Here is a 72,089-nt window from a genome sequence, read left to right as displayed (position 1 = left end):
CTGTGACCCCTTGCAGCATCCCCATTGGGATAATTTTCTATTGATTCTCCATCCTTAACTGTATCAGAGACCACTAGAGTGCACGTCTCCCCATTCTCTCCCAGGTCTGTTTTGGAAAAACATTTGTGTCGGACCCTAGATCCAAGATAACTTGCTCCATCTTGTATTCCCCTATTTGCGCGGTGACTGTCATCTTCTGCCCAGTCCTTGCCTTGTGCTTGCCAAGCTTCCCTACCATGCACGGTTCACTAGTAGCGCTATCCTTACTAGCATACCAATTGATTAATTCCTGCAGGCCCTTTATAGCCTTATTGTCATGGAGAAGCTTCATGTAGGTCTCCAAGAATGTGGTAAGCATGGTCTGGTCCATTTCTTCTATTGGTTTATCCTGACTTCGGAAGGTAGAGGCCTCAGGGAAGCTTTTCTTTGCTTCCATAAATGTTTCTTTCGCATGCTCCAAATCAAACCCAGCCTCCTTTTCTAGTGCTTTGCAGACCCATACACCTTCTGCAGGTTTCTTCCCTTTATCCTCCCCAGTCGTGGTTCTGCTCCACAGCATAATGTTTACCTTAGGATGTTCCTCTCAAGGCTCAGCCCTCATCATCTAGAGGTTTTGCATTGGCTACGAAGGCTACACCCCCTTTTCGCGAATCTTAGCCAACAATATTGGGCAATCCTCAGTGGCATGGTCAAACTAAGTACAACAACGTCATGACAATTGTGTCAGATTTGGACATTCCCTCACCTAGTGTCTTGGGCCTCTGCAATTGTAACAAATCATTTATCCTCGGCCTCTCCCAAGCCCTCCTCCACCTCAGCCTCCATCGTTCCCTTGATATTCACCTCGCGTTCCCCCAATGCCTTCGTCTAGAGGCTGTGTTTTTGTCTGCATTCTGTATGCGGGTGTCCTATCCATCATCAATTCGTAACTTCAACAATTACACTCGTCATGGCTTACTGATAAACAGAAATTGCATAACAGTTGTTGCAGTGTTTGTACAAATTTCTGTAGCAAATGACAATTATCAATCGTGTGTTTCCCTACTATCTGACATATAGCACACCATAGCGCAGGCCTTGCACTTGGCCTTGCGGTAGCCTCTTTTTGTAGAGGCATTGGTCCTCCTACTGCAACGTAGTTCGCGAACACTGGGCAGTGATCGTTGTCATGCCCCAGAGCCTTGCATTTTATGCACCAAACCTCTTTACACGCCTCTGGCCTAGTTTTGTCTTGCTTCAGACTTTGCATTTCTAGACAAAGGTTTTGCAACTGTGCATGAATCTGCTAAACCCCCAGATTCAGATCTTGCATCAGTGTTTCGTGCAGTTTCATTGCAATCTCCAAGGCTTCCGCCTGAGTCATAATCTTCTGTTGTGATAGCGCAACCCTTAGGTGACACAGGAGCAAAGCCATGAATCACTCGCGATCTTTCCCATCCATCAAATTCATATTGGCTTCATGGATTTTACACTTCAATCTCTGATCTAACTCCCAAGGGGTCTCACCTAGTTTCATCGTGATTTCCTTGAATCCCAAAATAGACTCTGCTTCAGACTTAGGCCTATTGAATTATTTATTCAACACGGTCTGGATCTCTACCAGTGTAGCTGCCTGGTTGTCATTAGAGTACTTGATGTACCATGTTAGCATGCGATCCTACAAAGAACTAACCAAGTCTTGGTTACCGGGTGCAAGCCCCGAAAGTGACGATTGATGCTATGTGATTCATTTCACTAGTTTCAATCCCACTTCTTCACCCCTGTGAGCATCACCCGATGCAATGAGTGCTAAGTGAACAATTCAAAAATCATGAGAAGTTATTCAGTTACGACTACCTCTAATGGAAATGGTCATACGTTAATGACTTACTTAACGCAGTTGAATCCCAAAAACAATATCTAATATAATGCACTGCGTAAACGCCTAATACTTCATTCAAAAAGAGTGAAGGGATCTCTACTTGAATGGTTCATGAGGCAAAATACTTGCTAAGGTTTTGCAAATGGGGTAGCAAGCTAAGTGGGCTTGATTGTGGGGAAAACTACACAGTTAAGCACGCTTGAGCTAGAGGAGATTTGGGATGGGTGACCTCCCGGGAAGTCCTGGTTACCGGGTGCAAGCCCCGAAAGTGACGATTGATGCTATGTGATTCATTTCACTAGTTTCAATCCCACTTCTTCACCCCTGTGAGCATCACCCGATGCAATGAGTGCTAAGTGAACAATTCAAAAATCATGAGAAATTAGTCAGTTACGACTGCCTCTCATGGAAATGGTCATACATTAATGACTTACTTAACGCAGTTGAATCCCAAAAACAATATCTAATATAATGCATTGCGTAAACCCCTAATACTTAAATTCAAAAAGAGCGAAGGGATCTCTACTTGAATGGTTCATGAGGCACAATACTTGCTAAGGTTTTGCAAATGGGGTAGCAAGCTAAGTGGGCTTGATTGTGGGGAAAACTCCACAGTTAAGTGCACTTGAGCTAGAGGAGATCTGGGATGGGTGACCTCCCAGGAAGTCCTGGTTACCGGGTGCAAGCCCTGGAAGTGACGGTTGATCCTATGTGATTCATTTCCCTAGTTTCAATCCCACTTCTTCACCCCTGTGAGCATCACCCGATGCAATGAGTGCTAAGTGAACAATTCAAAAATCATGAGAAATTAGTCAGTTATGACTACCTCTCATGGAAATGGTCATACGTTAGTGACTTACTTAATGCAGTTGAATCCCAAAAACAATATCTAATATAATGCACTGTGTAAACCCCTAATACTTAAATTCAAAAAGAGTGAAGGGATCTCTACTTGAATGGTTCATGAGGCATAATACTTGCTAAGGTTTTGCAAATGGGGTAGCAAGATAAGTGGGCTTGATTGTGGGGAAAACTCCACAGTTAAGTGCGCTTGAGGTAGAGGAGATATGGGATGGGTGACCTCCCGGGAAGTCCTGGTTACCGGGTGCAAGCCCCGGAAGTGACGATTGATGCTATGTGATTCATTTCACTAGTTTCAATCCCACTTCTTCACCCCTGTGAGCATCACCCGATGCAATGAGTGCTAAGTGAACAATTCAAAAATCATGAGAAATTAGTCATTTACGACTACCTCTCATGGAAATGGTCATACGTTAATGACTTACTTAACGCAGTTGAATCCCAAAAACAATATCTAATGTAATGCATTGCGTAAACCCCTAATACTTAAATTCAAAAAGAGAGAAGGGATCTCTACTTGAATGGTTCATGAGGCACAATACTTGCTAAGGTTTTGCAAATGGGGTAGCAAGCTAAGTGGGCTTGATTGTGGGGAAAACTCCACAGTTAAGCGCGCTTGAGCCAGAGAAGATCTGGGATGGGTGACCTCCAGGGAAGTCCTGGTTACCGGGTGCAAGCCTCGGAAGTGATGATTGATGCTATGTGATTCATTTCACTAGTTTCAATCCCACTTCTTCACCCCTGTGAGAATCACCCGATGCAATGAGTGCTAAGTGAACAATTCGAAAATCATGAGAAACTAGTAAGTTACGACTACCTCTCATGGAAATGGTCATACGTTAATGACTTACTTAACGCAGTTGAATCCCAAAAACAATATCTAACAACATTGCCTTCTTCATGTGATCATCCACAACGCCCTGAGCTTCCCATACAACCTTTATGACAAACAAAAATTGGTCTGGGTCCTCATTCCCTATGCCCTTGAATACAGGTAGTTTTATGGAGTTCGCCATATTGAATAGTGGAGGTGGTGGTGGTGTGGATGATGGCATGAGTAGTGGAGGAGAGGACGGAGATGGTGTGGATGGATGTGATGAGGGCAGAGGTGGCATAGGTATTTGCAAGAATCCTTGTCTTATCAACTGACGAGCACTCTAGGGAGAAATTTGCAGTGTTTCTTTGTGGTCACTTAAAGGGGTTCCAATCAGGGCTACACTCAGGACCTTTTTTTCCTTCACCCCTGAAAGGTTTTCCACTTTGCGTAGCTCCAAAAATCAAGGTAACCTCATAACTCGTTGTTCACATAAGAGCATCTTAATCCAAGTATTCAATCATTTTAAATACCCAGCTTGCAGTCCTTTGAAGAAGTGATGCTTTGATTTGCTATAACTGACAGAGCTATCAACAGCAAAATCGGCCGCAAATCCTCTTATGATACGATCAAGCGAATGGTCGACAGCCCCCGTGATCTTATCTTCAAAATCTTCTAACCTCCTTACTAGCTCCAGTGTCCAAACAATCAACTTGTCAAGCCTCCACCTTCCTTGACCGTCTGCCAACTTCGCGATCCACTCGTATAACTCAATTGGGAAGGAAGAGAAGAATATTTTGTGCATTTATATATACAGGTATCTGTCCAACCAATATTCTTTCGCCAATCGCAAATTCTGCGCCGCGAATTCGTGGATATTTCTATCCAACCATGTTTCAATTTATTTCTTAGTTGGATTCCAATGATACGACATCACACATCTCTCATGTAGATCTTGGTCCTGGCAATGGAACCATTTGTTGGCTTGATGGGCCCTGACCCAGGCTCAGTGTTTGTAAGCCAAGAAAATACCTACACTACTGGCCCTTTCGGCATCAGCCCGCGGAGTGCGGATCGAAGCTTCACCCGAAGCAATATGGGGGGATGCAGAAACCAAGTTTTTACACCCTGAGATGGTCGTGATGTTGGTCTATACTTCCTGATCCTTCCTTTGTGTAGATCGATAAGCTTCTATGGATTATCGATGTTCCTTCTCTCTCATCCTTTAGTACCTTCGCGATGATACCCAACTAATCTTTGTGCAGCACTAACCCGAGGTCCAGGCACTTACACGCCTCGGTGAATGCGTTACTGTATAAGTTCCCAAGTTATCTTAAGTGTTACCTAATCTACCATGCATTTACAGTTACCTTCGTGTAATCCTTTACTGTTGCCTGCGTTCATTTAATAGGTATATTCAAATACATTTCCGCATTAAATAAGCATTATAATGTAAACCTAGATCATATCATAATATAATCAAATGCATTTAAACCGAGACAAAATACACCATGGTTTGCAAAATACTTCTCTTTATTAATATCTAAATTTCAGTAGAGACTCGATCCACCTCGCGCACACAACTGCAGGGGTCCGCACGCTCATCTACAGACTTCCACCCTAGTCTTTTGCGCACTTAGCTGCAGAGCCTCTAGCTACGCTAAGACACGAGAACACTTAGAACTTCTTACCCCAAATCCTTCTTCCTACTACTCCAATTAGACTCTTCTAAGACTCCCTGGTAGATCTTTATAGCCAACATGAGACTTCACAAAACAGCGGTAGACAACTCTTTGACCTCTTCGCGCTCCACGACCACAAAATTCAGAGGCTTTACATCTTTATTACAAAATTTTGGCATTCTACTCCAAACATTGGCTTTTAACCCCAAAATTGGCTCTTGGGATAACCTGTTCCCAACAGCGACGGTTCCCATGAATACCCCATCCACCCACACCACCTCCATATTCACCTCCGCTGCATACACCTATGTCCACACCACCACTACCTCCACCACCGTTCAATATGGAGAATACAATGAAGTTTTCCGTTTTCAAGGGCTTGGGAAATGAGGACCCAAATGAATTTTGGTTCATCGTGAAGGTTCTTTGGCAAGCCCAGAATGTTACAGATGATCAGATGAAGAAAGAAACATTGGTTACTACTTTTTAGAAATGTGCGCTAACGTGGTACATTAAGTACTACACTAATAACCTGAAAGCTGCGTTGGCAAACATTCAGACTACACTAAATAAGGAATTTATTAGGCCCAAATCCGAAGTGTAATCAGTCATTGGATTCAAGGAGATCATGATGAATCCTGGTGAGACACCCTGGGATCTGGATTAAATATTGAAGTGAAAGATCCACAAATCTAACATGAATCTTACCAATGGGTAGCACCACGAATGGTTTTTGGCTTCGCTCTTGCCTCATCTAAGGGTTGCTTTATCACAACAAAAGATTGGGACCCAGGCGGAGGCCCTGGAGATTATGATGAGATTGCACGAGACACTAATTCAATATGCTTCTTTCAGAGTTCAACAGATTCATGGGGAGTTGCAGAACCTTTTCCTGGAATTCCAAAGTCTAAAGAAGGATATAGCGGCTTGGCTAGAAGTGCACGAAGAAATTTGGTGTTTGAAATGTAAGAGTTAGGGGCATGATAAATATCATTGCCCTGTCTTTGCGAATTACGTTTCAGGAGGAAGACTAATGCCTTTGAGGCCAAAGGCTCAAGTAGGGACAAGTACGGGGTCTGCACTGTGGTGTGCTATCTATTAGGTAGGTGGAAAACATGCGACAGATAATTGCCACTTGTTGTAGAAATTTCTATAGACAACGCAACAACTCTTCTACGAATTCTGCAAATTAGTAGGTCACGAGGAGTGTAGTTTTCATAGTTATGAGTTAATGATGGAGAGAACGCCCACATATCGAATGCAAACAGAAACTCAACCTTTGGTGTAGAAATTTTGAATAATATGACACTTATTCACAAAGATTATCCCGATTATACACTATTGCGGAATACATGTACAATACATAATCTCCTCTACGTTGATCATCAATTTAGCAACATTAAAATCAATGAAACATCAATTGCATGCACACATTAACACAGTATGTAACCCGGGGAAAGCATACAGCTAAAAACCCCACACTATCTATATATTATAATGATATAGAACATGTAACAATACATAGTATGATACTCCTCTCAAGTACTCAGTACTATCTCCACCTGTTACACATAAAACTAGCTCAGATCTAATCAATCACAACTCAAATCTCCTCCACTGCTTTGCCTGCCTCCACTGCACAATCTGCAAGAGAAATCATCCACTCTGTAAAAACGAATTCCATTGGTATACTACGCAAGCCATCATTGGAAATCTCCATCCATGCATGTGCAAATCTCATTCACAACTATAGTCACAATTGATAGCAATCTCAACCTCTAACACCTGTCTCCAATAAACTATACATGCACTGAGTTAACTGATGTATTCTTTAGTTTCTTTATGAGTTAATAATTAGTGAATTAATTAATATTTAATTCACACAACTCATCACTAGTGTATTCTTTAGTTAGACTAAAATACAACTAGTTCAACCAAGTCAAACTGAACACAACTCCATCAACTCCACAATCAACTCCACCGAAACTCAACCACATGAGTTCCAACTGAAGTCCTACACGCAATAGCTCAACTGACCCACAAAGAAATCATCTTTCCTTCTGACAGTTGCATGTGCCACATCTGTAGCTCAAACTGAAGTGTTCCAAGAGGATAAGATAATGTTTATAGTCCAAATATTATTATGAGACAATAATATTCGATTATTCTATTTTTAGCCTGGCAGTCCGTTGTGGTGAAAACACAAACCCCCATTATTGACTTGCTCAACTCAAATAATGAGGACCCTTTTTATAAAAATTATTTGGATTTTTATTTAAGTTGATTTCCCTACGCTTTCGTTAATTTTACATTTTTTTTTGGATTATTGTTTTGAATGCTTTGTTAGAATTGATTTTTTATAAGCTTCCCATTGATGCTTGTTTCGCCTCATTTGGTCAACTGGTTTTACAATGGCACTCTTTTGAAGTCTCATCATTTATCTAGCCTGGGTTAAAAATACATAAAATGTACAATATTGCATTTTGTGAATAAATTAGTTCAATAACGCATTCATTTTAAATATTTACCCATAGCGAGTTTTTACTAACATTTTTCCATTTTTAGTTATGCAGCCAAATCGTTAATTATCGAGATTTTAATAATTCACTCCAATTTCCAAATCAAATCCTAATCTCGAAAACCCAATATTATTAAGAGTGGATGTAGTTTATTTTTATATTTTTACTTTTATTAAGAGTGACTGTAGTTTATAAAATAACCCTCATAAAATAAAATCAAAATCAAACTTGATTTTTAATATTAAATCTTAGATTAATTAAATTAATTATTATTTAAAATATAATTAATTTAATTAAACTAAAATTTAATATATAAAAAATATAGATCGGGTCGAAAATTTTATTCGGAACACATTTTAAAAAAGCCCCGATACACATCATACCTCGATGCGATATTGGATCGGGGATTTTGTATTGTATTGTTTTAAAAGTCCGATGGCCATACCCCTATACCTCCATAAATTTGATCGCCGAAAAGCAAAAGGGAATGAACATTTATATCGCGTCGGGGCTCTCGTATGAATCAATTTTAACAAACCCCGATATCCATCTCCCTCCCGATCCTATTTGGCGATAAGCGTAAGGGCAAAGGGGCATTAACTTAATATTTGTTTCATGTTCCAACTTACTCATAAATAAAAAGTCATGAACATATATTAGAAAATACTAACCATATAAGCTTTGTTTTTATGCTAACACTCATTCATTCATTGAAAGGTAAGTTAGTTAGGAATGAGTTAGTAAAATAGGTTGTTATATATTAGTTTAGTTATAATATAATATATTAAACTAATTATTTAACATTTTAAATTAATTAATATATTATTTAATTAATGAATTTTAAATTAATCAGATTAATTAATTTATAACATTTAATTAAATTGATTAAATTAAAATTTAAATATCATTTAGATTAATATTAATTAGTTTTTTAATTAGATTAAATTTGTTTATAAATAGCTAATTAGATATCAGTTAATAATTAGTTTATTAATAATTAGTTTAGTTTATAATTAACAGTTAATTTAGAATTAATTAGAGACTAATTTAGCATTAGTTTTTAATTGCAATATTTTTAGCCCAACAACAAAATTTCCAGATTCATGACAGATTTGATCCATCAACTTTGGAGGCTTATAGATTAAGTTATATCTGGCCAAATGAGGCCCAGGACGGCTCATTGGAAAGATAAAATCAAGGAAAACATTTCTGAGGAGGTTTCATTAACAGATTTGGTCATTTATTTGGTTGAAAATCAAGCTCTGAATTTCTAAAACAAAATAAATTTTCTAAGTTATTTTCTGCATTTTCATTTGCCCAAGCCTCTTCTAATTGCATATCCACTCGTCAATAATATCCTCGGCCAATTAAATCATCCCAGGCATCAAGAGAAAGTTTATATTTTATTTTCAATTATTTATTTAAATAGAATTTGATTGGATTTGATTTAATTACCAGAAATGATATTTTGATTGCATCTCTATTTATTTTGATTTCTTTTTGCAGGAAAACAGTGGAAGAAATATGGAGAAAAAGATCTCAATCAATGAGAATGCTCCAGCGATTGAAGATCAGAATTTTGAGCAAGTAAAATTAGATTTAGCAGATTTTTCTTCAACAAACTCTTCTCTCAAGAATTCCTTTGCAAATAGTATAAATAATAGATTGCAGAATGTAATGAAGGGGCTGCTCTCCTCTGCAATTCTAGACTTCTAAAAGAACTACTGTAATAGGAATTTAGAGTTGTAGGAGAGATGAGAGAAAATCTCAGATCTGGGGATTATTGAGGATTTTTCTTTTGTATCTTGAATTATGTATGAGGGGCAAAGTTTGCACTATTGTGGCTCTAGTTTTGAAGACAGAAGTTCAAGAAATGTAAAGGACTGTTGAAGACCAAGATCAGAGAAATGGATACAATAAATTGGTATTTTTAATACTACTGTTTCAAATATCAGTTTCTTTTTTATGGTAACATGAATGTCTCATTTATTCATGTTTGTGCACTATTGTCAACATGGGTAATTTGTCTCAATATTGTTATTAGGTATCTCTATTCTTATGAATTAAAATCTAATTTTTGAGTAACTATTTACTCATAAATCTGTCCTATAAAACTGATTTGTTGAATGGTAATGTGTTGTGAACTATTTCCACATATCATTATTCAATTATTGGATTTATTGATTTGATAATCAATATCATTTTGGTGAACTACTTCCTGGAATGTTGTTGGTTTATTATTTCAAGTTATAAGGTCTTAATAGGATGTGTTTTGGTAACCATAATATCAGTTAATTGAACTACTTCATTAACCTGATATTCATTATAAACAAGACATATTTAAATCCCAATACTTTAATTATCCTTGTCTTAGTTGGGTTAGATCTATATCTGCCTAATTAAGATAGGATTTAGATTAGTTTCTTTTGCTTGCATTATAGAATAAGCTTGCATTTAGAGTAAATTCTATATTTTTTAAGTCCTCTCCTGAAGGAGGCAAAACTTTAGTTGTGGCCTGGCTGCACCCAAATCAGCTTAAGGGTCATTCTCTTGCCTGATCAACAAGACGAAGTGATCTGATATCCCTAATTATTGGTAGTGAAAGATATATCATAAACCAGTAGCTATAGGGAGAAGGTAATTGGACCTAGTTAAACCAGTCGGAGCCACCACACCAAATGAAAAAGGAGCTGCTTTAAGGTCCGGACCGTGTGGTTATCCCCCATTGTTGTTGCAACAATTTTCGAGGCATCAACATTTTTGGCGCTAGAAGGAGGGCCTGAGACTTTTTGTCTATTGGAGTCTTTTCAATTTTAATATTTTATTTATTGTGATGGCTCCTGTTAAACTTCCAATTTGGAGTTGTATCCATGGACGGGCATCTTCCAATACTCCACCCGAAGTGGTAAGACTCTTGTCTCAGGTAAAGTTCAATGGTAAGAGAAATTCTTCTGCTTTTAACCATGTCTTTCAATTTATTCAAAACATTTCAAATTATGATTTTCAAGGAATCGATGAAGGCACCTTATGCAGAATTTTTACTCTTACATTGGCGGAAAAAGCCAGAAACTGGTGTAGAACTCTTCTAGTTGCTTCAATCCACTGCTGGGATCAATTTGTTACAATTTTCATTTGTAAATTCGACAGCTATGACTATGAACAGGTATGTGAAGAAATTGAATATCTACGTAGGTTTTAAAATGAGTCTGTTAATGATTTTAATATTCGATTTCACTTGAATTGTTTAAGATTTAAAGACGAAGATAAACCTACGGAAGAAGAATCATTAGATTGGTTTGAATATATTTGTTCTCTTCCACCCATTCCCAATCCATATGAAATTAATTCAAGCTTTGTTCCATCCCCTTCCAATATAAATGAGAGTCCCAATTTCGATGTGCAAATAAATGGTGATGAAGTGGTTTCACAAAACTTGGCAAATATTTCCATTCAAATGCAAGAAGACAACAACAACAATTTTGGAGAAAAAGCCGCCTTGAAATCTGAAAGCTACTAAAATCAAATCGCAAATCAGCAAGTACAACCAACAATCAAAATGCAAACTGCTTTACAAATTTCTGAATTTTTCCATGATGAGAAAATGCCAAAATCAGAGCAGCAAAGCAGCATTCTTCAAGAAAGCATACGCACACAAAGGAATGATCTGCAATCTGAAATTTACAATGAGCATTATGCACAAGAGTTCTCAAATAGAGACAGTTTTAAATGCATTGTTTCAGGTTCACATTTTTCCCTTTATCCTGATATTTTTAATGATGGTAATATTTTTCTTCTTGGTATTAATGATATTTCAGAAATTAAAGAGGATGATTTAAATGAATTACCATTAAATTTTTATCAAGATAAAGAAACAATAATGGATCATTCTTTTGCCACAAATGAACATGAGATTTTTGTTCCTCCTTGTTTTGGTATATTGGATGAAATCGAAGGGAATTCCAGACAATCTTGTGAGGTCATTTATGATGATTACTCTGACATTGAGGATGTTGATTTCTATTCTTCTCAAGAGAATCCTCATGATAAAATTCAAATAATATCTGAGGATGAGGAACACTTCAATTTAGGAATTATCCCAACTAATCCTCATTTTAGAGTAGCAAATTATCTTCATGATTTCACCATTCAAGAAAACATTCCAATTTATGATTCATATGAGGATCAAACTCCCATTCCTCTTCATAATCATAGTTTGTTTTCTATTTAACAAGTTGGAATTCGAAATTACCCAAATTTCATAATTCTAGCCAATCCTTGTGAAAGAGAAATTATTTCAAAACAATCCCAATTGTGGTGTAACATTAGTTGTACAAATAGTGATTTCATTTTAGTTTTTCTTTCACAGTTATTTTGTTTAAATTTAGATTTATTTTCTGATTTTATTTTGCAAAATTTTCACACTTTTAGCTGGCATATTGAACACCTTACTATCAAACACTCAATTGATGCATTGCCCGATTGGGAAATTGAAGTTTCATATTATAATCATGAGCATCAAAAGATATCAATATTTCAATTTCAATCAATGCTAATGTTTCATCGATTTTTCAAAGACAATGTCAACAATAGAATGTATTTTTGCAGTCTGGCCAGCAATTCAATTCAATTAATAATTTTCCTTTTCATTTGAAAGATTTCCATCCATTTTTCATTAATTCATTTGAAAAATATTTGGAAATTTTTCTCTCAAAGGAAATTGTTAGTAGCTTAACATTTGTACATAACACTAATAATTTTTTCTAGGCCTTTGAATTTGAAAACTCATATCCACAATTCGGCCTGTCATCTCCTCTTTTGAACGTTTCCCAATCAATAACGGAAATCCATCTAGATTTTTGTGATCCAATTGGTATTGAATTGGAAAGAAAATTTCAAGAGAAAGAGATTTTAATTAAGTTGCTAACAATAACTGTACATTCTGATTTTATATTTATTTTCCTCAGTTTAGTTAGATTTGTATGTTTATTACTAACATTTGAACTGTACATACATGCAGCAATTAAAATGAAAAAATGGCTACACTGGAAATATGACTATACCTAGTCATTTTCATATATATGGTTAGAATAGGAGTAGAATTAATTTAGTTAGTTTCTTTTGTATAGTTAATTTGTTTTAACAGTTTTGTAGATTAAAAAATAAAACAAAGCAATCAACCTTCTCATGCATGTTCACTGGAACATTTTCTCTTTATCAGAAAAATTTAATTATTGTTTTCGTTTTTATAATTTCTTACAGCAATACCTCTACTTTGTCTATTCTGATAATCTCTTGATTAAATTCAATTAAAGTAGCACTTGGTATCGATTGCCTCAAAGCCACTTTTCTTCATTTCAGGATTTCCTTCTAAGATTTTCTTTTGAAATTTATATGGTAAGGATTTGAGGATATAAAAGCTTCATGATCTCATTATCCCATGAAATGTATTGACTGTCTATGAAAAGCTTAATTCTAATTCAATCATTATTAGTCAATCTAACCTTTCACGATAATCATATGAAGTTCATATTATCTTCCTCGGAATTTGCTAAAGCTGACCTTCAGGATGTCCATTTTGCCGAGTGCACACATTCAAATCTGTTTTGATATTTTTCCACAATTAGTGGCTTTATCCCATTCTGATCTTTAGTTGATTATTTGATGCTGCAATACGCATCATATTTATTTACTAAAGGCATTATTAAATAGTCGCTATAACAATACAGATTCTTCTCAAGTTATTTAGAATAAGCAGAGATAATAAATTGTTGTTTCAATTTAAAAGGGGAGCCTATTTTTATATTTATTTCTGGTAAATTTTATATTTCCTGAACATGAATAAACAGATTTTATTGATGCTGATTGCACACTTAGATTTAGAATAAATGATGAGATGATTTTGAACAAAGTCGAAATTTTGATAAATCAAAGGAAGAATTTGAAGATTCATAAGGTAAAATTTGCAGACAATTTCCTTCCAGGTATGCATTTGCAAGTTCGTTCTCATCTCTTATTAGTTTCTCTTTTCCTTAGTTTATTTTTTATTTGTGTTCTATTTTATTTACAGGTTTTCATTTGTTTTCAAAAACTTGAAGTAAGCAGTAAAGCCCTTTCAAATTTGCAACAGGTGTAAGGAAATTTTACTTTTGATTCATTTGAATTTAAGCATTTTTTAACTTTGCTTTTATTCACTTAGAAAACCCAATTGAAATTTCAAAGAATATCATAAGACCATTCGCATCATAAGATTTCATCGAAAGTAGTTCTTAATATTTCTTTTTTTTCATAAAATACCTCTGATGTATTGTCTTACTCTTATGCCATATCGCATTTCGTATGTCAGAGCTTTGCAGTCAAAGTATACTTCCATTATTGTGAATCACCAATAATCGGCTTTACCGATATTGCGATGAACACATAATCCTGGACCCGATATGAAATTCAAATCAAAATCATTAAAAAATATCGCGTCCGTTCAATCGCAATAAAAGTAAGGGCATAATTTTAAAAGGGCCGATGTCTCGGGTCCGCTCTTCATCGCATATCGGCATCGCAAAAACTACCTTGTGTTATATCAGGTACCCAAAGTTTGTCGATTACCGATTAGCTACGTCATCCATCGCATCACCGATAGTGCAATCATTTCATCACATTTTTTTATGCTCACGTCATTTCTTTGAATCTACGATGTGCGTTTTGCGATACGGGAAGTGCAATGTAAATATTCTCAGATCCCCGATATAATATTTCTTTAATGATGTGATCGTTTCATTTCATTGCACATGTTCTTATCGGCAATTTGCCATTGCAATCTCCGATGCAATAACCTCCAATGCATGCTTTTGAGCCATTAACATTTAATCGATATATGGCATAGCAACAAAAGTGAAGTCTTGAAAATTAAAATTGAAGCATGGTGAAGAAACATGTTATGTGAATCATCTGATACGGCGATATGTTATTTTAAAAGCAAGCTTGGGAAACTACTATGGGAAAAAAGCAATTGTTGACAAAATTGCAGCATACAAAAATCATTTCAATTTCTCATACATTTTAGTTTTAAATATATAATTCCATAATTAAAAATGGAATTCGAGACCTCTCTATCTTCATATTTAAATTTTATTATATTGGATTTGGTCTCGATTCTGGACAATTTATAAAATCATGGAATTTATATGAAACTTATAATATTTTGAGAAACAATCATTTTTACAAATTCTCATTATCATATTTGATGTATTTGTTTTAATTTCAACTCCCTTGAGCACTAAGCATTCTATTTTTACATTTACTGCTTACTCTAGTGTAAGTAAAATAAATGATGATTTTGGGTTATATGATTTTGGTTAGTTTGACTTCTTCATGTTTTTAATGTTAATTAAAATAAGAAGCCAGCTAGTTTGGAGAAACTGATACCTTTTAGGTAAGATAAAAAGCAATTATCCAATGGTAAGATTCATATACCCACTTTCATTAATTCGTTACTTTAGTTTCAGTTTTGTTTTTCTGATATAAAAAATATGTTTTGCAGTTTTCCATTTGAAGCTTCCAATCCTCCGCCAGATCATATTTTCGAAGTCCATACTCTTCCCCTGGCTTAATTTCAAGAAGCAGCGATAGTCTTCATCGAAATAGCTACACCAGGTAATTTCTGAACCTTTAGTTTGTTTCTTTGAGCATTCCTATTATTTAAAAAATGATTAAGATGATGTTTTGAAACAAGAAGAATAATATAAGACAGAAAGGTTTTCATTGTGGTTGAATTTTATCATCGCTGCTATTCAAAAAGCCTAAAACACTCACAACCCTGCAAGGTATGATTTACCCAATCTCGACCTGAGAATGATTGATTACACGATTATTTTCTTTCTCTTCTTATTGTTGAGACATTGGTATAAACATTCTTGTTTGAGTTTATCTTGAGAAACTTGGATTTTCCTTTCCATTTTTAGAGACTTCATCGTTTTTATTTTTGTTTGCTGATTTTTTTTCTCATTTTAGTATAAAAATTCTTTTCCTTCAGATTTCAGCTTTGATTTTGGTGACTTTGCCATTATTTATATGGAAGGCCTATTTGTTACCTAACAATGGTCAGGATATGTAGAGAAGGATAGTTAATAGTCACCTATTAGTTTTTTCTTGAATCTCTTAGTAATGTTTAATTTTCTTATTATAAAAGTAGAAATATTTAAGGAAGAGATTATCAATCAAGAGAAGTTGGCAAAGTATTATAGAATCTGGAAATTTCTTTCTCATCAAATTGTAATCATTTTGAGATTTCAAAATTTCATTAAGATCTTTCAGAGTTCTATTATCAGTCAAGAAATTTTTTTTTTAACCAAGTAAAGACACTTTACAACAAAACACCTTTAACTCTGAAATTGTCATTCTTAACTCTTCAGGAGTCAATGATTCTCCCTGTCCCAAAGAGTCTTATTTTTCTATAGTATAATCCAAAAATATATTTAAACTTAAAAGATAAGAGGTTTCATCATGAGCCTGCTTACCATGATCATAGGGGAAAAATAGGCTGACACTACCAACATTGCTAAACAAACCAGGGTAATGGCTTATGATTGCAAACAATTATAAGACAAGGGGTCTCATCACGAGCCAACTTGTTCAGTCCAATTATAACCAGTGAATGGCATTGTCAACTATCTGGCTACCAAACCAGGACAATGACTTTTAAGAACTAAAAAATAAAAAGAATAAAAAGTAATACATATATAAATGGATTTATCTCTAGGTCAATAATTCTCAAATAGATGGGATTTTGAACCATTGATGATTAAAAGGTAACTCTGTCGAGACTATAGATGTTTGTTGGCAGCAGTGGCTCTACCTGTGACAAACGAGTATATTTTGAAAGCTATGCTGTAAAGTGACCCCTGCTTTATCTCTACAACTAATTAAGGACTGATATAGAGTTTTGAAATATTTTAATTTATGAGAAGTTTTAAGAAAAAATACAATTAGATGATTCTTGTTTTTATTCAATGAACCTAGCCAAGTATTCCAAAAAAATAATTTTCTCTTCTTTAATTATTTTTACTTTAATTTTAGGAAAATCTCATTTCCCGATATCCATCTCCCTCCTGATCCGATTTGCCGATAAGCGTAAGGGAAAAGGGGCATTAACTTAATATTTGTTTCATGTTCCGACTTACTCATAAATAAAAGTTCATGAACATATATTAGAAAATACTAACCATATAAGCTTTGTTTTTATGCTAACACTCATTCATTCGTTGAAAGGTAAGTTAGTTAGGAATGAGTTAGTAAAATAGGTTGTTATATATTAGTTTAGTTATAATATAATATATTAAAGTAATTATTTAACATTTTAAATTAATTAATATATTATTTAATTAATGAATTTTAAATTAATTAGATTAATTAATTTATAACATTTAATTAATTTGATTAAATTAAAATTTAAATATCATTTAGATTAATATTAATTAGTTTTTTAATTAGATTAATTTTTTTTATAAATAGCTAATCAGATATCAGTTAATTAGATCAATAATTAGTTTAGTTTATAATTAACAGTTAATTTAGAATTAATTAGAGACTAATTTAGCATTAGTTTTTAATTGCAATATTTTTAGCCCAGCAACAAAATTTCCAGATTCATGACATATTTGATCCATCAACTTTGGAGGCTTATAGATTAAGTTATATCTGGCTAAATGAGGCCCAGGACGGCTCATTGGATAGATAAAATCAAGGAAAACATTTCTGAGGAGGTTTCATTAACAGATTTGGTCATTTATTTGGTTGAAAATAAAATAGAAGATCAAGCTCCGAATTTCTAAAACAAAATAAATTTTCTGAGTTATTTTCTGCATTTTCATTTGCCCAAGTCTCTTCTAATTGCATATCCATTTGTCAATAATATCCTTGGCCAATTAAATCATCTCAGGCATCAAGAGAAAGTTTATATTTTATTTTCAATTATTTATTTAAATAGAATTTGATTAGATTTGATTTAATTACCAGAAATGATATTTTGATTGCATCTCTATTTATTTTGATTTCTTTTTGCAGGAAAACAGTGGAAGAAATATGGAGAAAAAGATCTCAATCAATGAGAATGCTCTAGCAATTGAAGATCAGAATTTTGAGCAAGTAAAATTGGATTTAGCAGATTTCTCTTCAACAAAATCTTCTCTCAAGAATTCCTTTGCAAATAGTATAAATAATAGATTGCAGAATGTAATGAAGGGGCTGCTCTCCTCTGTAATTCTAGACTTCTAAAAGCACTAACGTAATAGGAATTTAGAGTTGCAGGAGAGAGGAGAGAAAATCTCATATCTGGGGATTATTGAGGATTTTTCCTTTGTACGTTGAATTATGTATGAGGGGCAGATTTTGCACTATTGTGGCTCTAGTTTTGAAGACATAAGTTCAAGCAATGTAAAGGACTGTTGAAGACTAAGATTAGAGAAATGGATGCAATAAATTGGTATTTTTAATACTACTGTTTCAAATATCAGTTTCATTTTTATGGTAACATGAATGTCTCATTTTATTCATGTTTGTGCACTATTGTCAACATGGGTAATTTGTCTCAATATTGTTATTAGGTATCTCTGTTCTTATGAATTAAAATCTGATTTTTGAGTAACTATTTACTCAGAAATCTGTCTTATAAAACCGATTTGTTGAATGGTAATGTTTTGTGAACTATTTCCACATATCATTATTCAATTATTGGATTTATTGATTTGATAATCAATATCATTTTTGTGAACTACTTCCTGGAATGTTGTTGGTTTATTATTTCATGTTATAAGGTCTTAATATGATGTGTTCTGGTAACCATAATATCAGTTAATTGAACTACTTCATTAACTTGATATTCATTATAAACAAGACATATTTAAATCTCAATACTTTAATTATCTTGCTCTTAGTTGGGTTAGATCTATATCTGCCTAATTAAGATAGGATTTAGATTAGTTTCTTTTGCTTGCATTATAGAATAAGCTTGCATTTAGAGTAAATTCTACATTCTTTTAAGTCCTCTCCTCAAGGAGGCAAAACTTTAGTTGTGGCCTGGCTGAACCCAAATCAGCTTAAGGGTCATTCTCTTGCCTGATCAGCAAGACGAAGTGATCTGATATCCCTAACTATTGGTAGTGAAAGATATATCATAAACCAATAGCTATAGGGAGAAGGTAACTGGACCTAGTTAAACCAGTCAGAGCCACCACACCAAACGAAAAAGGAGCTGTCCGGACCGGGTGGTTATCCCCCATTGTTGTTGCAACGATTTTCGACGCATCAACACAGTCTATAAATAGAAATCGCCCACATGTCTAAAAATAGAAGTCTATCTATTTTTACCAACATGACCAATCATCCAAAAATATCATCCTGCAACTCATAGATCATGATCCATATGTCTAAAAATAGACATAGTCTAAAAATAGACTTTGCGCCAAAAATAGCCTGCGGGCACACTTAGTGAAGGCTACTTCTTTCCACTAAGTTCCATCATCTTGTTGCATTCTCAACACTCCCTCTCAACAAGATATGGATTATTAGCAACCCCTATCCTGCCTCAGTCGTATTCGAATTTTTTCTTGGTGAGCGCCTTCGTCAAGATATCAGCATCTTGATCCTCCGTTGGAATGTATGAAAGTAACATGACTCTCCGCTGCACACAATCTATGATATGATGGTACCTGATGTCAATGTGCTTAGATCTATCATGAAATACTGGATTAGCATAGAGTTTAATGCAACTCTGGTTATCACAGTAAATCACAGTAGGCTCCAAGTAAGAACCGAACAAACCGACTAGGATCTTCCTCATCCATATAGCCTCGAATGTAGCCAAACTTGCTGCCATATACTCAGCCTCTACTGAAATGAGTGCCACGGATCTCTGCTTCCTGTTGTACCAAGACACTACTGTCGACCCGATACTGAAGACCCCTCCTGATGTGCTCTTTCTCTCCCTTGGGCTCCCTGCCCAATCTGCATTCGTGAAGCCACGTAGCTTCACCTCATCCTCCTATCTGTACCACAATCCATATCCCGATGTGCCTCTGACATAACGCAATACATGCTTGCTTGCCTTCCAGAAGAGCTTGGTTTGATTAACCATAGCTTGTGAAAGCTGGTTAACAGCATAACATATATCAGGTCGTGTATTGACCAGATACATAAGCGACCCCACCAACTATCGATAAACAGTGGCATCCACTTCTTCTGCTGAGGTTGCATCCTCCTTCCTCCAACCTCTAGGAAGAGGTGTATCAACAGGCTTGCAGCCATGCATGTTGAACTTCTCCAATATTTCCTGAGCATACTTTCCCTGAGAAACAAATAGTCCATCACTGCGCTGCCATATTTCCAATCCTATGAAATAATGAAGGAGGCCAAAGTCCTTCATTTCAAACTCCTTAGCAAGATCATCCTTGCATGAAAGTATCAACAACTCATCACCCATTAGAATCAAATCATCTACATAAAGTACAATGATAAGCAACTTACCCTCCACCACAATCCGGTATAGGTTAGGATCTGCCTCACTCTTGGAGAATCGAAGTCCAGTGAAATAGCTGTCTATCCATGTGTACCAAGCACGTGGTGCTTGTTTCAACCCATACAACGCTCTCTTGCGCCTGCACACACGCGACTCACTGTTGAAGATCTTGAAACCTTCGAGTTGTTCTATGTACACCTCCTCCCCAATGACTTCGTTGAGGAACACAGTCTTCACATCCATCTGATGAATGTGCCATCCCATCTGTGCTGAGAGAGTAAGAATCGTCTCTATGGAAGACTACCTTACGAAATGTGCAAAGGTCTCCTCATAATCGATCCCCTCTATCTGTGAAAAGCCTCGAGCAACAAATCTTGCCTTGTACTTCTCCACACTCCCGTCAGCTACCTGCTTAACTTTGTAGATCCATCTCGAACCCACCACTGATTTCCCTTCCGGTCTTGGGACAATCTCCCATGCACTGTTTCTGACAATCAAATCATACTCTTCCACCATGGCGTCTACCCATGCAGGATCCTCCATAGCTTCCTCGAAAGAGGATGGCTCAGTCAGAAACATTTGCTCACAAGAGCCATGTATCAAGTGTACCGATCACGTGACTGTCTCTGCCTGTGTTGGGCTATAGGTGGTCCTACAACTTTCTCTACATCTTGAGCCAGTCGCTCAACTTCTGTCAAGCGATTTCACCCTCTGATGGTTGGCGCTGCATGAGTGGTCTCTTCCACTTCATGAACCTTGTCCTGTGGCTGATCCACATCCTGAAGCTCATCCTTAGGAACTAATAGCTCCTCATCTGCATGCAAGTGTGGTTCCCTCTCAAGCAAACACTTCATGGCTTTCTCCTCCTGAAATTTTATATCCCATCACACAACAGTCTTGCCACTGTCTGGAAAATACACACGATAGTTGTGGGACATATTAGTGTACCCCACAAATATCCCAACCTCTGCGGTTGGGTCCAACTTCTTCCTAGAATCCTTCGTCACATGCATGTAAACGTTAGCACCAAAAATCCTCAAATGAGAAATATTAGGCCTCTTACCAGAATAAGCCTCCTCAGGTGTACTCATGCCAAGTATCCCGTGAGGACAATGGTTCTACACATATACTGCAGTATTGCATGCCTCTGCCCACAAGTGAAGGGGTAGGCCCTGATCATGCAACATCGCCTGTGCAGCACCCACGATCGTTCTGCTCTTCTGCTCAGCAACCCCGTTTTGTTGTGGGTTATGGGGAGCTATGAGCTCTCATCGAATCCCTTCTGCACTGCAGAAATCCTTGAACTCACCCGAGATGTATTCACCACCATTGTCGCTCCTAAGATCCTTCACCTTCTTCCCCGACTCCTTCTCGACCAGTGCTTTGAACTCACAGAACTTTGAGTATGTCTCGCTCTTCTTCTGCATGAAGAAGATCCAACACTTATGAGAGAAATCATAAACAAAGATCACATAATACCTGTGTTTTTCTGTTGAAGCTACTGAGAAAGGTTCAAACACGTCTGTGTGAATTCTCTCAAGGATCGTCATGGCACGACTATCCTTCTCTTGAAAGGTGGCTTTCAAAAACTTTCCTAAAGTACACCCCTTGCACTGATCTGACTGTGCAAGAGTGCCTTTAAGAAGCCCAGTAGTGATCTGCTGCACTCTCTTCAAGGCTCCATGGTGAAAGTGACACAATATTCTGTGCCACAGCTCGCCATCATCCCGGCTCACCAATCCTTCTACCTTGCATGCCATTGCTGTGTAGCCATCTACATGCAACTGCTAAAGATTCCTCACTTGAACCCCTATCTTCTAGGTTTCTCTAGTTGTCTTACTGCGCAGGAAAGCCTTTCCCTCGCTAAAAAAAACATCATATCCCTTGTCTTTTAACATCGCCACAGAGATAAGATTCTTCTTCAATTTTGGAACATGCATCACTTCCTTCAATATGAAGGGTTTACCATACTCCCTCTCAAAGGAAATGGTACTAATACCGGTCGCACTATATCTACCATCATCGCCCATCTCGATGTGCACTCCAAGATCATTCTCCTCCAGATTAGAAAACAAATCTCGATCTCCTGTCATCTGAAAAGATGCACCACTTTCCAAGAACCACACTGATCCCATCACACTTGAAACAAAGCATGCGATCAATGAAAAATCAAGCTCAAACTGCGAGGCTAGAGCCTCTCCCACTACAGATCTAGCAACTTGCTTGTTATTCTTCTTCTGTGAACAATTAGTGGCATAGTGTCTGTGCTGGTGACAGTGAAAGCACTTCACCTTGGACATGTCCTGCTTCTTACCTTTTGCACCGGAATGAGAAGCTTTCTTGTTCTTCCCCTTCTTTGCTTTGGCAGCCAAAGCACAATTTTCTTCATCAGTTCCCTTTGATGAAGATCTTTCCCTAGTATTCCGCCTGATCTCCTCCTGCACAAGATCTGACCAAAGTCTCTCCCATCCTGGAAATTTCTCCCGACCATTGACAAAGTCCTGATAGGAATTCCAACTCTTCGGAAGACCAAGGGGAGCCAAGCTTACCAAGTCCTCATCATCGATAGTCACCCCCACACTTCCCAGCTCATCCCTGCACTGAGTGAACTTCGTGAGATACTTGGGCATACTGTCTCCCTTCTCGTATTTAATGTTTCTGAGCTTATCCTTGAGCACTAGCTTCCTTTGATCACTCTTGATTTGGAATAGATCTATCAACACTTTCCACATCAAGTATGGAGAAGCCTTTCCATGCAGGCTGGACACAATGTGATCCTTCATGCCCTCCAATGGAATCCTTCGACACTTTGTTGTCTTCTTTTGCCAAGCATCAACCTGCGTAGTATCAGTAGGCTTTGGGACATCAGCCTCTATGAACTCCTTCAGCCCGTTATCATCTAGCACTGCCTCCATCCTGTCCTTCCATGCAATATAGTTTGAGTTTCCCTCAAGAGCATACTCCAATCGCAATCCATTGAAAGACATTGCCACATTGATACCAAGAAAACACTGCTGCAAATTCGAATTCCACCAGCTCCAAAATCAACCCCCTCTGATCTAGAATTCGTGAGAACAAAGTATTTCTCATACAGAGATTGACTGTATGGGATTTTATCGGATATCTCACCTTCCAAAGCAACGATGAATCCAGAGGCTACCTGGCCCGATTACAGACTCTGCTTGAAGAAATAAGATGTAAACACTTTCTGAATAATAGATCTAATGATCAACAGCTTTGATACCATGTAGAAAGTTTGAATAATATGACACTTATTCACAGAGATTATCCTGATTATACACTATTGCGGAATACATGCAAAATACATAATCTCCTCTACGTTGATAATCAATTTAACAACATTAAAATCAATGAAACATCAATCGCATGGACACATTAACACAGTATGTAACCCAGGGAAAGCATATAGCTGAAAACCCCACACTATCTGTATATTATAATGATAGAGAACATGTAAAAATACATAGTACAATACTCCTCTCAAGTACTCAGTACTATCTCCAGCTGTTACACACAAAAGTAGCTCAGATCTGATCTCACAGCTCAAATCTCCTCCACTGCTTTGCCTGCCTCCACTGTGAAATCTACAAGAGAAATCATCCACTCTGTAAAAACGAATTCCCTTGGTATACTACACAAGCTATCATTGGCAATCTCCATCCATGCATGTGAAAATCTCATTCACAACTATAGTCACAATTAATAGCAATCTCAACCTCTAACACCTGTCTCCACCGAACTGTACATGCACTGAGTTCACTGATGTATTCTTTAGTTGATTTATGAGTTAATAATTAGTAAATTAATTAATATTTAATTCACACAACTCATCACTAGTGCATTCTTTAGTTAGACTAAAATACAACTAGTTCAACCAAGTCAAACTGAATACAACTCCATCAACTCCACAATCAACTCCACCGAAACTCAACCACATGAGTTCTAACTGAAGTCTTGCATGCAATAGCTCAACTGACCCACAAAGAAAGCATATTTTCTTGTGACAGCTACATGTGCCACATTTGTAGCTCAAACTGAAGTGCTCCAAGAGGATAAGATAATGTTTATAGTTTAGATATTATTATGAGACAATAATATTCGACTGTTCTATTTTTAGCCTGGCAGTCTAAAAATAGAAACCACCCATATGTCTAAAAATAGAAGTCCATCTATTTTTACCAACATGACCAATCATCCAAAAATAGCATCTTGTAACTCATAGACCATGATCCATATGTCTAAAAATAGACTTTGCGCCAAAAATAGCCTGCGGGCACACTTAGTGAAGGCGACTTCTTTCCACTAAGCTCCATCATCTTGTTGCATTCTCAACATTCGGATCAAGGTGTTGGGGGAACCCAAGGAGGATATCAGGGGTGCGGGTGAGGCCGAGGTAGAGGAGGACCTGCACGAGGTCGAGGACAAGTTATTTGCTACAATTGTGGAGGGCCATGACACTATGCGCGAGAATGCATGAACCAGATGCGCCTGTCGTGTCGATACTATACTCAGTTTGACCAAGCGACAAAAGATTGCCTTGTATTAATAACTAAGATGCACGAAAAGGGGACGTAGCCTTAGCAGCCTACCTAGAATCTATAGACGATGAGGTCCGAACCCCCCGAAGAGGATCCTAATGTGAATATTGTGTTGCAAAGTGGAATGACAGCTGGTGAAGATAAGGGAAAGAAGCCTGAAGAAAGTGAATGGGTCCACAAAGCTCTAGAGAAGGAGGTTGGCTTTGATCTAGAACATGCAAAAGGTACATTCATGGAAGTGAAGAAAAGCTTCGCTGAGGCTTCTACCTCAGGAAGTCAGGACAAGCAGCCTGAAGAGATGGACCCATCTGTGGTTACTACCTTTCAAAAGACCTGTATGAAGCTACTACGTGATAGAAATTCCATAAAAGGATTACAAGAGTTGATTAATAAATGCATTGGTAAAGAAAATGCTCCTGAGGGACTACGCATGGTTGACAGGAAAATTGATAAACATAAGGCAAGAATAGGGCGTGATATGAAGCTCACAACGCAAATAGGAGCATATGAAATGGACCAAGTTATTCTGGATCTTGGGTCAGATGTGAATGTTTTTCCAAAACAGACATGGGAGAGAATGGGGAGACCTATGTTGCAGTGTTCTCCTATTCAATTAAGGTTGGCGAATCAACAAAAGAATACCCCCATGTGAAGATTGCAGGGAGTGACAATAGATATTGAAGGCATGGGTGCATTGACAAATTTTCAAGTAATAGAGATTGTCGATGATAGGAATCCCTACCTTGTGCTCCTTGGGATCGATTGGGCTATTGACATGAATGGGGTGATCAATTTGAAGAAGCGGATGATGTAATTTGACATAAAATTGTGCTGCATAGTAGTACCTTCGGACCCTGCAGAAGGACCGCACTACACTGGATCAGTTTGTGATTATGAAAGTGACGATGATTTGGACCAGATTTATAAGATAACAATAAAAGATCAAGATTGGGTGAATCCAACAGTCGATGCACGTATTGCATGGGACCGCGAAAGATCCTACACATCAGATTTAGATGAGGAATTGGAACACTAGAAGAATCGATTACATGAAGTGTCTATGATATGCTGTAACATGATGACCAAATCGCTGCCCTGCATATCATCAGAGCTAAGAAGTCTACCTTATTATGATGGTTTAACTAGTGTTGATAAATTTTTGGATGCATCTGAAAGGGAAGTGCCAGAGAATCATCGCTTCCAAGCTTTGGACTTGGCGCTATGTGCTATGTCTGCAAGATGGTGGGGTACGCATAAAGACAATTTTGATGGATGGCGTGAATATAGAAGAATGATGAGGGTGTGGTTTGGTCACCCAAAGTTGCGATTGTCAGAGAAATACGATGGGAGGAGTGATCCATGTGACCACTTAGCAAAATGGACTCATTCTTATGGAGTACAACTACAATCGGAGTGGTTGCATCTATTTTGTCACATTTTGGATGTAATACCAACGAATTGGTACTTGGAAACAGAGCTCTGCCATGTAACAAATGAATGGGATATTTTGAGGTGGGGATTTCTAATGAAATTCAGTTTTGAGGACAGATTTGAGTGCATCGATGAAGCACTATAGGAGGTCAAAGAAACGATATTTAGAATCTTGCAAGATCCCTTGGATTTGATTCAACTTGACTGGACCACCCAGCTCCGCATGCGTTGGAGTGCTATAATGTGACGGCTATAGAAGAAGAGGATGATCCTAAGAACATTAATATCCCTGAGGTAGAAGGTCACCACGAAGTTGAGGGGCCTCAGATAGAGAATCTCGTTATCACCGCGCCACTGAAAATGAGACAAGTAAACATTGGAACAAAGGCAAAGTCGAAGTTTGCAAAGATAGGGGACTAATAAGATGATGCTACAATGGATAAGGTCACTGAGTTGCTCCGTGAATACCAGGATTTGTTCCCTGCAAAGTTTTCATACCAGAAGGGCATAATAGGAAATTTAGGAGTGGTGAAGATAACGTTGACACTGGACCTGAAGCCTGTGAAATAGAGGCCATATCGCCTCAATCTTAAGTACAAGGAAAAGCTCCACTTTGAGTTGGAAAAAATGTTGGCTAGAGGAAGGAATTTGGTTGGGTTAGTCATATGGTAGTTTAGGAAAAGAAGCAGAAGGATGAAATAAGTATCTGCATAGATCTCAGGAAGCTGAATGATGCTTATGTGCATGATCGCTTTCCAACCCCGTTCACAGATGAGGTATTGGATACTGTTGGCAGATAGGAAGAATATTCATTCATTGATGGGTTCTCAAGGTACCATCAGTTCAATATCATACCGGAGGATAGGAGTAAGACGACCTTCGCGACCGAGTGGGGATGCTTCCAGTATACAATAATTCCTTTTGGGTTGAAGAATGCACCGACGATCTTTTCGTGTGTAGTCATTCAAGCATTCAAAGAGTTTATTCACAAGTTTTTGGAGGTATACTTTGATGATTGGACGATGTTTGGATTGGTCAAACACCATGTAGCTAGTTTGCGCTTGATGTTGGATACGTGCCGGAGGTATCAGATTGCGCTAAACTTGAAGAAGTGTTTATTTTGCGTCCCTTTTGGAATCTTGTTGGGTCATGTAGTGTTCAGACAAGGATTAATGGTGGACCCAACTAAGATAGCACTTATAATCATTTTGAAGGTTCCAAGGAGTGTTAAACAGCTGCGCGCAACACTGGGTGATACTAGTTATTACCGAAAGTTCATCAAGAGTTATGCCCACATTACTGCGCCAATGGAAAAATTGTTGAAGAAGGATGCTACATTCTGTTGGAATGAGGAATGTCAACGGAGCTTGGATGTTTTAAAAGAAAAGATGGTCACCGTGCCAATCCCAGTCTTCTCAGATTGGAAGAAGGAATTTCATGTGCATGTGGATGCATCACGTATTGCACTGGGAGCAGTATTGACACAGGCCGGTGAAGCAGAAATGGATCACCCGATAGCATTTGCGAGAAGAAAATTGTGAAAGGCTGCAAAGAACTATTAAAAAATGGAGTGCGAAGGGTTGGTTATGGTGTATGTGCTCCAAAAGTTTAGGCATTACTTGCTAGGCGCTCACTTTAAGATGTACACAAACCATTCTGCATTAAAGTACCTGGTCAACATGCCTATGTTAGGGGAGGAAATATGCAGATGGCTACTGTTATTTCAAAAGTATGATTTCAAAGTCATTGTGAAGCCAGGGGGATTGAATATAGGACCAGATCATCTGTCGCACATTTAAACAGGAGAGGAGCCCACTAATTTGGAGGAAGGATTGCATGATATGAAACTCTTTGTGATGCGCATGGTAGACAATCATTTTGCAGACATCATCCACTTCCTGACTATGGGATCAACTAAAGAGGGGTACACAAATCAATAGAAGAAGGAATTGGAGGTGCGCGTGGTAGATTTGTTTGTTATTGCAAGTCACCTATATAAGATGGGAGTGGATGAGATATTGTGATGTTGTGTGCCTGAGTTTGAACGAAGCAACATCCTAGCCGAAGCTCATGGAGGGGCTGTGGGAGGCCATTATGCAGGAAAAGCAATAACGCAAAATATCTTATGTGTTGGGTTGTGGTGGCCAATAGTGCATAAGGATTCGAAAGCATATTGTAGGGCATGTGATGCATATCATAGGAGGGGCAGGCCATCGGGGAGGGATGAGCTACCTTTGAATCCGCAAGTGTCATTGCAACCATTTGAAAAGTGGGAAATTGATTTTGTAGGACAAATTCAACCTCCAGGAAAGAAGACGGGTGTTTGGTATATCATCACCACGACTGAGTATTTGAAAAGATGGGAGGAGGTGCATCCACTAAAGGATTGTATGCGAGCAACAATAGCGAAGTTTCTGTTTGAATATGTGCGGACCAGGTTTGGTTGCCCAAAGGTGTTGATGAGTGATTGCAGTACACACTTCCTTAATGAAACGATCAACACGTTGATGGAATAATTCCAAGTGTATCATAAAAAAAGCATGCCATATCATCCTCAGGCTAATGGGACAGTGGAAGCATTTAATAAAATATTGGAGAATGCACTAACAAAGGTTTGCAATGCACGAAGGAATGATTAGAACGTGTGCGTACCGCCAATGTTATGGGCCTATAGAACTACTTGTAAGAAGTTGACTGGACAGACACCATTCAGGCTGGTCTATGGCATAGAAGCAATGATTCCAATGGAGTAAATTGTGCCTAGTCTACACATAGTGGCGTTCAAAGAAATTACAGATCACAAAGCCTTAGAAAAGAGGTTCTCGTAGCTGATAGAGCTAGAGGAAGATAGATTCTTGATTGGATTCCATCAACAATTCAAAAGGAGCGCGAAAAGGCATGGCACAATCGGCACATCAAACTACGCACCTTCAAGGTAAATGATTTAGTTTTATTATATGACAACAAGTTTGATAAATTTCCAGGAAAATTTCATATGCATTGGCTGCGGCCATGTGTGATCAAGGATTACTGATGGTGGAGCAGTTCATATTGCGAAATTGAATGGAGATCCATTTCCCGGAAAGGTAAATGGCAGCCGATTGAAAACATACATCGTGGATCCAACCAGATGACTCTGTGACGGTAGCATAATATTAGTGCTCCAGGCAGCTGTAAGGAGGTGCGGGAATATAAACTACACTTCTTGGGTTGTAGAGCTCCGCAATGACGGGTCTCAGTGAGATATAAGGCTGCCACAGTGCCAGCAGGTGCGCAAAGGGGGTTGTGCTACAGGACGAGAGACTGCATAGCGTAGCTAGAAAGTGATAATTACTATCATTGTTTATGATTTGATTGCCATAAGAGAGTTAAAAGGAGCGAGCGACTGGCATTTGAGGCATTTAAAGCTGAAATCAAGTGTGAAATATTTAGAAATATGCCACCAATATCACATTTATGGACGGATTTTGGGGGGAATGGTCAAATTTGAATTCAAAATTGCCTATAAATTATAGATGGACGTCCAGTGAGAAACACTTTACATTCTGATAATTTATGTGTTTTACTATCTATTGTGCATGAACAATGAGCTATTTGAGGACTTGATTGCTAGTTATGTGTTTGATAGATTACTTGAAGAATCCCAAAACCTCATTAACAGCTTCATGTCTACATGAGCTGACACTGCCAGTATTGGGGGCATTGTCACCTCTAAGGGATCTTCTCTTGAAGTCATGAGTATGGAGGTTGTTGGGTGTGGAGCCTAATTATATTCTATATTGAAAGGTATTGCCGCATTGGATCCTAGTTCCTAATGGGGCGGCAACACTGCCCGTAAAATATTCACTGCAGGGGGGTCTGGGGGGGCAGTTGCGACCTTTGGGAGCCCCCCCTCGGCAGGGCGATTGGGGGCAGCACCCCCAAAGCTAAGAATATATGTAAAATTGCCTTGTAAAATTTTGTAATTTCGTAGTCAATCTAGGCTGTTCATTAGGTGGAGATCTTACGGTAGAAGTTATGTTTAATTTAGGGTTTTTCCCCTAGAAGGAAACCCCTCGCTATATATGAGGGAATTGTATTGCGTCTATGTATATCTATATTTTGAGTGAGGAAGATAGAGGAGATTGAGAGTGAAGAGGGAATTACAGTGGATCTACTGTAGGTTATATCTCTTCAGTTCGCTAGTTATTATAAAAAGAAGGACTGGTTGTTTCTCTGTGGATGTAGCCCAAACTGGGTGAACCATGTATATATGTGTCTATCTTGCTTTATGCATTCTGTGTTTATATTTCTGCAATATTTTATGTGTTCCATTGCTCTGTAATATATAATTCTCTAACAACTGGTATCAGAGCCGAAGGTCTTTCTGGCTGATAAACTTGCAGGAGGGAAGGGTTCCTAGTACGAGTGGGAGAAATGGTGGAAGATGGTAGGTTTAGGGTCAAAAAATTCAATGACCAAACTACCAGCTGTGGAAGATGTAGATGTAATATTATCTATATCATACATATTTCTATCAATCATTGAGCGGAAAGACAAAGAAGCCCACAAGTATGATAGACACAGAATGGGATATTCTCGACAGAAAAGCACTTGGAACAATACGGTTGTGCCTAGCGGCATCGGTAGCATTTAATATTTCAAAGGAAATGACAACAGAGGGTTTAATGTCAACATTGGCCAAAATATATGAAAAACCCTTGGCCTCAAATAAGGTATTTTATATGAAGCGTTTATTTAATATGAAGATGTCAGAAGGTGGATCTATTGCTGATCATTTAAATGAGTTTAATACAGTTACCAGTCAGTTAAGTTCTGTAGGGGTAACTCTTGATGATGAAGTTAAGGCTCTATTATTTCTGTGCTCATTGCCAGAATGTTGTAATGGTTTAGTTATGACCATTAGTAACCTTTTCTCTGGATCTAGTACTTTAAAGTTTCATGATGTTGTCGGTGCAATCCTTGGCATGGAAATGTTACACTAAAAAATGTCACCATGGATATTTACAGTTAGTATGGCTCCATCAACAGTCATGCTATCCTCCTGGGCAAGTCTCATGCCTCTGCTCTCCATGTCAAACTTCAAGAAAGAGAGAAAGTCTTTGTAAATGTGTTTATCTCTGGGTACGCAGGTTCTCTCAACCTTACCTACGGATACACACCTAATGTTCACAAAAGCTGCGTACTTGTACGCTATGTATGTAAAGGGGCAGGTGCGTACCCCTGTAAAGGTCAAAATGCGCAAGTTTCATCTTTAAAAATTTACTTCTGGTCATTTATAGAGCATTCTAGAAGGTTGTTCGACGTGTATTGAGCGCCTCCAGATGGTTCATGTACCCCTACCAAAGAGGAACTTATCCCATCAATAAGGGAGCTATCCCATCCAAAGAGGGGATTATCCTATTGATGGTGGACCTGAATAACTTCCTCTAGAGCACTATAAATACAGGCATTGGGCTAGAAGGAGGAGAGGTTGGAAGCTAAACATTTCTAAGGGTAGATGCTGCTGGAATTAGGACTCCCATTTAGAAGCTTGTGAGGAGAGATTGCCATCTTTGCTTGTTCTATTTGGAAGTGGGTGAGCTTTGTCAAAGTAAAGGAGAACTCTTGATGGACCCTGGGAGGAACTTGCACAACACCAAGGCTCAGGTTGTAATTGTTCCTTTTGTTTCCTATTAATGCAAATGAGTCCATTCTTCTCAATAACTTGTTATTTATGAGTTGTTTCATGTACTCCTTGCTCTATGTGTTAAACATGTTTTATTTAATGAGATTATCAAGTGCTATTTAATTGTTTGATTGTTAGTGAATGCAGGTTTCGAAGTGAAGGAGGAGCTCATCCGGATCAGCGAGGCTAGACTACTGCAACAGCGTTGGATTACAGGTAGGATCTAAACACTTGATTTCTTATATAGTAAATGCATGTTTAGAGAAGGATTGCTCTTGTTTGTCTTGTTTCTCACTAGAGAGTCTTAGGCTCCTAGGGAGGTTGGTTGTGTCCACACTATCGACTCTTTCCGCCTGACAAAATGGCGACCATACTGGGGACTCCATTGATGTGAAAGTCTTTTCCTTTGTATGCAACTTTGATCTGAGAAAAGTCATTTATTTTTTGGTTTTTGGCTCTGTGACTTTGTATTTGGGTGGGTTAGCTTAGGGTCAGATTGAATTTAGTTTTTCTTGGTTTTTTCAGTAGTACACACCCTCTGAGTATTGCAAAGTGCGTACTTGTACGCACTGTTGCTGTGTGCACAGAGCGGGCCCACACCTGGCTTAACAGGTTGCTTGCGTACCCTGGTAAAAATTAAGAAATTTCCATTTTTTGCATTTTTCCTCTTAGATTTTGCTTTTTCTTAGTTTTTACTGCCCAGATCCATTAGTCTCTTGTCAAAGATCTTCACCTGAACTTGTTTCGATAGCATTGAGTGTTTTAGTGGATTTCATAGAAGTTTAAGCCCTAGGGTTTGATTTTTGAGTAGGTCCTGTAGTGACTTTGGCGGTAAAAGTTGTCAAGCCTTAGATCTCTCAGGTTTTATCAGCCTTCTTAGGAGTCGGACCTATCGTAAAGTCTACCTGTGAGAGCAACTTACCTTTGAGTTGTCTCTTTGGCAAATTTCGATGTACTTGTTGATTGAGTATTGAATTCCATTTTACAAAAAGAACAAAAAGATTTGATTTTTGTTTTGACTGGTCTTTTGATTCTGCATTAGCTGGTCCTTGACTTGATTGTGGTCAAGTAAAACAACCTAGAATCATCCTTGTAGGCTTTTGCCTTGTTAGGTTTGCTTAGAGTAAATTTCTTTTTGATTTCCTTGTGAGTCAATTTTTCATAGATTTTATAGCTTTTGAGATTGATTTTCGTTAAAATAGATTTATATGCTTTATTAAATAAGAAAAAATACAAAAACATCTCCTTTGAAAAGTTTTGTTTCAAGTAGCTTTGAGGCATTTTGAAAGAAAAAGAATTTTTCGTGCACGTAAGGAGTGGTCATGTTTGTATGCTTGGAAAGATAAAGAGAATTGTTTCTTTGATTGTCTTTACTAAGAAAGTTGTTTTCTATAAAATTTGCATTTTCCAACTCTCTTAGTTAGGAGTTTCATTGAAAGAGAAAAGCAGCGTAAATCATCTTAGGTGCATCTTTGTAGTGGTTTGAGTCGAGTCTACACACCATTGGTTTCATTTCGGCTACCTTTTGTCTTTAAGAAAAACCATAAAATTAACGCTTAAAGTAAAATCAACTTAGTAACTTTTATTTACTAGGGCTCTGAAACACCAATTTAGATCAGGCTAGTGTCTTGGAGTAGGAGAGTAATTAACTCTCCAAGACAACAAAACCAAACAAGTAGCTTACCTTGTGATAGAATAAATCCAATTGTCTCATTTGTACTCTGGGAAAGCTCCTCTTAAAGGAGAAGCACGAGCTCGTGTCCAAACCAGTGATGGGATCAATCCTCGCTCGTTGGGAACGACGCCAGACATGTACGTATTACAAATGGTAAACCTCGGATTAACCATTGCCGAGGAGCCAGGGGTCACTTGTCAGTAAACCTTGGATTATTGTCAAGGAACTGGCAAGGGGATTGAGCTTGATACTCTGCCCTTGCGTGCTGTCGGAGTGTAGACTGTTCCCCCAGGTGCATTTGTTGCGGTTGGTAGCCTTAGTGACCATTATCTTTAGGATTCTACCGAGGTGATGGTGGAGGGAAGATCCCACTGTACCTGGAGCAGATGTCGGCTAGACTCACTTGGATTTTCCGGGGGGTTCACTTCACTCGAGACGGTTAAAGTGGGGGAACTTGTGCCGCTCTATTCATTAAGCAGGTTGCCGGGGTAACTGTTCCACCTGCCACTTCTGTACTGAATCCAGCGATGTTGGGTTTCATCTCCAACTAGCGTTTTCAGTCTAGAAGGCTACTGTTTGTGCTTGGTTTGACGCCCTAGATTATTTAGGCATGTGCTTCAAATTTGTTTGGTTCTTTAGAGACTTTAGGTGGTTTGATTTGAGATTTTACTTTGTTTTCGTGTGTAGTAGTTAAAAGTTTTTAGCTGTGGCGGAATTACCGAGACAGTCCCGTAGACTTCGGGGCCAGTCTCCTGAAGTTGTTTCTGTGGCCGAATTATTGAGGAGATCCCGTAGACTTCGGGGTGAACCTCCTCAAGATGACCCGAGTAATCTAGAAGGTTTGAAGGTCCTTGTAACTCCTCCTAGTGGCAGTAGAGTAGGTTCACCTGAAGAAGGAGAATCTTCCTTGGTAGTCCATCCAGATTACCAAAGTCTAAAGACAGGTTATAATCCCGAAGCTGTTACAGTTTCTGAGCTTGCTGGTAGTTTTTTGCCTACTAGTGATACAAGCAAAGAACCTGAAAAATCTGAACCTGTTACTCCAACTTCTAGTGTTCCAGATTCACCAAGAGTAGAACGAGTTATCACCGAAAATCTTCCTACTGGTCTGATTGCTATCGAAGAACTTGCTCCAGAGGAAGAAATAGGCGTCTCTAACCTTGAAGACCAACTTACTATTGAGCTCAGGGAGCGTGAATCTATCTTTTACAGTCCTCCTAGAAGTACTACTTGGTACCTTTCGTTAACCAATTATTTAGACAACTCAGGGGTAGGTTTTTCTACACCTCATACTCCTTTTCCACCTGGAGGTATTTATACTCCTGTAAATATGTTTGGTCAGTCGTCCGTGTTTACTCAAACTTCTGAATCTTTCTTACATGGCGATCCTTCTGTTCCCACCGGGTATCAATCACTTTCTGGTACCTTTGCGGGGGCATCTCCTCAACCCATTGATCATGGGTTATTAGCTGGAAACAATGGTAATATACCATTGGGTGTAGGAGACATTTACATGATGTCAGGATCAGTTCCCGTTTCCCAACCTCAAGGTGGCCAATTACCGCCTGGGGGGCAGCCTCAGTTAACGCCTGGGGGGCAACCTCAAGGTACACAAATCGTGTCTGGGGGGCAACCTCAAGGTCAGTATGTACCTATGGTGCAATACATGCCTCAAGGTTAACCCCAGCCTCAATATGTACCCCAGGGTCAACCTCAGTATCAATATTTACCTCAAGGGTATCAACCCCAAGGGTATCAACCCCAAGGGTATCAACCTCAAGGGTATCAACCTCAAGTTCAAGGTCAACCCCAGTATCCGTATTTACCTCAAGGTCAATACTCGAGTCAAGGTTATCAATCACCTCAAGGTCAGTCATATGTTCAAGGTATGAGAACTGTACCTTTCAATTATCAATCCTATCCTCAATCCGGTTATGGATCTCAGTATCCTCAACCTGTTACGGGTCAATACCCCGGAATGATAGTGTGGGATCCATCACAGGGTCAACAGGTGTTGCAGCCAAGTATACAGTTGGTACCTCAAGCTGGACAACCCGTAGTTTCTGGTCCACCCCAGCAACCGCAACCCGTCCAGTCAAGTGTTCAAACTTCTGTAACTTCGGTAGTTACTCAGCCGCCAATTGCACCTAGTACTCCATCTCAAACAGCTGCTGCAACTACCGCTACATCTACCGCGCTTACTTCTGGAGTATCGACAGCTTCGATTTCTACTGTCTCTGCAACCACTCCTCAGACATCTTTACCGTTGTCTGGATCTACGATTCAAACCACGGTCCAGATGCCTATAGGTCAGCCTGGTATAAGTACGGTTGTCACTACTCAGCCTCAATTTGTTCATCAACCGTACCAGGGACAGTACCAACATGGGCAAGCTGTCCAACAGCCTGTTTACCAGTATCAACCGTATCCTGGGTACACTTATCTTCAACTTCAACAACCCCAGTACGGTCCGGTTAATCTTGGTTTTCCAGGAGGCTATAATATCCCTAATGCGACTCTTGTTCCTAGTTATCCTGGATATCCTCCTACTAGGACTGGTCTTGTGAACCAGAGTTTTAGAGATCCTAACCTGCAGTTACCGTTTATCGCAACTTTGGATTTACCAGACTTGACGCGCGTAACGAACGATCCAATTCAATATCTTCCGTTCTGGCCGCCAATGCCAAATAAGTTGCCCAGTGATATACCCATGTTCGAAGGTAAGTCTGGAGAGGATCCGTCCAATCATGTGATGACTTACCATCTCTGGTGTGCTTCAAATTCTATCTCAGATGATTCGATCCGCTTACGTCTTTTCCTGCGTACACTCATTGGTCTCGCGGCCAAGTGGTACATTGAGTTACCACGGGCCTCTTTTTACAATTTTAGCCAGTTAGCTACCTCGTTCTTAACTCACTTTCAGTTGCCGGTCAGATACGATAACGACACGGAGTTATTAACTTCACTAAAACAATCAACGTCCACGTATATTTTTGATCACATTCATGAGTGGAGATGTCGAAGAAGGTTAGTGAAAGTTTTTATTCCAGACCAAATCTTAGCTGAATGGTTTGTTAAATCATTATTACCGAAGATTACTGAAGATGTAGCTAAGGCCGGAGTAGTTACCGAGGAGCAAGTCATTGCTCAGGCGCAGTACCTTGACTTAGTTTATACTCAGTCGGGTACGTTACACGAGAAGATTCCAGATCTTCCAAAATCGAATCAAATCGTTGTTGCTCCTTCGGGATCTCATGCTGCTGATGGTATGATTGGCATCGTGAATACAAAGAGTAAGAAGAAGTCTTCCAAGGCTTCTACTACTCCTATAATCACTTTGCCCGATTCCCCGACAGGGGAGTCTTCTCCTGAACTTTCCGCCGATATTCATGCTGTAGAGTCATCTACGGCCAAATCAAAAAATGGTGGAAAGAAGAAAGGAAAGAAGAAGGCTAAAGCAGACAAGGCTCCGAAGGAGAAAACTGAAAAGTCGGAAACCAATGATGAAAAGCGCAAACCTCGATATCCTTGTCTTATTTGTGAAGAGGATCATTTTACAAGAGATTGCCCTCATCGGGCCGAGGTTGTGAAAATAGTCAAAGGTTCTCCCACTCCTGCTGTGTTAAAAGATCCATTTCCAAAGCAGGAGAGTAAGATGATAGGTTCTTCCTCGACTGCCAGTGAAGAACCCATTTTGATGATGTCTCATGTGAGGATTGCGACTCGATCGCAAGATTATGGTAGTAAGAATCCTGGTGATGGTAAGGAAGAAAAATCTTCTCATTCTAATCCATCAACCTCAGCTCCTGGTTCCGATCCACTACAGATCGAAAAACCTATCCCGGACTTAGTAATCAAACCGCCCGCCAAGGGTGTACTTCGAAGGTCTGCTTTCAATCCACATGCGAGAGCAGCCCAGAATTACAACATTGTTGAGGACTTAGCTGTTTCACCCTCAGCAATGTCGGCTTTAGAAGTGCTGCAATCATGCCCAACACAACGAAAATTACTTTTGTCGGCTATCGGAGCTGTTGATGTTCAGGACCCGAATATGATAATCTTCGATCTAGAAAATAGTACACTGCGTCTACCCCATCAAATGGCTTTCCAAATTCCAGTGATAGTCAAAAACAGGCCTATTCATCGGACTGTGATTGATGAGGGAGCTTCTACATGTATTATGTCGATTCAATGTTGGAGGTCGCTTGGTTCTCCTTCGTTGAACCAATCCCCGACCATCCTTAAGGCCTTTGATGGCCGTGGGTTCCATCCGTTTGGTATTCTATAGGAATTCCCTATAGGGGTAGAAGGTAAAACCGTTAGTCTGGATGTGGATGTGGTTGATGCCCCTCTAGACTACAACCTTCTTTTGGGTCGAAGTTGGTCATATGCTATGACAGGAGTCGTTTCATCGGTCTTCAGAGTAATAAAGTTTCCACATAACGGTAAGATCGTGACAATTGATCAGCTGACATACTTTTCATCCGACCCAGCCTCTTCAGAGAGTATCCAACATGTCGGTAAGATGACAATCCCTTATAGTGACGTTGGCGTAGGTTTAGTTAAAGATTCCGGTTTACTGGGAACTTTTCCTTTCCCTCCAATCAACGCAGACCCTTCATTTGCATCAATTCATATGATTACATCAGACAACATTATTTATGATGATCCTTGGATTGTCCCATCTGAATCTGAGATAGACTCATTCGGTGATGCTATGCCTTTGAGTCCATATGAAATTTCTTATGAAGCCGTCATGTCTTTTACCGACTCGCGTTCAACCCAAATCGACCAAATGAATGTGGTCAGTGAAGAATCACTTTTCACATCAACCTTAGAACGGATAGCGTTTCCCGAAGTCGTGTCATCTGACGAGCAACTTCGCGCAATCCTAAGTGTAGATGATCTACCATGGGAAGATCTCCATCACAGATCTTCGTTTTTACCTAAGGATGATGCTTTTGAAAATGATTTTTCATCTATCTTTACCGCTGAATATGTCAAAAACGCTCAGAATCCCACGAAACATTCTGATTCAGAGCTAAATTTAGGGAATATTTCTCACACTATTCCCATTGATATTTCAGTGAAACCCAGAATTGAGGAAAACATTCATATAGGTGCCTCATGTACAGAAGATGAAATCCAAACTTACAAAACCCTATTCCAAGAATTTCGGGATGTGTTTGCCTGGTCTTACGAGGAAATGTCGGGAATCGATCCTGCCATTGTTGCTCATGAAATAAAGACCTACCCGGACGCTAAAACCGTCCGGCAACGGTTGCGTTAGATTCACCCTCGGAAAGCGGCTGCGATTAAAGCAGAAGTCGAGAAGCTGTTGAAAGCAGGTTTCATTTATCCAATCCCGTTAACGGATTGGGTATCGAATATTGTTCCGGTCAACAAGAAACAAGGAACAATAAGAATCTGTATCGACTATAGGGATATAAATCGATCTTGTCCAAAAGACAACTATCCTACGCCTTATATCGATCAAATTATTGATGATTGTCCCGGAAGTGAAATGTTTTCCTTCATGGATGGTTTTTCGGGCTATAATCAAATCAATATTCTACTAGCCGACCAACCAAAAACAACTTTCATTTGTCCATGGGGGGCATTTTCTTATTTCAAATTATCTTTTGGGCTTAAGAATGTCGGGGCCACTTTTCAACGGGCGATGTCTTACGCATTTCATGACATCAAGCACATTGTGCAACCGTACCTCGATGATTTGCCTGCTCATTCTTCACATCGAGCTGATCACCTTGTCCACTTACGAGCAATCTTTATGAGGTGTCGGCATTATCGAATTTGGTTGAATCCCCACAAGTGTGTGTTCTGTATAGAGACGGGTCGATTGCTGGGATTTTTTGTTTCAAAAGTCGGCATTCGCGTCGATCCCTCGAAGGCCGAATCTATCATCAAATTGCCTCCTCCTTCGAGTTTGCGCCAACTCCAAAGTTTGCAAGGGAAAGCGAACTTTTTACGTCGATTCATTCCAAATTATGCCGAGGTCACTAAAGGTTTTACACGGTTGTTGAAACAGAACGCTCAATTCCTTTGGGACGAGATTGCCCAACAATCTTTTGATGCACTTAAACACGCGTTGACCCATGCACCGTTGTTGCATCCTCCCAACTGCAACCAGGACTACTTCTTATACCTCGCAGCTTCGCATTCCACCATTAGAATGGTGTTAGTTCAAGAAGATGAATTCGGAGCGGAACATGTGATATATTATCTTAGTAGGACATTAAACCCCACTAAGCTAAAATATTCGCATGTGGAGAAATTGCCCTTGGCAGCCGTTCAATCTGTCCAGCATTTTCATCACTACATTCTTCTCCGTAAAACTACAGTCATTTCAGATTGCAACCCTATGATTTATATTTTGAGAAAACAACTGCTAGGGGGAAAGTACTCTAAATGGATCGTTATCCTGCAAGAGTTCGACTTGGAGTTTGAAAAGTCCAAGTCTAAGAAATCCTTAGTATTTGCGGAATTGATGTGTGATTTCTCGCGTGCTGACACAGAAATTGTGGCAGAGGAGTCCATTGCCGACGAATCTTTGTTTCTTATCAGTACTTTAGATCCGTGGTACGGGGATATAATCATCTATCTCCAAACCCAAACCTTTCGGCCTGAAGCTTCAAAGGCGGAACGTCGAAAAATTCGGTTTCAATCCCAGCAATACAAGATTATTGGAGATACACTTTATCACCGGGGGGCTGACTTAGTTTTTCGACGTTGCTTAACTCACGAAGAGGCTGAGAGGGTTTTGAATGCTTGTCACTCTGGAGCATGTGGCGGTCATATGTCTGGGTATGCCACAACTCAGAAGATGTTGCACGCTGGCTATTTTTGGTCGTCCATGTTTAAAGATTGTATCATTGCGGTCCGAAAATGCCACAACTGTCAAGTGTTTGATCGCAAGATGCGTGCACCACCTGCTCCTCTCCATCCTATAATTGCCGTTGGTCCTTTCGCCAAATGGGGTATCGATTTTATTACTTGTAACCCTCACTCGGCCTGGGGGCATGCGTATATCATCCTCGCGGTTGATTATTTTACTAAATGGGCCGAGGCGATGCCTACATTCGACGCAAGCGGCAAAACAGCTGCAGTTTTCGTATTCAATCACATTATAACTAGGTTTGGTGTCCCACAAGCAATCATCACTGACCATGGGAGCCATTTTCGAAACATCGTGATGACTGAGCTTACAAGCCAACTTGGTTTGCGCCACGATAGCTCTACTCCTTATTATCCGCAAGCCAACGGTTTGGTTGAGTCTATCAACAAAGTTCTGGTTATCATGATCTGACGAATCATTGGTATTCATCGGTCGAATTGGCACAACATGTTATTTTCAGCGCTATGGGCATACCGAACTTCAGTGAAAACTTCAACAGGGTTCACTCCTTTCCAGCTAGTTTATGGCTTGGAAGCTGTGTTACCCATTGAATGCGAGATCCCATCACTTCAAATGGCTGTCGAATTACTCCCGGCCACTTCCGAAGAGGAGAAACGTTTATTATACTTAGCTCAATTAGATGAGACTCGACGTGACGCTGCATTTTCAATCGAGACTCACGCGAAGCGAATGAAAGCTCAGTATGATAGAAATGTGACCCCTCGGAATTTTTCGGAGGGAGACCTAGTGCTGTTATATGATCAAGCTAACGATAAGCTTGGTGCTGGAAAATTCGTTCCTATGTGGCATGGACCCTACATTGTAAAGCGAAAACTAGCAAAAGGGGCCTATGAGCTGGTAGATTTTGATGGGGACTCTTAGGGTAAACCCAGAAATGGACTTTACGTAAAGAGGTATTATGCTTAAATGGTGGGTATCGAGAATTTTTAGTTAGGTTAGGTTTTCTTTCTAGCTAGTATGTTTGTTAGTTTAGTTAGTGTGCTTAGCTTAGAAAGTGTGTTTTTCGTCGTTATTCTGGCTTATCTTGGTTTTACTCTTGATATTGCAGATGTTGACGCCTCTCCAAATGTACATTGGATTTGCCGATGGTGCGTGTCGTAGTACACGGAATATCTCTTCCGCAGCTTGGGTTATCTATTCGCCCTATGACGAGTTAGTTTCTATGAATGGGGTGAACCTCGGTCAAACGACGAACAACATTGCAGAATACAGTGCAGTGGTTGAATTATTGTCTGAATCTATTTCATTTGGAATTCGACGTTTGATAGTGAGGTTAGATTCTGAACTCGTTGTATTACAGCTTAATATAGTATATGCCATTAGAAATCCTATGTTATTAAGGTTGTTTTTGAGAGTGCGTCTCTTGGAACGTGAATTTGATTACATTGAATATCAGCATATTCCAAGGTCTTTAAATACATTAGCAGATGCAATTGCTTCTCGAATGTTAGACAGATATTTGCGATAATCATACAAGTAAATTTAAAAACATTTCATCACATATGTTAAACAAGATAAGTCGGTAATAATGATATATATATAGATAGGAGTGTGTCAAAAATATACATCGTCTTCGATCATAGGTTGAAAGACACCTTATGATCAACAAAAATGATAAGTACAAAAAGCCAAAATGTCATATGTGTCTACAAAAGTGACTAGTCAATCACTGGTGGTGCTCTCTATACGAGACCACTACCCGCGCTACCCTACAGAAGAACCTCCTAAAAGGTCCTGGGACTGCAACCACATAGCGCTGAAGTCGAATGGGAATATCATCTATGGTGGTCTCTGGTATATCCGTCGTCAGACGCTCTAGATCCTGTTCCAGCTCGGCTAAGGTCTCTGCGGCCGCATCCTGTGGGGCTGGTGCTGGTACAGCTGGTACTCTCCTCTCAAAAGCCCGGAGGTTGGCTGGACGCCGCGGACCTACATCTGCATTTTGAAAATTTGTACTGTCAGTTTTGAGGCGATATATAAAAACAAAAAAAATACATAATTTGAAAACTCATGGAAAATGAAATACCTCTGTCGTCCCACTGTTCTCCCTGTGGCAGAACCATGTCCGGATCATTCCGAAAATCCATTCCGGCATAAGGAAAGTCCTGAATAGCAAAGACCTGGCTCTCTAGCCAGTGAAAGTAACCATCAGGAAATCGAACAACTGCTGCGCCCTCATCAGGATGCTGGGCCATTACCGCAACCCATCTCGTTAACTTAGGCTCCCGAGGAGCCCCAACTGGAACTGTAAGATGCTGGGGGACCAGCATTGGAACTCTCTCTAGGGAAAAGCTTACAACTAAAGGCCCATATCCAAAGGTCTTCAGTTGTCCTCTCTTTGCCCTGGTTAGTTGGCCCTTCAAATTAGCCAACACAGCATCGCACCAATTGAAAATGGTGCCTCGGAAGCAGTCTATAGCCATCCGCATTTGGGACCCAGTGGCTTGGTGCAAAGCGGTCGCGCCGCAAATTCTGATAACAGTAAAGGCTATCACCATAAGTTCAGGTCGGGATATGTACTTGATTTCTATCCCCTTCTCATGGTTTTGGTTGTTGCACCACTCTAGTCAGAGACTAGCAAGGGATTGGCCACCCGGCCTAGTCCCGAATAGAGAAAGTTGCTCGCCCCTGTTAGGCAAGCCAGTGAGAAAATATATGTCGGAGGGCTCTATCTTGAGCTGGTGCTCTCCGATGTAGAAACATTGCTCCTGAATGTTCCACCTTTCAACCAACCACTCAAGGAACGACACTTCGCCCCTCATGCCAGGTATGGCCCAGTATTTGTACAGTCCGCATGCTTTTAATGCATCAATGGAAGGTTGATGACCTATCGCGGCCAAATCAACATCCTCATGCTCTCTTTCACGCCAATCAAGCATGGTGTGCTCCCTGCACATCATAAAACATCAGTTCGAATCCATAAAATTTAAAAATTTTGGTCTATTTTGGAGGTATGAGGGTTTCAATTTATGTTTTGCGGGGTACGCACCCCGGCCTTTAGGGACAGAGCGCCCGAACGCAGCTTCCCTTAAGGCCGGGTGCGTACACCCCGTAATTTTCGCATTGGGAAAATATCGGGGTACGCAGGTCAACAGTGCATGACCTGTGTACCCCGAAGGGCACATCTTGAAACCCCAGTGCCCCCAAAAAATCAAATAAAAGCTTAAAAATGAATTCTAAACGGATGGAAAAAAAGAGAGGGGTGTTGTAGAATACCTGGTGAAACGGCGTTCGATTCTGACGGTCGGATTCTCCGCAATCTCCACGGGAAGTTTCTTGTCAAAAGCCCTTTTCTGAACCTCAACAGTAAAATGGTAAAAATGACATGGTAAGAAGTCTTTTTATAGGTTTTTTGGATAAATAAATGCTAGATTTGTTTATTTTTCACCATGAAAGGACATTTTCGATGAATTTTTGCCCATCTTAAACAGGTATGAGTAATGTGTTGTTTCTGTGCAAGACAAAGGGACTTTAGGGTAAATTATCATTTTTCACATCAGAGTCATCTTTTAAGCTCTTTTCTGACTCCTAAAATATGAAAAGATCACCGAGCGTTTCTTTTACACTCGTCAAAACGGAATTAAAAGACGGTCCCCTTATAGCTCTTTTATGACCGTAAAATCAGGGAAAGATTGCCGGGTTTTTGTCGTTTCAAACTCGATACGGAAATAAAACGACGTGTCCTTGATCGCTTTTTACTTTTCAGGTCAGAGACACTAATCATGAAAGTACTCCTTGGTCACAAGATCAAGCGGTTCTCCCAAGTATTATTTTATACTTTTTCGGGCTTGGGGGACACAAATTTACGAAAAAGTTCAACCTGGAGTCTTCTTAATTTTTTCAGACTCTCTAAAATTGAAAAACGCCAAGTTTCTCCTATACTAGGCTCGTTAAAATTTCACAGTAAAGGACCTGTTCAATTACAAACAGGAACGAACCACTCCTTCCTAGGGTTCGAATCGAAACTAGGTTGGACTCATCCGAAGGATGAGCTTATAATCAAGCACATGTTATCCTCCTCAAGCTTGTCAAAAATAAAGAGGTACTTGCTAGAAATGGTGGGGGAAAAGAGAGAAGAATGAGCCTATTTGTTATCTTTTCTCTCAGAAGAAACTTTATTACCACTCTTGGACACGACACTTTTCATTCACCTGGGTTGGGAAATCCTTTACCTCACAGTTGATCAAACCACTTTGAAAGTCTTCAGCCGAGTTCCGGGGATTAACTTTGAGTCATTCATCACCAAGCCATTTGTCGTGTCGTTATGTGTTCAAGAGGTCTGTAAGCAAAACTTTCACCTGCAAAATACTTGTCATCCATTTGACCATCCATGAGTCAGTCCTTACAACAACATTTCTTCAACTTGATCAATGATTTCGTGTTGTGGGCTTGCCTGCAACGAGTCGCTTTCTATCGACATCAGCACATTATCTAGAGAGATGACTTAGAAATCGTCAGTACCTTGAAATCTACATGCATCAATGGCAGGTTTCTCGCCTTTGACGTCAGTTTACATCATTGACTCTCGATCGAAGGATTCCGTGAAATGTTCGACATCAACTCATTCATTCACATCTCATGGATTGTACTGGGTACTTTGAGAACCATTGACATTATTGGTGGTCTCTCTCACACTTGTTAACAGTTTACATCATCGACTGGTAATCAATTGGTTTCTACCATGTTCGACATCAACTCATTTATTCGTATGGCTAGAATCGTACTAATTCGGGAAGTAGAAATGAAGACCCTGGATCTAGTTTCCACCATCTAGGTTGCGAGGAGTTTTGTATTCATTATCTAGTAGGCTAATCATAAACAGATGGCTGCGTCCATACTGTGTCACAAAAGTCTATGATTATGATGTACTACAAGATCATTCCTCTATCAGAGTAGTTAGTCTGTTAGTTAAAGTTTTGATCTGAGTATGGGAATGCCTACCTCGGCGATGATATAATCTTATACATGTATTTTGTGTTGAAAATTGCAGGTTCTGACCAGGCTCTCCACGAGATAATCCTTGAAACGATAAAGCGCTTCACCCTTCCTAGATAATAAAAAACCCTAATCTACTACAGGCTTCGCACTTTAGGGGGCAATCTGTTACACTAAAAAATGTCACCATGGCTATTTACAGTTAGTATGGCTCCATCAATAGTCATGCTATCCTCCTGGGCAAGTCTCATGCCTCTGTTCTCCATGTCAAACTTCAAGAAAGAGAAAAAGTCTTTGTAAATGTGTTTATCTCTGGGTACGCAGGCTCTCTCAACCTTACCTACGGATACGCACCTAATGTTCAAAAAATATGCGTACTTGTACGCTCTGTATGTAAAGGGGCAGGTGCGTACCCCTGTAAAGGTCAAAATGCGCAAGTTTCATCTTTAAAAAGCTACTTGTGGTCATTTCTAGATCATTCTAGAAGGTTGTTCGACATGTATTGAGCGCCTCCAGATGGTTCATGTACCCCTACCAAAGAGCAACTTATCCCATCAATAAGGGAGCTATCCCATCCAAAGAGGGGATTATCCCATTGATGGTGCACCTGAATAACTTCCTCTAGAGCACTATAAATATAGGCATTGGGCCAGAAGGAGGAGAGGTTGGAAGCTAAACATTTCTAACGGTAGATGCTCGTGGAATTAGGACTCCCATTTAGAAGCTTGTGAGGAGAGATTGCCATCTTTTCTTGTTCTATTTGGAAGTGGGTGAGCTTTGTCAAAGTAAAGGAGAACTCTTGATGGACCCTGGGAGGAACTTGCACAACACCAAGGCTTAGGTTGTAATTGTTCCTTTTGTTTCCTATTAATGCAAATGAGTCCATTCTTCTCAATAACTTGTTATTTATGAGTTGTTTCATGTACTCCTTGGTCTATGTGTTAAAAATGTTTTATTTTATGAGATTATAAAGTGCTATTTAATCGTTTGATTGTTAGTGAATGCAGGTTTCGAAGTGAAGGAGGAGCTCATCCGGATCGGCGAGGCTGGACTACTGCAACAGCGTTGGATTACAGGTAGGATCTAAACACTTGATTTCTTATATAGTAAATGCATGTTTAGAGAAGGATTGCTCTTGTTTGTCTTGTTTGTCACTAGAGAGTCTTAGGCTCCTAGGGAGTTTGGTTGTGTCCGCACTATCGACTCTTTCCGCCTAACAGGAAATGCGACGGAAAAGCTTCGGTGAGACATCAGGTAATGCTTTGATTGCAGAGACTAGTGGAAGAAAAATGGAAAGAGGAAAGAGCCTTGGATATCACAGTAAGTGAGGAAAAGGGAGATCCAAGTCCAGATTGAGGATAGTGTGCTGGAAATGCGGGAAGAAAGTACACCTGAAGAAAGACTGCAAGTCTCAAACGGGAAAAGAAAGAGACGTGAAACAAGAAAATAATCATGAAGTGAATGTAACAGGTGACGTGTTGGAAGATGATTTGATTCTTTCATTAGAAAATATTATTGATGCATGGGTTGTAGATTCAGGGGCCTCATTCCATGCCACACCTGATAGGAAACATTTTTATGATTATGTTCAAGGAGATTTTGGACAGGTTCGATAGGGTGATGATAAATCTTATAAAATCATTGTAATGGGTACAATTTTAATAAAATAGCAAAATGGAAATCAATGGCTATTGAAGAAGGTAAGGCATGTTCCAGATCTGAAGAAAAATTTGATTTCAACAGGGCAGTTGGGGAAACATTTTTATGATTATGTTCAAGGAGATTTTGGACAGGTTCGATAGGGTGATGATAAATCTTATAAAATCATTGTAATGGGTACAGTTTTAATAAAATAGCAAAATGGAAATCAATGGCTATTGAAGAAGGTAAGGCATGTTCCAGATCTGAAGAAAAATTTGATTTCAACAGGGCAGTTGGGAGGTGAAGGTTGTGTAACTACTTTCACAGATAAAACCTGGAAGGTCACTAAAGGATCCCTGGTAATAATAAAAGGAGGAAAGGTTGGTACATTGTATTTATGCAATGGTATTTCTAATTATGTTAATGCTTTAAACTCTATAGGAGAAGATACAACATTGTTGAATCATAGGCTCGGGCACATGAGTGAGAGGGGGATGCAGATTCTTCACTAACAAAAATTGTTGCCAGGTTCGAAGCATGTTGATTTAAAATTCTGTGAGAATTGTGTTTATGGAAAATAGAAGAGAGTCAGATTCCTTAGAGTTGGGAAAGAAAAGAAGAGTGAAAAACTAGAGCTTGTGCATACAGATGCATGGGGACCTACTCAAGTATCATCTCTTGGTGGCTCTCGTTATTATGTTACTTTTATTGATGATGCAACCAGAAAAACCTAGATTTATTGTATTTGAAATAAATCTGATGTATTTGATACTTTCAAGGAATGGAAAGCTTTGGTTGAAAATGAGATAGGAAAAAGGTTTAAGTGTCTCAGATCAGACAATGGAGGTGAATATTGCAGCGAAGAGTTTGATTTGTATTGTTCAGAGAATGGAATCCGTAGAGAGAAGACAGTTCCAGGAACACCACAAATGTCAGAAAGGCTGAACATGACAATCATGGAGCGTGCAAGGTGCATGAGATTGCATGCAGGATTGCCTTTACAACTTTGGGTAGATGTTGTAGATACTACTGCTTATCTAATAAACAGAGGGCCTTCAAGTTCCTTGGATGGTGGTATTCCAGAGGAGGCGTGTACAGGTAAAAAGGTAAAATACTCTTTTTTAAGGACTTTTGGTTGTGAAGCCTTTGTCCACATTAATAAAGAAAATAGAACAAAGCTTGAGGAAAAATCAAAGAAATGTACCTTTATTGGATATGGTGTTAATGATTTCTGTTATTGCTTTTATGATTATGAAAAACACAAAACCATTAGGAGTAGAGATGTCATATTCACTGAAAAGGTTTTGTATAAGGATCAGCTGCAGGAAAAGAAACAGGAAAAAGAAAAAAGATAATACACAGTGCTTGACGAGATCACAGGAAAAGTGATGATGCCTAAAAATCATAATGATCAACAGCAGAGCAACAACCACAACAACAATAAGCACCTCAAACACCTAAAAGTGGTGTTAAAAGATCTACCAGGATAAGTATATCCCTGAACGATACTCTCCTTCATTATATTATTTATTGTTGACTAATTCTGGTGAAATAGAATGTTATGAAGAAGCAGTGCAGGTAGAAACCAGAAAGAAGTGGGAGAAAACCATGAAAGAAGAGATGGACTCCTTAGCACATAACTAGACTTGGGACTTAGTCAGGTTTTCTGTAGGTAAAACAACATTGCAGAATAAATGGGTTTACAAGTTGAAGGAAGAAGATGGAGGTAGAAAAAAGTATAAAGCTAGACTTGTGGTGAAAGGGTTTGCACAGAAAAAGGGTATAGACGTTGATGAGATATTTTCTCCTATTGTTAAAATGAGATCAAGTAGAACTATTTCAAGTCTAGTAGTAGCTGAAGGTTTGTATCTTGAGTAGTTAGATGTAAAGACAACCTTTCTCCATGGGGATTTGGAGGCAGAGATACATATGCAGCAGCTACAAGGATATGAGGTAAAAGGGAAGGAGAAACTAGTGTGCAGGTTGAAGAAGAGCTTGTGTGGCTTAAAACAGGCTCCAAGGTAGTGGTATCTAAAATTTGACAAGTTATGTCTGAACAAGGTTATACTAGATGTCACTCTGATGATTGTGTTTATCTCAAAAGGCAAAATGATGGCAGCTATATTATATTGTTATTGTATGTAGATGGCATGCCTGTTGTAGGATCTAACATGCAGGAAATAAATGCGCTCAAAATAAAATTAGCAAAATCATTTGCAATGAAGGATTTGGGTGCTGCAAAATAAATCCTTGGTATGAGAATAACTAGAGACAGGAAGAATCACAAATTAACATTGTCTCAAAGTGAGTACATAGAAAATGTGTTGAAAAGGTTTAATATGCAAAATGAAAAACCAGTTAGTATACCTTTGGCTATCCATTTCAAATTAAGTAAGGAGGAGTGTCCCAAGGCTCAGGAAGAAATGTATCATATGTCTAAAGTTCCATATTCAACAACAGTTGGAAGCTTAATGTATGCAATGGTCTGCACAAGGCTTCATATTGCACATGCAGTGGGAGTTGTAATCAGGTACATGAACAATCTAGGAAAATAACATTGGATGTTGGTGAAGTGGATTCTCAGGTATTTGAGAGGTACCACAAATCAAGCATTATGCTTTGGTGGTTCAAACATTGCTCTACAGGGATATGTTGGTGCAGATATTGCGGGTGATAGAGATAAAAGGAGAAGCACAACAGGGTATGTGTTTACTGTCGGTCGAACAATTGTGAGTTGCATCTCAAAACTTCAAAGTGTTGTTGGGTCTCAAAACTGCGAAGTGTTGTTGCACTCTCAACAATAGAAGAAGAGTATGCTGTTGTTATAGAGGCTAGTAAAGAAATGATTTGGTTACAAAGGTTTTTGGACGAATTGGGTAAGACACAGTAGTTGGGCAAGTTATACAGTGACAACCATAGTGTCATACATCTTGTAAGAAACTCTGCATTTCATTCCAAGACTAAACATATATAGCTCAAGTACCATTTCATACGGTCAGCATTGGAGGATGGACAGTTCAAGCTGGAAAAGATACACACTAGCCAAAATCCTGCAGACATGTTAAAAAAAGTTGTAACCAGAGATAAACTTAGAATTTTCTCAGTTCCAATTGGTCTTCAAGTATGATGAACAAGGTGAGAAACAACTAGGTCCAAAGTGGAGCCATTGTCCAGCAAATGAAGCAGTGGTGGAGTTGCTATAATCAGTCTCCAAGTGGGAGATTGTTGGGTGTGGAGCCTGATTATCTTCTGTATTCAAAGGTATTGCCGCATTGGACCCCCATTCGTAATGGGATGGCAACACCGCTCGTAAAATATTCGCTGCAGGAGGGTCCAGGCGGGGCGGCTACAACCTTTGGGAGCCCCCTCTGGCAGGGCGATCGGGGGCAGTACCCCCGAAGCTAAGAATAGATGTAAAATTGCCTTGTAAAATGTTGTAATTTCGTAGTTAATCTGGGCCATTCATTAGGTGGAGATCTGATGTTATAAGTTATGTTTAATTTAGGGTTTTTTTCCCTAGAAGGAAACCCCTCACTATATATGAGGGAATTCTATTGCATCTATGTATATCTGTATTCTGAGTGAGGAAGAGAGAGGAGATTGAGAGGAAAGAGGGAATTACATCAGATCTACTATAGGTTGTATCTCTTCAGTTTGCTGGATAATATAAAAAGAAGGACTGGCTGTTTCTTTTTGGATTTAGCCCAAACTCGGTGAATCACATATATCTGTGTCTCTCTTGTTTTATGATTTTTTTGTGTTTATATTTTTGCAATATTTTATGTGTTCCATTTCTCTATAATATATAATTCTCTAATAGAGGTTTCTGAAGCAGTTCCTAAGGCACTGAGGTTGCCTATGCTGCTGAGAGAGTTTCCCAAGCTAAAGAAGGATAAATAGAAGAAGATGTTGTCGGTGCACATGTCAGAAAGGAAACATGCATCCACATAGTTTTAGCAGAAAGAAAATCCAACCACGCAGGATAAAGGAAAATTGCTAGACCTGGAGGCTGACAAGGGCGCGGAAGATATAGATGTTTAGGGGGTAGACCCCATTTCGATGCTGCCAGTGTACATCCCTCCACACTAAGGAAAGGTGAAGGTCCCAAAGGACCTTGATGAGGGACAGCTCCTCCTAAACACACCCCTTCTACTAGAAAAAAATCACTTTTTAAGGTCTACACTTGGTGCACGTCCCACATCTGAAACTTGAAGATTGGGATTTGGGAGACCTGGAGCAGTTTCCCCACCTGGCTACCGATACCTTCATGAAGTCATTATTCTACAATGATTCTAGTTTCACTGTGCTGAAGCCGATGGAATGAATTTGAGGGGTAAATAAGGTAAGGTTGTTGAACCTACTATGGGTGCCTCACTACCACTGCGCCCCTATAAATTCTAACAGTCATTAAGTAGTTGTTGTGACTTGTGCATGACGGGTGCTTGTGGTTGACTGAGCCCATGCCGATCACTGATATGATAATTTATAGGATCACATTGTTACCTCACTCTGGGCTGAATCCTACAAAGGAATTTGGAGGAAAGATGGGGGAGTGCAACCTCGCCAAAAATATGAAGGAAAAGTTCAAACTTGTTAAGAATGAGCTAGCATGATCAGTGCAGGCGGATTCCTACACTACCAATGATGATTGTTTCGAGATTTCTGTGAGTTGAATCTTTCCACGTGGACATTTTGATCCATGACTTCAAGTTCGGTTACTGATTAACTAAGGATGGATATCGGTGGCATACAGTCAGGGATATTTTCCAAGGATGGTCTATGGCTAGCAAAGTACATGTTCTATTCTAACTGATAGCCAATTTTGTAATGTTTGGTTGTTAAATGACTGTAATTAGTGGGACCCTGGGAGGAACTTGCACAACACCAAGGCTCAGGTTGTAATTGTTCCTTTTGTTTCCTATTAATGCAAATGAGTCCATTCTTCTCAATAACTTGTTATTTATGAGTTGTTTCATGTACTCCTTGGTCTATGTGTTAAACATGTTTTATTTTATGAGATTATCAAGTGCTATTTAATCATTTGATTGTTAGTGAATGCAGGTTTCGAAGTGAAGGAGGAGCTCATCCGGATCAGCGAGGCTGGACTACTGCAACAACGTTGGATTACAGGTAGGATCTAAACACTTGATTTCTTATATAGTAAATGCATGTTTAGAGAAGGATTGCTCTTGTTTGTCTTGTTTCTCACTAGAGAGTCTTAGGCTCCTAGGGAGGTTGGTTGTGTCCGCACTATCGACTCTTTCCGCCTGACAAAATGGCGACCATACTGGGGACTCCATTGATGTGAAAGTCTTTTCCATTGTATGCAACTTTGATCTGAGAAAAGTCATTTATTTTCTGGTTTTTGGCTTTGTGACTTTGTATTTGGGTGGGTTAGCTTAGGGTCAGATTGAATTTAGTTTTTCTTGGTTTTTTCAGTAGTACACACCCTCTGAGTATTGCACAGTGCATACTTGTACGCACTATTGCTGTGTTCACAGAGCGGGCCCGCACCTGGCTTAACAGGTTGCCTGCGTACCCTGCTAAAAATTAAGAAATTTCCATTTTTTGCATTTTTCCTCTTAGATTTTGCTTTTTCTTAGTTTTTACTGCCCAGATCCATTAGTCTCTTGTCAAAGATCTTCACCTGAACTTGTTTCGATAGCATTGAGTGTTTTAGTGGATTTCATAGAAGTTTAAGCCCTAGGGTTTGATTTTTGAGTAGGTCCTGTAGTGACTTTGGCGGTAAAAGTTGTCAAGCCTTAGATCTCTCTGGTTTTATTAGCCTTCTTAGGAGTCGGACCTGTCGTAAAGTCTACCTGTGAGAGCAACTTACCTTTGAGTTGTCTCTTTGGAAAATTTCGAAGTACTTGTTGATTGAGTATTGAATTCCATTTTACAAAAAGAACAAAAAGATTTGAGTTTTGTTTTGACTGGTCTTTTGATTCTGCATTAGCTGGTCCTTGACTTGATTGTGGTCAAGTAAAACAACCTAGAATCATCCTTGTAGGCTTTTGCCTCGTTAGGTTTTCTTAGAGTAAATTTCTTTTTGATTTGCTTGTGAGTCAATTTTTCATAGATTTTATAGCTTTTGAGATTGATTTTCGTTAAAATAGATTTATATGCTTTATTAAATAAGAGAAAATACAAAAACATCTCCTTTGAAAAGTTTTGTTTCAAGTAGCTTTGAGGCATTTTGAAAGAAAAAGAATTTTTCGTGCACGTAAGGAGTGGTCATGTTTGTATGCTTGGAAAGATAAAGAGAATTGTTTCTTTGATTGTCTTTACTAAGAAAGTTGTTTTCTATAAAATTTGCATTTTCCAACTCTCTTAGTTAGGAGTTTCATTGAAAGAGAAAAGCAGCGTAAATCATCTTAGGTGCATCTTTGTAGTGGTTTGAGTCGAGTCTACACACCATTGGTTTCATTTCCGCTACCTTTTGTCTTTAAGAAAAACCATAAAATTAACGCTTAAAGTAAAATCAACTTAGTAACTTTTATTTACTAGGGCTCTGAAACACCAATTTAGATCAGGCTAGTGTCTTGGAGTAGGAGAGAAATTAACTCTCCAAGACAACAAAACCAAACAAGTAGCTTATCTTGTGATAGAATAAATCCAATTGTCTCATTTGTACTCTGGGAAAGCTCCTCTTAAAGGAGAAGCACGAGCTCGTGTCCGAACCAGTGAGGGGATCAATCCTCCCTCGTTGGGAACGATGCCAGACACGCACGTATTACAAATGGTAAACCTCGGATTAACCATTGTCAAGGAGCCAGGGGTCACTTGTCGGTAAACCTTGGATTATTGTCAAGGAACCGGCAAGGGGATTGAGCTTGATACTCTGCCCTTGCGTGTTTTCGGAGTGTAGACTGTTTCCCCAGGTGCATTTGTTGCAGTTGGTAGCCTTAGTGAGCATTATCTTTAGGATTCTACCGAGGTGACGGTGGAGGGAAGATCCCACTGTACCTGGAGCAGACGTCGGCTAGACTCACTTTTATTTTCCGGGGGGTTCACTTCACTCGAGACAGTTAAAGTGGAGGAACTTGTGCCAGTCTATTCATTAAGCAGGTTGTCGGGGTAACTGTTCCACCCGCCACTTCTGTACTGAATCCGGCGATGTTGGGTTTCATCTCCAACTAGCGTTTTCGGTCTGGAAGGTTACTGTTTGTGCTTGGTTTGACGCCCTAGATTCTTTAGGCGTGTGCTTCAAATTTGTTTGGTTCTTTAGAGACTTTAGGTGGTTTGATTTGAGATTTTACTTTGTTTTCGTGTGTAGTAGTTAAAAGTTTTTAGCTGTGGCGGAATTACTGAGACAGTCCCATAGACTTTGGGGCCAGTCTCCTGAAGTTGTTTCTGTGGCCGAATTGTTGAGGAGATCCCGTAGACTTCGGGGTGAACCTCCTCGAGACGACCCGAGTAATCTAGAAGGTTTGAAGGTCCTTGTAACTCCTCCTAGTGGCAGTAAAGTAGGTTCACCTGAAAAAGGAGAATCTTCCTTGGTAGTCCATCCAGATTACCAAAGTCTAGAGACAGGTTATAATCCCGAAGCTGTTACAGTTTCTGAGCTTGCTGGTAGTTTTTCGTCTACTAGTGATACAGGCGAAGAACCTGAAATATTTGAAACTGTTACTCCAACTTCTAATGTTCCAGATTCACCAAGAGTAGAACGAGTTATCACCGAAAATCTTCCTACTGGTCTGATTGCTATCGAAGAACTTGCTCCAGAGGAAGAAATAGGCGTCTCTAACCTTGAAGATCAACTTACTATTGAGCTCAGGGAGCGTGAATCTATCTTTTACAGTTCTCCTAGAAGTACTACTTGGTACCTTTCGTTAACCAATTATTTAGATAACTCAGGGGTAGGTTTTTCTACACCTCGTACTCCTTTTCCACCTGGAGGTATTTATACTCCTGTAAATATGTCTGGTCAGTCGTCCGTGTTTACTCAAACTTCTGAATCTTTCTTACACGGCGGTCCTTCTGTTCCCACCGGGTATCAATCACTTTCTGGTACCTTTGCGGGGGGCATCTCCTCAACGCATTGATCATGGGTTATTAGCTGGAAACAATGGTAATATACCATTGGGTGTAGGAGACATTTACATGATGTCAGGTTCAGTTCCCGTTTCCCAACCTCAAGGTGGCCAATTACCGCTTGGGGGGCAGCCTCAGTTAACGCTTGGGGGGCAACCTCAAGGTACACAAATCGTGTCCGGGGAGCAACCTCAAGGTCAGTATGTACCTATGGTGCAATACATGCCTCAAGGTCAACCCCAGCCTCAATATGTACCCCAGGGTCAACCTCGGTATCAATATTTACCTCAAGGGTATCAACCCCAAGGGTATCAACTCCAAGGGTATCAACCTCAAGGGTATCAACCTCAAGGTCAAGGTCAACCCCAGTATCCGTATTTACCTCAAGGTTATCAACCTCAAGGTCAGTACTCGAGTCAAGGTTATCAATCACCTCAAGGTCAGTCATATGTTCAAGGTATGGGAACTGTACCTTTCAATTATCAATCCTATCCTCAATCCGGTTATGGATCTCAGTATCCTCAACCTGTTACGGGTCAATACCCCGGAATGATAGTGTGGGATCCATCACAGGGTCAACAGGTGTTGCAGCCAAGTATACAGTTGGTACCTCAAGCTGGACAACCCGTAGTTTCTGGTCCACCCCAGCAACCGCAACCCGTCCAGTCAAGTGTTCAAACTTCTGTAACTTCGGTAGTTACTCAGCCGCCAATTTCACCTAGTACTCCTTCTCAAACGGCTGCTGCAACTACTACTACATCTACCGCGCTTACTTCTGGAGTATCGACAGCTCCGGTTTCTACTGTCTCTGCAACCACTCCTCAGACATCTTTACCGTTGTCTGGATCTACGATTCAAACCACGGTCCAGATGCCTATAGGCCAGCCTGGTATAAGTAAGGTTGCCACTACTCAGCCTCAATTTGTTCATCAGCCGTACCAGGGACAGTACCAACATGGGCAAGCTGTCCAACAGCCGGTTTACCAGTATCAACCATATCCTGGGTACACTTATCAACAACCTCAACAACCCCAGTACGGTCCAGTTAATCCTGGTTTTCCAGGAGGCTATAATATCCCTAATGCGACTCCTGTTCCTAGTTATCCTGGATATCCTCCTCCTGGGACTGGTTTTGTGACCCAGAGTTTTAGAGATCCTAACCTGCAGTTACCGTTTATCGCAACTTTGGATTTACCAGACTTGACGCGCCTAACGAACGATCCAATTCAATATCTTCCGTTCTGGCCGCCAATGCCAAATAAGTTGCCCAGTGATATACCCAAGTTCGAAGGTAAGTCTGGAGAGGATCCGTCCAATCATGTGATGACTTACCATCTCTGGTGTGCTTCAAATTCTATCTCGGATGATTCGATCTGCTTACGTCTTTTCCAGCGTACACTCATTGGTCTCACGGCCAAGTGGTACATTTAGTTACCACGGGCCTCTTTTTACAATTTTAGCCAGTTAGCTACCTCGTTCTTAACTCACTTTCAGTTGCCGGTCAGATACGATAATGGCACAGATTTATTAACTTCACTAAAACAATCAACGTCCACGTATATTTCTGATCACATTCATGAGTGGAGATGTCGAAGAAGGTTAGTGAAAGCTTTTATTCCGGACCAAATCTTAGCTGAATGGTTTGTTAAATCATTATTACTGAAGATTACTGAAGATGTAGCTAAGGCCAGAGTAGTTACTGAGGAGCAAGTCATTGCTCAGGCGCAGTACCTTGACTTAGTTTATACTCAGTCGGGTACGTTACACGAGAAGATTCCAGATCTTCCAAAATCGAATCAAATCGTTGCTGCTCCTTCGGGATCTCATGCCGCTGATGGTATGATTGGCATCGTGAATACAAAGAGTAAGAAGAAGTCTTCCAAGGCTTCTACTACTCCTATAATCACTTTGCCCGATTCCCCGACAGGAGAGTCTTCTCCTGAACTTTCCGCCGATATTCACGCTGTAGAGTCATCTACGGCCAAATCAAAAAACGGTGGAAATAAGAAAGGAAAGAAGAAGGTTAAAGTAGACAAGGCTCCGAAGGAGAAAATGGAAAAGTCGGAAACCAATGATGAAAAGAGCAAACCTCGATATCCTTGTCTTATTTGTGAAGAGGATCATTTTACAAGAGATTGCCCTCATCGGGGTGAGGTTGTGAAAATAGTCAAAGGTTCTCCCACTCTTGCTGTGTTAAAAGATCCATTTCCAAAGCAGGAGAGTAAGATGATAGGTTCTTCCTTGACTGCCAGTGAAGAACCCATTTTGATGATGTCTCATGTGAGGATTGTGACTCGATCGCAAGATTATGGTAGTAAGAATCCTGTTGATGGTAAGGAAGCAGAATCTTCTCATTCTAATCCATCAACCTCAGCTCCTGGTTCCGATCCACTACAGATCGAAAAACCTAACCTGGACTTAGTAATCAAACCGCCCGCCAAGGGTGTACTTCGAAGGTCTGCTTTCAATCCACATGCGAGAGCAGCCCAGAATTACAACATTGTTGAGGACTTAGTTGTTTCACCCTCAGCAATGTCGGCTTTAGAAGTGCTGCAATCATGTCCAGCACAACGAAAATTACTTTTGTCGGCTATCGGAGCTGTTGATGTTCAGGACCCGAATATGATAATATTCGATCTAGAAAATAGTACACCGCGTCTACCCCATCAAATGGCTTTCCAAATTCCATTGATAGTCAAAAACAGGCCTATTCATCGGACTGTGATTGATGAGGGAGCTTCTACGTGTATTATGTCGATTCAATGTTGGAGGTCGCTTGGTTCTCCTTCGTTGAACCAATCCCCGACCATCCTTAAGGCCTTTGATGGTCGTGGGTTCCGTCCGTTTGGTATTCTAAAGGAATTCCCTATAGGGTTAGAAGGTAAAACCGTTAGTCTGGATGTGGAAGTGGTTGATGCCCCTCTAGACTACAACCTTCTTTTGGGTCGAAGTTGGTCATATGCTATGACAGCAGTCGTTTCATCGGTCTTCAGAGTAATAAAGTTTCCACATAACGGTAAGATCATGACAATTGATCAGTTGACATACTTTTCATCCGACCCAGCCTCTTCAGAGAGTATCCAACATGTCGGTAAGATGACAATCCCTTATAGGGACGTTGGCGTAGGTTTAGTTAACGATTCCGGTTTACTGGGAACTTTTCCTTTCCCTCCAATTAACGCAGACCCTTCATTTGCATCAATTCATATGATTACATCAGACAACATTATTTATGATGATCCTTGGATTGTCCCATCTGAATCTGAGATAAACTCATTCGGTGATGCTATGCCTTTGAGTCCATATGAAATTGCTTATGAAGCCGTCATGTATTTTACTGACTCGCGTTCAACCCAAATCGACCAAATGAATGTGGTCAGTGAAGAATCACTTTTCACATCAACCTTAGAACGGATAGCGTTTCCCGAAGTCGTGTCATCTGACGAGCAACTTCGCGAAATCCTAAGTGTAGATGATCTACCATGGGAAGATCTCCATCACAAATCTTCATTTTTACCTAAGGATGATGCTTTTGAAAATGATTTTTCATCTATCTTTACCGCTGAATATGTCAAAAATGCTCATAATTCCACGAAACATTCTGATTCAGAGCTAAATTTAGGGAATATTTCTCGCACTATTCCCATTGATATTTCAGTGAAACCCGGAATTGAGGAAAACATTCATATAGGTGCCTCATGTACAGAAGATGAAATCCAAACTTACAAGGCCCTATTCCAAGAATTACGCGATGTGTTTGCCTGGTCTTACGAGGAAATGTTGGGAATCGATCCTGCCATTGTTGTTCATGAAATAAAGACCTACCCGGACGCTAAACCCGTCCGGCAACGGTTGCGTCAGATTCACCCTCGGAAAGCGGCTGCGATTAAAGCAGAAGTCAAGAAGTTGTTGAAAGCAGGTTTCATTTATCCAATCCCGTTAAGGGATTGGGTATCGAATATTGTTCCGGTCAACAAGAAACAAGGAACAATAAGAATCTGTATCGACTATAGGGATATAAATCGAGCTTGTCCAAAAGGCAACTATCCTACGCCTTATATCGATCAAATTATTGATGATTTTCCCAGAAGTGAAATGTTTTCCTTCATGGATGGTTTTTCGGGCTATAATCAAATCAATATTCTACTTGCCGACCAACCAAAAATGGCATTCATTTGTCCATGGGGGACATTTTCTTATTGCAAATTACCTTTTGGGCTTAAGAATGTCGGGGCCACTTTTCAACGGGCGATGTCTTATGCATTTCATGACATCAAGCACATTGTGCAACTGTACCTTGATGATTTGCATGCTCATTTTTTACATCGAGCTGATCACCTTGTCCACTTACGAGCAATTTTTATGAGGTGTCGGCATTATCGAATTCGGTTGAATCCCCACAAGTGTGTGTTCTGTATAGAGACGGGTCGATTGCTGGGATTTGTTGTTTCAAAAGCCGGCATTTGCGTCGATCCCTCCAAGGTCGAAGCTATCATCAAATTTCCTCCTCCTTCGAGTTTGCGCCAACTCCAAAATTTGCAAAGGAAAGCGAACTTTTTACGCCAATTCATTCCAAATTACGCCGAGGACACTAAAGGTTTTACACGGTTGTTGAAACAAAACGCTCAATTCCTTTGGGACGAGATTGCCCAACAATCTTTTGATGCACTTAAACACGCGTTGACCCATGCACCATTGTTGCATCCTCCCAACTACAACCAGGACTACTTCTTATACCTCGCAGCTTCGCATTCCACCATTGGAATGGTGTTAGTTCAAGAAGATGAATTCGGAGCGGAACATGTGATATATTATCTTAGTAGGACATTAAACCCCACTGAGCTAAAATATTCGCATGTGGAGAAATTTCCCCTGGCAGCCGTTCAAGCTGTCCAGCGTTTTCGTCACTACATTCTTCTCCGTAAAACTACAGTCATTTCGGATTGCAACCCTATGATTTATATTTTCACAAAACAACTGCTAGGGGGAAAGTACTCTAAATGGATCGTTATCCTGCAAGAGTTCGACTTGGAGTTTGAAAAGTCCAAGTCTAAGAAATCCTTAGTTTTTGCGGAATTGATGTGTGATTTCCCGCGTGCTGACACAGAAACTGTGGCAGAGGAGTCCATTTCCGACGAATCTTTGGTTCTTATCAGTACTTTAGATCCGTGGTACGGGGATATAATCATCTATCTCCAAACCCAAACATTTCGGCCTGAAGCTTCAAAGGCGGAACGTCGAAAAATTCGGTTTCAATCCCAACAATACAAGATTATTGGAGATACACTTTATCGTCGGGGGGCAGACTTAGTTTTTCGACGTTGCTTAACTCACGAAGAGGCTGAGAGGGTTTTGAATGATTGTCACTCTGGAGCATGTGGCGGTCATATGTCTGGGTATGCCATAGCTCAGAAGGTGTTGCGTGCTGGCTATTTCTAGCCGTCCATGTTTAAAGATTGTATCATTGCGGTCCGAAAATGCCACAACTGTCAAGTGTTTGATCGCAAGATGCGCGCACCACCTGCTCCTCTCCATCCTATAATTGCCGTTGGTCCTTTCGCCAAATGGGGTATCGGTTTTATTACTTGTAACCCTCACTCGGCCGGGGGGCATGCGTATATCATCCTCGCGGTTGATTATTTTACTAAATGGGCCGAGGCGATGCCTACATTCGACGCAAGCGGCAAAACAGCTGCAGTTTTTGTATTCAATCACATTATAACTAGGGTTGGTGTCCCACAAGCAATCATCACTGACCATGGGAGCCATTTTCGAAACATCATGATGACTAAGCTTACAAGCCAGCTTGGTTTACGCCACGATAGCTCTACTCCTTATTATCCGCAAGCCAATGGTTTGGTTGAGTCTATCAACAAAGTTCTGGTTATCATGATCCGACGAATCATTGGTATTCATCGGTCAAATTGGCACAACATGTTATTTTCAGTGCTATGGGCATACCGAACTTCAGTGAAAACTTCAACAGGGTTCACTCCTTTCCAGCTAGTTTATGGCTTGGAAGTTGTGTTACCCATTGAATGCGAGATCCCATCACTTCAGATGGCTGTCGAATTACTCCCAGCCACTTCCGAAGAGGAGAAATGTTTATTATACTTAGCTCAATTAGATGAGACTCGACGTGACGCTGCATTGGAAATCGAGACTCACGCGAAGCGAATGAAAGCTCAGTATGATAGAAATGTGACCCCTCGGAGTTTTTCGGAGGGAGACCTAGTGCTGTTATATGATCAAGCTAATGATAAGCTAGGTGCTGGAAAATTCATTCCTATGTGGCATGGACCCTACATTGTAAAGCGAAAACTAGCAAAAAGGGCCTATGAGCTGCTAGATTTTGATGGGGACTCTTTGGGGCCTAGAGAGGTATTATGCTTAAATGGTGGGTATGGAGAATTTTTAGTTAGGTTAGGTTTTCTTTCTAGCTAGTATGTTTGTTAGTTTAGTTAGCGTGCTTAGCTTAGAAAGTGTGTTTTTCGTCGTTATTCTGGCTTATCTTGGTTTTACTCTTGATATTGCAGATGTCGACGCCTCTCCAAATGTACATTGGATTTGCCGATGGTGCTTGTCATAGTACACAGAATATCTCTTCTGCAGCTTGGGTTATCTATTCAACCTCTGACGAGTTAGTTTCTATGCATGGGGTGAGCCTCGGTCAAACGACGAACAACATTGCAGAATACAGTGCAGTGGTTGAATTATTGTCTGAATCTATTTCATTTGGAATTCGACGCTTGATAGTGAGGTTAGATTCTGAACTCATTGTATTACAGCTTAATAGGGTATATGCCATTAGAAATCCTGTGTTATTAAGGTTGTTTTTGAGTGTGCGTCTCTTGGAACGTGAATTTGATTACATTGAATATCAGCATATTCGAAGGTCTTTAAATACATTAGCAGATGCAATTGCTTCTCGAATGCTAGACAAACATTTGCGATAATCATACAAGTAAATTTAAAAACATTTCATCGGAAAAAATGATAAGTACAAAAAGCCAAAATGTCATATGTGTCTACAAAAGTGACTAGTCAATCACTGGTGGTGCTCTCTATACGAGACCATTGCCCGCGCTACCCTACACAAGAACCTCCTAAAAGGTCCTGGGACTGCAACCACATAGCGCTGAAGTCGAATGGGAATATCATCTATGGTGGTCTCTGGTATATCCGCCGTCAGACGCTCTAGATCCTGTTCCAGCTCGGCTAAGGTCTCTGCGGCCGCATCTCGTGGGGCTGGTGCTGGTACAGCTGGTACTCTCCTCTCAAAAGCCCAGAGGTTGGCTGGACGCCGCGGACCTACATCTGCATTTTGAAAATTTGTGCTGTCAGTTTTGAGGCGATATATAAAAACAAAAAAAATACATAATTTGAAAACTCGTGGAAAATGAAATACCTTTGTCGTCCCACTGTTCTCCTTGTGGAAGAACCATGTCTGGATCATTCCGAAAATCCATTCTGGCATAAGGAAAGTCCTGAATAGCAAAGACCTGGCTCTTTAGCCAGTGAAAGTAACCATCAGGAAATCGAACAACTGTTGCGCCCTCATCAGGATGTCGGGCCATTACTGCAACCCATCTCGTTAACTTAGGCTCCCGAGGAGCCCCAACTGGAACTGTAAGATGCTAGGGGACCAGCATTGGAACTCTCTCTAGGGAAAAGCTTACAACTAAAGGCCCATATCCAAAGGTCTTCAGTTGTCCTCTCTTTGCCCTGGTTAGTTGGCCCTTCAAATTAGCAAACACAGCATCGCACCAATTGAAAATGGTGCCTCGGAAGCAGTCTATAGCCATCCGCATTTGGGACCCAGTGGCTTGGTGCAAAGCGGCCGCGCCGCAAAGTCTGGTAACAGTAAAGGCTATCACCATAAGTTCAGGTCGGGATATGTACTTGATTTCTATCCCCTTCTCATGGTTTTGGTTGTTGCAGCACTCTAGTCGGAGACTAGCAAGGGATTAGCCACCCGACCTAGTCCCGAATAGAGAAAGTTGCTCACCCCTGTTAGGCAAGCCAGTGAGAAAATATATGTCGGAGGGCTCTATCTCGAGCTGGTGCTCTCCGACGTAGAAACATTGCTCTTGAATGTTCCACCTTTCAACCATCCACTCAAGGAACGGCACTTGGCCGCTCATGCCAGGTATGGCCCAGTATTTGTACAGTCCGCATGCTTTTAATGCATCAATGGAAGGTTGATGACCTATCGCAGCCAAATCAACATCCTCGTGCTCTCTTTCACGCCAATCAAGCATGGTGTGCTCCCTGCACATCATAAAACATCAGTTCGAATCCATAAAATTTAAAAATTTTGGTCTATTTTGGAGGTATGAGGGTTTCAATTTATGTTTTGCGGGGTACGCACCCCAGCCTTTAGGGACAGAGCGCCCGGACGCAGCTTCCCTTAAGGCCGGGTGCGTACACCCCGTAATTTTCCCATTGGGAAAATATCGGGGTACGCAGGTTAGTAGTGCATGACCTGCGTACCCCGAAGGGCGCATCTTGAAACCCCAATGCCCCCAAAAAATCAAATAAAAGCTTAAAAATGAATTCTAAACGGATGGAAAACAAGAGAGGGGTGTTGTAGAATACCTGGTGAAATGGCGTTCGATTCTGACGGTCGGATTCTCTGCAATCTCCACGGGAAGTTTCTTGTCAAAAGCCCTTTTCTGGACCTCAACAGTAAAATGGTAAAAATGACATGGTAAGAAGTCTTTTTATAGGTTTTTTGGATAAATAAATGCTAGATTTGTTTATTTTTCACCATGAAAGGACATTTTCGATGAATTTTTTCCCATCTTAAACAAGTATGAGTAATGTGTTGTTTCTGTGCAAGACAAAGGGACTTTAGGGTAAATTATCATTTTTCACGTCAGAGTCATCTTTTAAGCTCTTTTCTGACTCCCAAAATATGAAAAGATCGCCGAGCGTTTCTTTTACACTCGTCAAAACGGAATTAAAAGACGGTCCCCTTATAGCTCTTTTCTGACCGTAAAATCAGGGAAAGATTGTTGGGTTTTTGTCGTTTGAAACTCAATACGGAAATAAAACGACGTGTCCTTGATCGCTTTTTACTTTTCAGGTCAGAGACACTAATCATGAAAGTACTCCTTGGTCGCAAGATCAAGCGGTTCTCCCAGGTATTACTTTATACGTTTTCGGGCTTGGGGGACACAAATTTACGAAAAAGTTCAACCTGGAGTCTTCTTAAGTTTTTCAGACTCTCTAAAATTGAAAAACGCCGAGTTTCTCCTATACTGGGCTCGTTAAAATTTCACAGTAAAGGACCTGTTCAATTACAAACAGGAACGAACCACTCCTTCCTAGGGTTCGAATGGAAACTAGGTTGGACTCATCCGAAGGATGAGCTTATAATCAAGCATAAGTTATCCTCCTCAAGCTTGTCAAAAATAAAGAGGTACTTGCCAGAAATGGTGGGGGAAAAGAGAGAAGAATGAGCCTATTTGTTATCTTTTGTCTCAGAAGAAACTTTATTACCACTCTTGGACACGACACTTTTCATTCACCTGGGTTGGGAAATCCTTTACCTCACAGTTGATCAAACCACTTTGAAAGTCTTCAGCCAGTTTCCGGGGATTAACTTTGAGTCGTTCATCACCAAGCCATCCGTCGTGTCGTTATGTGTTCAAGAGGTCTGCAAGAAAAACTTTCACCTGCAAAATACTTGTCATCCATTTGACCATCCCTGAGTCAGTCCTTACAGCAACATTTCTTCAACTTGATCAATGATTTCGTGTTGTGGGCTTGCCTGCAACGGGTCGCTTTCTATCGACATCAGCACATTATCTAGAGAGATGGCTTAGAGATCGTCAGTACCTTGAAGTCTGCATGCATCAATGGAAGTTTTCTCGCCTTTGACGTCAGTTTAAATCATTGACTCTCGATCGAAGGATTCCGTGAAATGTTCGACATCAACTCATTCATTCACATCTCATGGATTGTACTGGGTACTTTGAGAACCATTGACATTACTGGTGGTCTCTCTCACACTTGTTAACAGTTTACATCATCGACTAGTAATCAAGTGGTTTCTACCATGTTCGACATCAACTCATTTATTCGCATGGCTAGAATCGTACTAATTCGGGAAGTAGAAATGAATACCCTGGATCTAGTTTCCACCATCCAGGCTGCGAGGAGTTTTGTATTCATTATCTAGTAGACTAATCATAAACAGATGGTTGCGACCATACTGTGTCACAAAAGTCTATGATTATGATGTACTGCAAGATCATTCCTGTATCAGAGTAGTTAGTCTGTTAGTTAAAGTTTTGATCTGAGTATGGGAATGCGTACCTCTGCGATGATATAATCTTATACATGTATTTTGTGTTGAAAATTGCAGGTTCTGACCAGGCTCCCCACGAGATAATCCTTGAAATGATAAAGCGCTTCACCCTTCCTAGATAATACAAAACCCTAATCTACTACAGGCTTCGCACTTTAGGGGGCAATCTGTTACACTAAAAAATGTCACCATGGCTATTTACAGTTAGTATGGCTCCATCAACAGTCATGCTATCCTCCTGGGCAAGTCTCATGCCTTTGCTCTCCATGTCAAACTTCAAGAAAGAGAGAAAGTCTTTGTAAATGTGTTTATCTCTGGGTACGCAGGTTCTCTCAACCTTACCTACGGATACGCACCTAATGTTCACAAAAGCTGTGTACTTGTACGCTCTATATGTAAAGGGGCAGGTGCGTACCCCTGTAAAGGTCAAAATGCACAAGTTTCATCTTTAAAAAGTTACTTGTGGTCATTTCTAGAGCATTCTAAAAGGTTGTTCGACATGTATTGAGCGCCTCCAGATGGTTCATGTACCCCTACCAAAGAGGAACTTATCCCATCAATAAGGGAGCTATCCCATCGAAAGAGGGGATTATCCCATTGATGGTGGACCTGAATAATTTCCTCTAGAGCACTATAAATACAAGCATTGGGCCAGAAGGAGGAGAGGTTGGAAGCTAAACATTTCTAAGGGTAGATGCTGCTGGAATTAGGACTCCCATTTAGAAGCTTGTGAGGAGAGATTGCCATCTTTGCTTGTTCTATTTGGAAGTGGGTAAGCTTTGTCAAAGTAAAGGAGAACTCTTGATGGACCCTGGGAGGAACTTGCACAACACCAAGGCTCAGGTTGTAATTGTTCCTTTTGTTTCCTATTAATGCAAATGAGTCCATTCTTCTCAATAACTTGTTATTTATGAGTTGTTTCATGTACTCCTTGGTCTATGTGTTAAACATGTTTTATTTTATGAGATTATCAAGTGTTATTTAATCGTTTGGTTGTTAGTGAATGCAGGTTTCGAAGTGAAGGAGGAGCTCATTCGGATCAGTGAGGCTGGACTACTGCAACAGCGTTGGATTACAAGTAGGATCTAAACACTTGATTTCTTATATAGTAAATGCATGTTTAGAGAAGGATTGCTCTTTTTTGTCTTGTTTGTCAGTAGAGAGTCTTAGGCTCCTAGGGAGTTTGGTTGTGTCCGCACTATCGACTCTTTCCGCCTGACAAGAAATGCGACGGAAAAGCTTCGGTGAGACATCAGGTAATTCTTTGATTGCAGAGACTAGTGGAAGAAAAATGGAAAGAGGAAAGAGCCTTGGATATCACAGTAAGTCAGGAAAAGGGAGATCCAAGTCCAGATTGAGGATAGTGTGCTGGAAATGCGGGAAGAAAGTACACCTGAAGAAAGACTGCAAGTCTCAAACGGGAAAAGAAAGAGATGTGCAACAAGAAAATAATCATGAAGTGAATGTAACAGGTGATGTGTTGCAAGATGATTTGATTCTTTCATTAGAAAATATTATTGATGCATGGGTTGTAGATTCATGGGCCTCATTCCATGCCACACCTGATAGGAAACATTTTTATGATTATGTTCAAGGAGATTTTGGACAGGTTCGATAGGGTGATGATAAATCTTATAAAATCATTGTAATGGGTACAATTTTAATAAAATAGCAAAATGGAAATCAATGGCTATTGAAGAAGGTAAGGCATGTTCCAGATCTGAAGAAAAATTTGATTTCAACAGGGCAGTTGGTAGGTGAAGGTTGTGTAACTACTTTCACAGATAAAACCTGGAAGGTCACTAAAGGATCCCTGGTAATAATAAAAGGAGGAAAGGTTGGTACATTGTATTTATGCAATGGTATTTCAAATTATGTTAATGCTTTAAACTCTATAGGAGAAGATACAACATTGTTGAATCATAGGCTCGGGCACATGAGTGAGAGGGGGATGCAGATTCTTTACTAACAAAAATTGTTGCCAGGTTTGAAGCATGTTGATTTAAAATTCTGTGAGAATTTTGTTTATGGAAAATAGAAGAGAGTCAGATTCCTTAGAGTTGGGAAAGAAAAGAAGAGTGAAAAATTAGATCTTGTGCATACAGATGCATGGGGACCTGCTCAAGTATCATCTCTTGGTGGCTCTCATTATTATGTTACTTTTATTGATGATGCAACCAGAAAAACCTAGATTTATTGTATTTGAAATAAATCTGATGTATTTGATACTTTCAAGGAATGGAAAGCTTTGGTTGAAAATGATATAGGAAAAAGGTTTAAGTGTCTCAGATCAGAAAATGGAGGTGAATATTGCAGCGAAGAGTTTGATTGGTATTGTTCAGAGAATGGAATTCCTAGAGAGAAGACAGTTCCAGGAACACCACAAATGTCAGAAAGGCTGAACATGCCAATCATGGAGCGTGAAAGGTGCATGAGATTGCATGCAGGATTGCCTTTACAACTTTGGGTAGATGTTGTAGATACTACTGCTTATCTAATAAACAGAGGGCCTTCAAGTTCCTTGGATGGTGGTATTCCAGAGGAGGCGTGTACAGGTAAAAAGTTAAACTACTCTTTTTTAAGGACTTTTGGTTGTGAGGCCTTTGTCCACATTAATAAAGAAAATAGAACAAAGCTTGAGGAAAAATCAAAGAAATGTACCTTTATTGGATATGGTGTTAATGATTTTTGTTATTGCTTTTATGATTATGAAAAACACAAAACCATTAGGAGTAGAGATGTCATATTCACTGAAAAGGTTTTGTGTAAGGATTAGCTGCAGGAAAAGAAACAGGAAAAGGCAAAAAGATAATACACAGTGCTTGACGAGATCACAGGAAAAGTGATGATGCCTGAAAATCATAATGATCAACAGCCAGAGCAACAACCACAACAACAATAAGCACCTCAAACACCTAAAAGTGGTGTTAAAAGATCTACCAGGATAAGTATATCCCTGAACGATACTCTCCTTCATTATATTATGTATTATTGACTAATTCTGGTGAACTAGAATGTTATGAAGAAGCAGTGCAAGTAGAAACCAGAAAGAAGTGGGAGAAAACCATCAAAGAAGAGATGGACTCCTTAGCACATAACTAGACTTGGGACTTAGTCAGGTTTTCTGTAGGTAAAACAACATTGCAGAATAAATGGGTTTACAAGTTGAAGGAAGAAGATGGAGGTAGAAAAAGGTATAAAGCTAGACTTTTGGTGAAAGGGTTTGCACAGAAAAAGGGTATAGACGTTGATGAGATATTTTCTCCTGTTGTTAAAATGAGATCAAGTAGAACTATTTTAAGTCTAGTAGTAGCTGAAGGTTTGTATCTTGAGTAGTTAGATGTAAAGACAACCTTTCTCCATGGGGATTTGGAGGCAGAGATACATATGCAACAACTATAAGGATATGAGGTAAAAGGGAAGGAGAAACTAGTGTGCAGGTTGAAGAAGAGCTTGTGTGGCTTAAAACAGGCTCCAAGGTAGTGGTATCTAAAATTTGACAAGTTATGTCTGAACAAGGTTATACTAGATGTCACTCTGATGATTGTGTTTATCTCAAAAGGCAAAATGATGGCAGCTATATTATATTGTTATTCTATGTAGATGGCATGCCTGTTGTAGGATCTAACATGCAGGAAATAAATGTGCTCAAAATAAAATTAGCAAAATCATTTGCAATGAAGGATTTGGGTGCTGCAAAATAAATCCTTGGTATGAGAATAACTAGAGACAGGAAGAATCGCAAATTAACATTGTCTCAAAGTGAGTACATAGAAAAGGTGTTGAAAAGGTTTAATATGCAAAATGCAAAACCAGTTAGTATACCTTCGGCTATCCATTTCAAATTAAGTAAGGAGGAGTGTACCAAGGCTCAGGAAGAAATGTATCATATGTCTAAAGTTCCATATTCAACAACAGTTGTAAGCTTAATGTATGCAATGGTCTGCACAAGGCTTCATATTGCACATGCAGTGGGAGTTGTAATTAGGTACATGAACAATCGAGGAAAATAACATTGGATGTTGGTGAAGTGGATTCTCAGGTATTTGAGAGGTACCACAAATCAAGCATTATGCTTTGGTGGTTCAAACATTGCTCTACAGGGATATGTTGGTGCAGATATTACGGGTGATAGAGATAAAAGGAGAAGCACAACAGGGTATGTGTTTACTGTCGGTCGAACAATTGTGAGTTGCATCTCAAAACTTCAAAGTGTTGTTGGGTCTCAAAACTGCGAAGTGTTGTTGCACTCTCAACAATAGAAGAAGAGTATGCTGTTGTTATAGAGGCTAGTAAAGAAATGATTTGGTTACAAAATTTTTTGGACGAATTGGGTAAGACACAGTAGTTGGGCAAATTATACAGTGACAACCATAGTGTCATACATCTTGTAAGAAACTCTGCATTTCATTCCAAGACTAAACATATATAGCTCAAGTACCATTTCATACGGTCAGCATTGGAGGATGGACAGTTGAAGCTGGAAAAGATACACACTAGCCAAAATCCTGTAGACATGTTAAAAAAAGTTGTAACCAGAGATAAACTTAGAATTTTCTCAGTTCCAATTGGTCTTCAAGTATGATGAACAAGGTGAGAAACAACTAGGTCCAAAGTGGAGCCATTGTCCAGCAAATGAAGCAGTGGTGGAGTTGCTATAATCAGTCTCCAAGAGGGAGATTGTTGGGTGTGGAGCCTGATTATCTTCTGTATTCAAAGGTATTGCCGCATTGGACCCCCATTCGTAATGGGATGGCAACACTGCTCGTAAAATATTCGCTGCAGGAGGGTCCAGGGGGGGCGACTACAACCTTTGGGAGCCCCCTCTGGCAGGGCAATCGGGGGCAGTACCCCCGAAGCTAAGAATAGATGTAAAATTGCCTTGTAAAATGTCATAATTTCGTAGTTAATCTGGGCCATTCATTAGGTGGAGATCTGATGTTATAAGTTATGTTTAATTTAGGGTTTTTTGCCCTAGAAGGCAACCCCTCACTATATATGAGGGAATTGTATTGCGTCTATGTATATCTGTATTCTGAGTGAGGAAGAGAGAGGAGATTGAGAGCAAAGAGGGAATTACATCGGATCTACTATAGGTTGTATCTCTTCAGTTTGCTGGATAATACAAAAAGAAGGACTGGCTGTTTCTTTTTGGATTTAGCCCAAACTCGGTGAATCACATATATCTGTGTCTCTCTTGTTTTATGCTTTTTTTGTGTTTATATTTTTGCAATATTTTATGTGTTCCATTTCTCTATAATATATAATTCTCTAATAGAGGTTCCTGAAGTAGTTCCTAAGGCGCTGAGGTTGCCTATGCTGCTGAGAGAGTTTCCCAAGCTAAAGAAGGATAAATAGAAGAAGATGTTGCCGGTGCACATGTCAGAAAGGAAACATGCAACCACATAGTTTTAGGAGAAAGAAAATCCAACCGCGCAGGATAAAGGAAAATTGCTAGACCTGGAGGCTGACAAGGGCGCGAAAGATATAGTTGTTGAGGGGGTAGACCCCATTTTGATGCTGCCAGTGTACATCCCTCCGTACCAAGGCAAGGTGAAGGTCCCAAAGGACCTTGGTGAGGGACAACTCCTCCTGAACACACCCCTTCTACTAGAAAAAATCGCTTTTTAAGGTCTACACTTGGTGCACGTCCCACATCTGAGACTTGAAGATTGGGATTTGGGAGACGTTGAGCAGTTTCCCCACCTCGCTACCGATACCTTCATGAAGTCATTATTCTACAATGATTCTAGTTTCACTGTGCTAAAGCCGATGGAATGAATTTGAGGGGTAAATAAGGTAAGGTTGTTGAACCTACTATGGGTGCCTCACTACCACTGCGCCCCTATAAATTCTAACAGTCATTAAGTAGTTGTTGTGACTTGTGCATGACGGGTGCTTGTGGTTGACTGAGCCCATGCCGATCACTGATATGATAATCTATAGGATCACATTGTTACCTCACTCTGGGCTGAATCCTACAAAGGAATTTGGAGGAAATATGGGGGAGTGCAACCTCGCCAAAAATATGAAGGAAAAGTTCAAACTTGTTAAGAATGAGCTAGCATGATCAGTGCAAGAGGATTCCTACACTACCGATGATGATTGTTTCGAGATTTCTGTGAGTTGAATCTTTCCACGTGGATGTTTTGATCCATGACTTCAAGTTCGGTTGCTGATTAACTAAGGATGGATATCGGTGGCATACAGTTAGGGATATTTTCCAAGGATGGTCTATGGATAGCAAAGTACATGTTCTATTCTAACTGATAGCCAATTTTGTAATGTTTGGTTGTTAAATGACTGTAATTAGTGGAATATGGCTAAGGCCGAAAGAATTTATAAAATATATATTGTAGGTAGAACTAGAAAGCGATCCTTAGGCTTTAATTTCATTCTCTATGTAATTTGATATCGCCCTCGGCTCTAGGCTCAACATACACTACTATGTACATTTTTTGATCAATTAATGCAAGGAACTCGCCATGTTATTCGTACGTTGTGTTTAATCTATCTTTCATGCGTACTTGAGTGTTGAATCGTCTCATTTCTTAAATAGGAAATGAGTTGGTTGGCTAGGGCCCAGCCAACCCAGCTCATTTACCCTTGTTCTTTTGTCATTTGGAAAGATTGTGTGAATATTTCCCTTTGC

This window comes from Pinus tabuliformis, chromosome 6, assembly GCF_031772625.1.
Source record: "Pinus tabuliformis cultivar Carrire ecotype Pingquan chromosome 6, CPIR1, whole genome shotgun sequence".
NCBI classification, from domain to species: domain Eukaryota; kingdom Viridiplantae; phylum Streptophyta; class Pinopsida; order Pinales; family Pinaceae; genus Pinus; species Pinus tabuliformis.
This window is presented reverse-complemented; position numbering follows the sequence as displayed.